Source organism: Notamacropus eugenii, chromosome 2 (assembly GCF_028372415.1).
Source record: "Notamacropus eugenii isolate mMacEug1 chromosome 2, mMacEug1.pri_v2, whole genome shotgun sequence".
NCBI classification, from domain to species: domain Eukaryota; kingdom Metazoa; phylum Chordata; class Mammalia; order Diprotodontia; family Macropodidae; genus Notamacropus; species Notamacropus eugenii.
In genome coordinates this window covers 485566848-485638936 of record NC_092873.1, presented here as the reverse complement: position 1 = coordinate 485638936, position 72089 = coordinate 485566848, and the positions used below count along the sequence as shown (strand labels likewise).

The following is a 72089-nucleotide window of genomic DNA, read 5'->3' as shown; positions in this document are numbered from 1 at the left end:
TCTACCATGATGACTAGAACACTGGGCCAAGTTTAATCAAAGGAAGATGAATAGGGCTAAAAGCAAAGTCCTTCCCTTGAGTTTAAACCATCAGTTTCATAGGTAGAAAATAAGGGAAGCATTATGAGGCGGTGGTTTATCTGAAAAATGCTCCAAATTTTGTTGGAGTGAAAATTTAAAATGAGTAAAAAATGTAATATGACATCCAAAAAACGATTATATGACTTTATGTTGCATTAAGAGAGGAACAGTATTCAGGAAAAGGAGGTAATAGCCCAGTGTACTCTGCCCTGCTCAGAACACATCCAGAGTACTGTATTTCAGGGAGGACATTGACAAGCTAGAGAGTGTTCAGAGGAGGCAACCAGAAGGGTTGTGTGAAGGGTCTCAACTTTCTGTCAAATGAGAAAAACTTGAAGGAAGTGAGAATATTTATCTCAGGGCAGAAAACGCTCATGAGAATCCTCTCCGAATACCAGAAAAGCTGTCATGGAGTCTCCTTGGTCTGGGGGGGAGAACCAAGAACAATTTCATCTTTGTAACATCTCTCCATTATTCCCCCTTCTCTTTTCTGATACTATCCTGGTACAGGCCCTCATCTCCTCACTTCTGAACCTTTGTAATATCCTGCTGGTAGGTCTGTCTGCCTCATTTTTGTCTCTACTCAATCCAACATCCTGCCATCAAAGTGATTTTCCTAAAGCACATGTCTGACCATGTCACCCCCTACTCAGTAAACTCCAGTGGCTCCTTATTGCCTTCAGTATCAAACATAAAAGGGGGCAGCTAGGTCTTGCAGTGGATAGAGCACTAGGCTTGGAATCTGGAAGACTCATCTTCATGAGTTCAAAACTGGCCTCAGACACTTACTAGCTGTGTGACCCTGGCTAAGTCATTTAGCTCTGTCTGCCTCAGTTTCCTTATCTGTAAAAATATGCTACAGAAGATAAATAACAAGCCACTCCAGTATCTTTGCTAAGTAAACCACAAAGTGGAGTCACAAAGAGTTGGACACAAATGAACAACAAAAACCCAATATTAAACCCTCTGTTTGGCATTCAAAGTCCTTCGTAACTTAGCCCTTCTACTTTTCCAATCTTCTTACACCTTGTTCCCTGACATGTACTCTTTTTTCAGTGACACAGATCTCCTTGCTTTTCTACAAACAAGACACTATCTCTCAGCTCTAGGCATTTTTTCTGCCTCTCTCATATGCCTGGAATGCTCTCCCTTGTCATCTCCACCTCCTGGTTTGCCTGGATTCCTTTAAGTCCAGCTAAGATCCATCTTCTAGAGAAAGACTTTTGAAAGCCCTCTCAATTCTACTGCCTTCCCTGTCTCAATTATTTCCTATTTGTCCTGTGTATAGCTTGCTCCTATATATTTGTTTGCTTGTTTTCTCCCCCATCGAATTGTAATATTCATAAGGGCAGAGTCTGTTTTTTGACTTTTTTGTATCCCAAGTGTTTAGCACAGCACATGGTACATAGTAGGCACTTAAATGTTTGTTGACTGACAGATGAGAGGTGGAAATTACAAAGAAGGAAGATTTAAGCTTGAAGTCAGGAAAAATTTCCTAAGAACCTAAATAATCAAAAAGTAAAATGAGATTTGAGTTCATCCTCACTGATGGGTGTCAACTGAACTGGAACCTCTCTCTAACCTGTGGGCATCTGGAGTCAAACAAAACAGGCTAAAGACAGGAGAGTCAGGAATCAAAAAGAAGTTTAATTTCAAAATGAGGAAAACAGGTTTGTAAACTGAAGTCTGCCTGAGAAGGAGGACTTGTGGCTTATGGCAGGAGTATGGTTTTTAAGAATCAAAACTCTCAAAAGACGGATCCAAACACAGCCATTCTTAGGTCTTGAGTAAACAGTTCCCATGGCAGGCCCATGCATGCAGGCATTTTGGGGACAGTACAGGCATTTTGGGGGTCCTGTGAGAATAGTCACTAAGTTGACTATCTCAAATCTTAAGGTTGTTGAGCGTTGTGATCATTTAGCATTGTACAGAACCAGAGTTAGCTTGGTGGGAACAGGAATGCAGCACTGGGTCAGATCACTTAGCAGGTACAGGCATGAGAGTTGTTCAGAGTGACAGGAGATGAGATTGCTTTTTACTGCAGCATGTTGGCTACAGCGCTAGCTCTTGGACTAGAATCTCCTGGTAAATAAGGGAGCTCCAAACAAATCTAAATATTATAATTAACATGAAAATCATTAATCCCTCAGGGAACATCTAGTGCTCTTCAAAGCAATACATTTTGCCAGAATGAGATCATCCAGAGAGTGAGTGCAAAGGATTGTTGTTATGCCAAGCTCAGGGCATGGCTTGCTTGCTGGGCCTTAGCTCTGGAAAACAGAGTATCTCCTAATATCTTGACACTGGCTTCAAGCCAAGGCTGAATAAGTACTTGTTAGATGGGTTGTGGTTTAGCTTTGAGTTTGACTAGCTCTCCACTGAGATTCCTTCTAACACCAATATTTTATGATTCTACAGGTGATGGGGGACTGGCAGTGAAAGCTCAGTCCTTATGATCATGAAGATCCTGTTCTGTCCGATTCAATGCTCCATAGGGAGGCTGGGAGTTGAGGCTGATTCTGGAAGTGCTTGATAATGTGGAATAGAGGAACCTGGTTCTCCATTGCAGAGGCTGTTAAAGTATTTGCTGCATGTTTTTGTTGGTTTACTTCCTAATGAGGCTAATGGGTTTGATTAATTCCTAAGTTGGAACTGTGGGTACATACAAAAAGCATTAACTGACCACAATGATCTCTCCTTGCTTGTGTCTGAAAGTAAACATACTTTATGTCTCTGAATGGGGCTTTGTGCCTTTCTCTCTCTACCCAGGCATTTACCATGTGAGACAAGAATACAGGGCCTTGTTTTTCGTTGATCTCTGTTGTATATATCATGGTCTTTGGGGAAGGAATATTAGAGAGTATTATGACTTGTGAGCTTTGTAAGTTTGGGAGAAGGAACTGTCAAGAGGCCTGGGAACTGGAGTCCATTTTGGAGTTTGAGGCAGCTGAACCTTGTGTACCTTTAATAAGGATTAATGCGAATAAACATAGATTGTATTTGAAATATAAACTATACAATTGTCATATAAACTGATCATATCAATGATACAACTACAAGATAGTAGAGATGTGTCTAGAAAGGAGCTGATGTGAAAAAGGCCTGGGGTTTAGGGTGGAGCCAAGATGGTGGAGTAGAAGGACAAACTTCCTCTAGTTCTCCCCCTATAACCCATATAATACCTGTAAAAAATGACTCTAAACAAACTCTAGAGCAGCAGAAGCCACAAAATGACAGAGTGAAATAGATTTCCAGCCCAAGACAGCCTGGAAGGCCAACAGGAAAGGTCTATCTCACAGGACCAGGAGTGGAGCACAGCTTGGCCTGTGCTGCATACACAGGAATGGCGCAGGCTTCAGAGTGTGAATCATAGGTAGCTGCTACAGTTCCCAGATTTCTCAACCCACAAAGCCCAAGACAATATCAAAGGTCACTGAGAAAGCTCTTTCACCTGAGTGAGCAGGGAGCGAGGTCTAGCCCCTGTCCCAGTCCCAGGGTGGCAGCAGCATTCACTTTTGGAGCCCTCAACCTAAAGACCCTAGGGCAATTGAGCAGCTGATCTGGGTCTCAGTCCTGAGTGGTGGTCCTGGAGTGAGGAAGAGCACTGGCTTTGGTGTGGCAGACTTGGTGGCAGCTATGGAGAGGGAATCCTACTCGCAGTTCCAGGGCAGAAAAGAGTGCTTGTGGTTGCTTACAGACCTGAACTGAGGCCAGGAAAGGAGTAAACTCCTTTCCCTTGATTGTGCCACCTTGGAGAAACTAAGAACTTACAGGTCCCTAGAGATATCTCAGAGAACAGTTGCACAAAACCTCTGAAGCTTAGGGTAGTATACCCTCCACTTGACAAAGGACTGAAAAGTCAAGTAATTGACTGGGAAAAGTCCCCAAAAGGGGGAAAAAAGACTACAGAAGGTGACTTTCTTGGTGAAAAGATATTTTCTTCCATCCTTTCAGATGAGGAAGAGCAAAGCATACTATCAGAGGAAGACAGTGTGGTAAAGGCTTCTGCATCCAAAACCTCCAAAAAAAATATGCAATGGTCTCAGGCCATGGAAGTGCTCAAAAAGGATTTTGAAAATCAAGTAAGAGAGGTAGAGGAAAAATTGAGAGGAGAAATGAGAGTAATCAAGAAAATCATGAAAAGTGAGTCAACAGCTTGCTAAAGGAGACACAAAAAAATGTTGAAGAAATTAACACATTTAAAAGTAGATTAACAGAAATGGCAAAAGAGGTCCAAAAAGCCAATGAGGAGAAGAATGTTCTAATAAGAACTGGCCAAATGGAAAAAGAGGTTCAAAAGCTCACTGAAGAAAATAGTTCTTTAAAAATTAGAATGGAGCAGATGAAAACTAACGACTTTATGATAAACTAAGAAATTATAAAACAAAACTAAAAGAATGAAAAAATAGAAGACAAAGTGAAATATATCATTGGAGAAACAACTGACCTGGAAAATAGATCCAGGAGATATAATTTAGAAATTGTTGGTCTACCTGCAAACCATGATAAAAAAGAGCCTAGACATCATCTTCCAAGAAATTATCAAGGAAAACTTTCCCTGATATTCTAGAACCAGAGGATAAAAAAGAAATGGAAAAATTCACTTATCACCTCCTGAAATAGATTCCAAAAGGAAAACTTCTAGGAATACTGTAGCCAAATTCCAGAGTTCCCAAGTCAAGGAGAAAATATTACAAGCAGCCAGAAAGAAGAAATTCAATTATTGTGGAAATACAATCAGGATAACACAGGTTTAGCAGCATCTACACTAAGGGTTTAAAGGGCTGGGAGTGTGATATTGCAGAGGTCAAAGGAGATAGGATTAAAACCAAGAATCACCTAATCAGCAAAGCTGAGCATAATACTTCAGGGAAAATGGAATTCAATGAAAGAGAGAACTTCCAAGCATTCTTATTGAAAAGACCAAAACTGAATAGAAAATTTGACCTTCAAATACAAGAATCAAGAGAAACATGAAAAGGTAAATAGGAAAGAGAAGCCTTAAGGAACTTATTAAACTTGAACTGTTTACATTCCTAAATGGAAAGATGTTATTTGTAACTCATGAAATCTTTTTCAGTATTAGGGTAGTTACAGGGAATGTGTGTGTGTGTGTGTGTGTGTGTGTGTGTGTGTGTGTGTGTGTGTGTGTATACATATATTTATATATATATGTAGGTATGTATGGGCATATTATATATATGTAGATATGTATATGTAATTGGGTATATGTGTGTATATGTATTATATATAATATATAGACTATATATATTATATAATATATATTTTATATATGCAGATATACATACATACATGTGTATGTATGTATATCTGCATATATAGACAGAGGGTACAGAGTGAGCTTAATATGAAGGAAGAATACCTAAAAATAAAATTTGCTATTGAGTGGAATGTACTAGGAGTAAGTGAAAGGGAGAGGTAGAATGTAGCAAGCCATCTCATGTAAAAGAGACAAGAAAGAGTTTTTACAATGGAGGGGAAGAGGGGGTAGATGAAAGAAAATAATTGAGCCTTCCTCTCATGGGATTTGGCTTAAGGAGGAAATAACACATGCTCAATTGGATATGGAAATCTATTTTACCCTGCAGGAAGGCAAGGGGGAAGGGGATAGGAGAGGGAAGATAATAGAGAGGACAGCAAATTGGGGAAAGGGATAATCAGAAGCAAACACTATTGTGAGAGGACAGGTCAAGGGAGGGAATGGAATAAATGAAGGACACGATAGGACAAAAGGTAATGTGGTTAGTCTTTTACAACATAACTATTATGGAAGTGCTTTGCATTGTTACACATGTATGACCTATATTGAATTGCTTGTTTTCTCAATGAGGGTGGGTGGGGAGGGAGGAAAGGAGTGAATATGGAACTCAAAGCTTTAATAATGAATGTTAAAAATTGTTTTAGCATGCAAATGGAAAATAAAACATACAGGCAATAGGGTATAGAAATCTATTTTGCCCTACTGGAAAATAGAGGGGAGGGGATGGAAGAAGAGGGGGTGATAGAAGAGAGGACAGACTGGAGGAAGGGGTGGATGGGGTGCATGAAATCATGGGGTGAGGGTGGGGAGAGATGGGGAGAAAATTTTGAATTCAAATTCTTGTGGAAGTGAATGTTGAGAACTGAAAAATAAATTTTACATTTTTTAAAAAAGGCCTGGGGTTTAGTGGACTTCAATTTCTATGTAAGTCCCCAGGTTCTGTGACAGGACAGGAGTGTGCTGGAGCCAGCTCATACTGTCTCAGGAGAGCTGATTGTTCAATTTCCAGTGTGAGCATCCACACCTGAGAAATTGCTACAAATAAAGGCTTGATTTAGTTTCTTGATTGTCTAGACTTCAGAAAGTGATGAAGAAAATGTTAGTAATGCAGATTAAACTGAGAAGTGTGAAATACATAATGTTTTTCCAGAATTCTGACGGGTAAACATTTGTAAGCACATTCTAGAATGGGGGGAAGGAGAAGAGAAAGCTAATTAGACTGAGGGTTAATGTCTAAAATGAGGAAGACATTCTAAACTGTACTCTTGTAGCTTCTAATGGTGGAGGGAAATCACCTGGAACCCATCTCCTCCCCTACATGACCTTGGTCAAGTAGATTTATTTTTCTTACTTTGCTTCTTCCTGTGAAAAATGAGAACACTGGATGTCTGCTGTGTTTTGTGGGGTCTCCCACAGTTCTAAATTTAGGATCTAATCATCTCAGTTTTATTTTCCCTATAGTGACTACCTAGTATGATGCTGAGCACAAAGCCAACAGACACTAGAGTATTATGGTTCTGCCAGGGGAAAACAGGTTTCAGGGCCTCATAGCTACCCTGAGTCAATGCATTCTGCCTCTGCAATCTCTCTCCCCAAGCCCTGAGAACTCTTAGGGCACTGGAGCGTGAGAAATTACAGCCACAACTATTTGTAGCCACTAGGTGGCAGACTCCCTTCATCTCTCTATGGGCTCTATAGAGATTCTCAGGACTTAACTCTCCAGCTCACATAAGCTCTAGGAAGGAGGGTTCCTAGGAAAAGGATGAGAGACATCCTCAGGGTTCTGGGGGTATTTCTGAGGGTCAGTGGGGTTTTGTCTGAAGCTATAAGCTCAAGTTCAACACACCCCACTGTAGTGTGTTCTCTCCATTACAGTTAGTATCTCCCCGAGATCACTGATTGATCCAGTGATGAGTGTATACCCAATTAACACCAATTGGCTTTTACAAAAAGGTATTTACTATGATGATATAGGAAGAAGAGAAATGCAGAGCACTTCCCTGCAGGGATAACCCCCTATGTCCTCCATTTCAGCCTCTCATAAGAGTGGATTCAAATTAAACGATCGTGCCAAAGTTTTTCCCCCACCAAGTTCATTTCTGAATGTGCCATGCTATTGGATGGTGACTCCTGACTTACAGGGCACAGTGTCAGCTCTCAGGCCAATTCATTGTTGGGTTAGAGCCCATAAGTTGTCCCTCACCTGACCTGGCTGCCAGCAAACTATGATATGAATCTTATAAAATATACAATATACCAGAGGAAGGAATCCAAAACAATCCATCCCAAACAGAGGCTGGCTGAGGAGGCCATGTGCACACTAGTTTCCTGGTGGCTATGAGTGAGAGAGGGCCTGAAGCCTCGAATCCAGTCAAAGGCTTCCCAGAATTCATCCTTCTCACTTGAATGCAGCCAAGGTGGAAAGAGGCTGAGTTGGTCCTGTGGAAACATATATTCACAATGGGTTCTGACTTGGCAACCAACTGAAAAGCCTTAATTTACCACATTGTAAACAGAAAGGAAACATTCTGGATGTTTTGAATCAGGAAGCAGGGCTTTTCCATTATGAATACCTGGAAGCAAGCTTACCTAACCTCTAAATGGGAAATTTCAGTAAGACACTGTTGAGGTTCAAAGGCTGAGACCCTGATCTTACGACTAAATTGAAGATAGCATGAGTCAAATGATAATACAGTCAAAAGGGTTTGCAACTGACTGTATGACTGGACACTAAAGGTAACTTTTAATAGTTCAATGTCATTGTAGAAGGAGATCCCTAGGGAGGGAAGTATCCCTGTGATGTTAAACTTTTTTTTTTATCAATATATAAATCTTAAAAAGTTGTCTCTACCTTCTGGGAAAGTGTAACAGGTATGGGAAGTTACTATTCTATGTTTTAAATATTTGTTAATTTGTGCTTATGAGTCTTTCACGTTTTAAGCATTTCTCTAGCGGTAAAAGAAAAATAATCATCCTATAAGTGTGTCAAATCTGAAAAATAAATAAGAACTGCCAAGTTTATACACCAGCTGATAACTCTGAAAAATAGAATAATAAATAAAATACAGTACCAAAGACTTTTGAGCTGCCTTTTGTGTGTTGTCTTCCCTCATTAGATTGTGAGTTTTTTCCTGGTAAGGACTTTCTTTTTAGTATACATATCCCTAAAACTTAGCATAGTGCCTGGCACATAGTAGGTGTTTAATAAATGTTTATTGACTTACTATTGTTACTGTTATTAAAAGTCAACCCTACCTAACAAATCAAGGCCTCGACTAATGCAATTGACTATTTTAGGCGGTAAGGAGTTTCCTGCCATTGGCTGGATGACCACTTTCTTATCAGGTATGCCTCAGGGTTGGACCAGGTATTCTCTAAGGTTCCTTTCAATGCTAAGATTGGAATTTAGGTAGGATTCAGAGCTGAAAGGGATCTTAGACATCACCAGGTCCAATGCTTTCATTTTATAGACGAGGAAACTGAGAAAAGTGAAGTAATTTGTCCAAGAATAGACAACAGGTGGTAGAAATGGGATTCTAGAACTGTCTTTGGTATACAGGCCAGTTCAGAAAACTCTACTTTGGAACTCTTCATCTTTGCACATTCTTGGCATCTCCCCCATCACCTCCATTTTAGTTCCTTTAGGAAAATTATTCTTTGAAACCTTTAAGCTCTTAGTAAATTTGCTAAGGAAAATTGTGAGCTTTTCCCATGCCTTAGTCATGGGAGCACAGAATCCAAGAGTTTGAATGGATTTCAACGGTCATTAAGTCCAACCTGAGAGAAATGATAATTTCTTTCATGTATTTGTAATTATTGAATTGATACCAAGGATATTCCCCTTTTCTATTTCCTCATGCAGAAACCAATCAGAAATCTTGCTCAAAGACTTACCCAGGCTAAGATCTAAGCAGACAGTAAGAGAAATTTTAAGTTTGGGCTAATGGGAGGATTCCTGCCCATTGTGTTTACTCAGGCAGGTCTGAGAAAATGTAGATCCTCTCTTTTGTCACAGTGATGTAGAAATGGCGAAGTCTCTTTGACTGAGATTTAGGTAATCCGAGTCACATACCCCAAGACCCTCACTGGAATATAGCCTAGCGCCTCATTATAATATTTAAACTAGTGGATTTTAACTAGTAGATTAAGGTAAACAAAGACTAAGCGACTTGCCCAAGGTCTCAAAGCTAGTTAAGTTTCTGAGGAATAATTTGAACTCTCTCTCCACTGAGCCATCTAGCTGCCCCGTTGAACTTTTAGACAGCCCCTAAGTGTTAGAAAGTTTTTAATGACATGGGGCACAAAGTTGCCTCTTTCCAGTTCCCAACCACTGCTCCGGGTTTGGCCCTCTATGTCCAAATGTACCAAGACTAATCTTTCCTCTACCTGACAGTCTTCCAAACATTGGAAGATAGCTATCATGTGTGCTGAGTCTTCTTTTCTCCAGACTAATCCACCCCCTCCCCCAGTTCCTTGAAATCACCCCTGTATGCCGTGAAGCAAGGGTCCTCACTCTCCTGGTTGTTTTCCACTGGACTCTGTTCAGTTTGTCAATGTCCTTCTCAAATTTGAATGCCTTCTTTGTAATTCACACCCTTTAGCAGTCAGTCAGTAAACATTTAAGTACCTACTAAGTGCCAGCATTGTGCTAAGCACTTGGGATACAAAAAAGAGGCAAAGCATAGACTCTGCCTTCTAGGATCTAACAATCTAATGGGGGAGACAGTAAACAAAAAAATATACACAAGCTATAGAAAGATAAATAGGAAGGCAGTAGAATTGAGAGGCATTGGCAAAGGCTTCCTGCAGGAGATGGGGTTTAGGTTGGGACTTAAAGGAATCCAGGAAAAGCAGGAGATGGAGATGAAGAGAGAAAGCATCCCAGGCATATGGGAGAGCCAGAAAAAGTTGCCTAGAGCTGAGAGACAGTGTCTTGTTTGTAGAACAGCAAGAGGCCAGTGTCATTGCAAAAAGAGTACATGTCATGGAACAAGGTGTAAGAAGACTGAAAAAAGTGGAAGGGCTAAGTTATGAAGGGCTTTGAATGCCAAAGAGAGGGTTTAATGTTGGGTTTTTGTTGTTCAGTTGTGTCCAACTCTTTGTGACCCCACTTTGGGCTTTATTTGGTAAAGAAACACAAGTGGTTGGCCTTTTCCTTCTGCAGCTCATTTTTACAGATGAGGAAACTGAGGCAGACAGCGTTAAGTGACCTGCCCAGGGTCACATAACTAGTAGATGTCAGAGGCCAGTTTTGAACTCATGAAGAAGAATCTTCCAGATTCTAAATCTAGTGTTCTATCCACTGCAAGACCTAGTTGCCCCCTTTTGTACTTGATCTTGAGGGCAATAGGGAGCCACTGGAGTTTACTGAGTAGGGGGTGACATAGTCAGACATAGGCTTTAGGAAAATCACTTTGGTGGCAGGATAGAAGATAAGCTGGACTGAGGAAAGACTTGAGGCAGGCAGATCCACTGGTAGGATATTGCAAAAGCCCAGGAGTGAAGAGATAAGGGTCCACACCTCTGTGGTGACAGTATCAGAGCAGAGAAGGGGGGATATCGGAGAGATAGTATGAAGATGAAATTGTTCTTGGTTCTCCCCTCCTGGACCTGAGACTCTATGATAGCTTTTGTGGTACTTGGAGAGGATTACCGCGTTCGCTTGAGCCTTTTCTGCTCTAAGAGAAACATTCTCACTTCCTTCAAGTGATTCTCATTTGACAGAAACTTTGAGACCCTTCACACAACCCTTCTGGTGGCCTGCTCTGAATACTCTCTAGCTTGTCAATGTCCTCCCTGAAATACAACACTCTGGATGTGTTCTGAGCAGGCAGAGGACACTGGGTTATCATCTCCTTTTCCTACACACTATCCTTTTCCTACTACAACACAAAATCATATACTCTGTTTTTTGGGTTTCATATTACATTTTTTACTCATTTTGAATTTCATTCATTTTTACATTTTACTTATTTTGAAACTCCACCAGGACATCCTGGTATTTTTCAGATAAAACACTGCCTAGTAATGCTTTAACTGACTTTTTTAAAAACCCAAGGAAAGGACTTTACTTTTACTCCTATTAATTTTCATCTGATTAAATTCAGCCCAGTGTTCTAGTCGTTATTGTATAAATTGCTTTCTTGGCTCCATTCACTTCACTCTGCATCAGTTCATACAAATCTCAGGTTTCTTGGGGAAATAGCCCCTTTATCATTTTTTATATCACAATAGTATTTCGTCGCATTTATAAACAACATGCTCAGCCATTCCCCAATCAGTGGGTACTTTCTAAGATTCCCATTCTTTGCTGTCTCAAAAAGAGCTGTAAATACTTTTGTATATCCTTAGAGTTTATTTTGCTTACGGCTAATCCCTCTCTTACTCCATATTTTTTTCTAATTTCTCTTTGTCGCATCTCTCCTTACTCTTCCTTGAGTAAAATGCCTTTCTTCACTCAACTGTGTGTATATATTTTTCTGCACTCAAATGTGTGTATACATTCTTTGACAGGTTCAGATGAGAGAGAGGTTTAAGTTTCAGCCATTCCCCCTATCCCTTCTTCCTAGTTTGTTTAGACTTCTACATGCACAGTATGATTATGTGTGATAATTTTCTCTAATCTTCCTCTCCCTGTCCTCCTCTAGTCTAATCCTCTTCCCTTCCATTTACATTCTTCTTTTAAAATCATTAAGACATAGCAGAATCACTCTCAGCCCTTCTATTTCTTTAGACTCTGACCCTTAATGATGATAGGATTCAGAGATCCCATGTATTATGTCCCTGAAACACAATATAAGCAATTTAGCCTTTTTTATATCCTTTATCATTGTTCATTCATATTTCCATTTAATGTTTCTTTTAACTCCTGTGTTTGAACTTCAAAGTCTCTATATAGCTCAGATCTCTTCATCAGGAATGCTTGGAAGTCTTCTGTTTTAATAAAGATTCATTTTTTATCCCCTATAGGATTATACTCAATTTTACTGAATAGGTTATTTTTGGCCATAGGCCCATATCCTTTGTCTTTTCGAGTATTGTATTCTAAGCTCTCTGCTCAAATATGAGCTTACTAAATTATGTGTGATTACAACTCTGATTCCTTGGCACTTTAATGCTTTCTTTCTGACAGCTTTCAGTATTTTTTCTTTGACCTGGATACCCTGGATTTTGGCTGTTATATTCCTGGGAGCTTTAATTTTGAGATTTCTTTCAGGAGGTAACCACTTGATTGTATTTCCCCTTTACCTTAAGGTTTCAAGATATCTTGGCAGTTCTATTTTTTTTTTTTTAATGTAATTATGATGACTCAGCTCTTTTTGGTCATGATGTTCAGGTAGTAAAATGCTTCTTAAATTTCTTTTTTCCTTAGTCTGTTTTCAAGGTTGGCTGTTTTTTTCTATTAAATCCTTTATATTTTCTGCTATTTTTAATCTTTTGACTTCGTTTAATATTTATTAATTTCTGGGAATTAGTTCTGATCTTCTGGGTGTGCACTGGTTTAACAAGCTTTTGTGCCTCTTGTATCAAGCTGTTAATTCTTTTTCCAATTCCTTCTTTTATAACTCTCATTAATTTTATATTTTTTCCTCCAGTGTTCTCATTACACTTATAAAAAAAATTGTAAACTCTTTTAAGAGACTCTTGCTTCATCTTTTCTAGGGATTCTAGCTGAATTTATGCCCAAGTTGTGTTTTTCTTTGAGGCTTTGCTTATAGTTGTTTTGGAGTCATTCTCTTCTGAGTTGTGTGTCTTCTCTACCTTTTATGGTGGGGTTTTTTTTTGTTAGCTTGTTCTTCCAGCCTACTTTCTGATTTTGGAAAGGTCATGCTCTTTACACTTCTACAGGAAAGATCTAGGTTGGTCTTGATGATGGTTTATTGGTTTATTAACTGTGGTGTTATTCCAGGCTTTCAGGGACAGTTCAGGCTAGGGACCTACAAGCTTTCCTGTTCCCAAAGAGGTATGATCCAGGGAAAAGTCTGATTTACTGTTCCCTTGGTCTGAGCCTTACAAGTCCTTCACCTTGGTTTGGATCTGAGCAACAGTAGACTGCTGCCTTACTCAAACTCTATTAGCCAGCTGGAAAACTCTGCTGGTTCAGTGAAAGAACTATAGGCTTTCTTTTGGTCTAATGTTCCTGCCTTTGTCCTTTCTCTGCAGGCTTCAGATGGGGATAGAAGATAGAAGTGAGAGCCCACTTCACTCTTGAGGTCAGAACCACACAGCTTGTACTTGCTTCCAAACTTGCTTCTTGCTAAGCACACAGCCCAGAGCTTGCAATTTCTTCCCACCCTGAATTGTTACACTCAGGTGCAAGCCCCCTCCTCTCTCTGCCTTAGATCTATGATCAACAAAGCTGCCAGTGGAGATTTGTTCCAGAATGGGTCTAAGTCCTCATCTAGCTTTTGGGTATAGTCCTTGGGCTCTGGACTGCTCAGTTCTTGGCCAGATTCCATTCCCAGTGTCAATAGACTACTCTGTCTGTCTCCCTATGCCAAACTAGGCTGAACTAATGACTCCCTGCTTTATATTGGATTTTCTGAGTAGGATTCAATTTGTCAGATTTTCTACATCTGGTTGGAGGATTTGGAATTGGGGGTGGAGAGGGAGTGCTTTCTGTATTTACTATTCCACCATCTTGGCTTCACACTCACTCTCTTTATGTAGTGAGTTCACTAAGAAGAGAACAGCAAAATGAAGAAACTCTTTCTACCAATACAGGCTAGTACCTTCTCTGCAATTTATAGTTTTAGAAAGCGGTCTAGAACATTGAGAGTTTAAGAAACTTGCTCAGGGTCACAACTCTTCTGTCAGAGAGAGAACTTGAATCCATTTTCCTGGCTCTGAGGCCACTTTTCTAGCCACTACACCAGAGGGGATAGACACAAGACCTGTGGGCCACCTGCAATCCACACTCCTGGGGGTAATCTATCCAAATCAGATTAAAATATAATTAGGAAAATTTATAAAAGAAAAAATACAATAAAATATAGATAATGTTGCATTACATGGCCAGCAGGGATCTTTATGTATAGTTTAGTGGCTCCTTTTTCTCTACATAAGTTTAACACTACTACAATACACCACACTATTTCTCTATGTCCCCTAGTATAGCTAAAAAAAAAACCCCAACAGACCCTGGAATATTCCCTTTTTGTTGTCCTTAACTTTTCATGCCAGCCTCAGCTGTTTCTAAGTACTGGTAATCTTCAAACCATTTCGTAGGACCACACATGGCATGCTTTTGTGTGCTCTGTCTCTGTATCGCCATCTCTTAATACAATGCCTGGCATATTGACCAATAGCTTGATGGACCCTAGTTTACTAGCCCTTGCCTCCAAATTCTGTATGCATCTTTTAAAAGTCTAACTTGGTTGGTGAGTTGCCTGTGTATCTGAGTTTTTTTTCCTTCAGACAATTCATGTGTTTCCCTGCTCCTCAGAATTATATCTCTGTGTCTTTAGAATTCCATTCCTTTTTTTCTGTCTTACTATTTTTTGAGATTTTTTTTGAGATTCTATCTCCTCCCTACTGGAAATAAAAGGCCCAGTTCCCATAACGAATAGACTGGGAGCTTAAGCTTTCTCCGTTTTTCTGACATCTGCTCATTCATCCTTCTTAGGTAGCCTGATGACCCTCCACTCCCAGAGAGACTGTACAGACAGACACTTGGCTTTAACCCTACTGCAACTCAGAACTCAAGATGAGTCTTCAGTCTCAGCACACATACAGCCCACTCCCCAGCATGGAGTACTGAAAGCAAGCACCAACCCACCCATCTATTTTAAAGAGTTTCCCATCCCATCCAACCTCCTGACTTTCCCTGGAGCATTTTGTCCTATTATTATGAATAACCTATAATTATGAGCAACCTCAGGTCACTATTTCTAGCACCAAGAACTCAGATAAAGTGGTGTAATAGATAGAGAGAATGAGGGTTCTGAAACATCGTAGAGCTATGACCATGAGCAAGTCACTCAGATTATCTGAGCTCCTGCTTCTTCACCTATGGAATAATGGGTGATACATGGAATATGTCATGCAAATGGAATAATATGGAATAATATATGCACCACATGTCACAGGATGGTTATAAAAAAATGTCATGTAAATGTGTTATGATTATGGCACGTGAGGGGTCTCTAGGGAAGAGCATTTTCCTGCTTCTCCATCTCTCTCTAAATTAGAACTGGGCTCTGGGGTAGGTCCATTGAATAACCAACAGCTGGCATTTATGTAGAGCTTTGAGGCTGACAGCTTTAAATTTTGTCTTTTTTCTATATACATATATATGATGCATACATACACACACATATACACACATACACACGCACGCACACACACACACACACACACACACACACATACACACACTTCTACTTCCAGTACAACTTGCATCTTGGGTTCCACTGAGGCTAAGGTGGAGTAGTTTGCTTGCTATCTAATAGATTTCTCTGAAATTACAGTTGAGTAATCAGTTGGTTCCAGCTGTGGGTCCTTGGCTAGTCCCTTCTATTGGCAAAGAGGGAAGGAGCAGAAGGAAGGGGGACTTCAGTGGGAGGAGGGTCAGTGAAAGAGGAGGAGGGGAGGAGACTGAGGTAGAAGGCTAATGCTCAGTCCCTCTTTTAGAAGAGTTTTATGTCCTCTTAAGAGGACTGTGCTGGGGTTGTTGGGACAGGTGTGTGCTGCTATTTTCTGAATCTTTGTGCTGTTTGGAATCCACTCCTGGCATCCCCTGCCTGCCATGGGGAGACTGTGGATGCCCCAGCCTGTCACCACCACCAGCTCTGTGCTGCTGTGGATAACACTTTTGTGTCTAGGTGAGTCTGAGCTTAATGCAGCAGAAAATGGGGGTGCAAAGACAAAGGCAGATTCTAGCTCAGGCATTGTTTGGGGGCCCAACAAGGAAGGAAAGCACAAGTGGGGAAGATGGAAAGATGGAGGAAGGTAGGAGTGGGAAGGGGCTAAACATGACCAGTTCCTTAGGATCAGGACAGAGGACAGATGTGAAAGTTGCCAACAATGCTGATTCCTACAGAAAACTCTTCTCTGGGTGTCCTCTCCCCACCAGGCACCTGAGAGTTTTTCTTTCTTCCTCCTATTGTGGCCTTCCTTTGAGAACCTGACCCTCTCTATGGTATAAATGGCTCATAACAACTCAGTGGTAGACAGACTTCTTCAGGATGTTTCTATTTTAATAACCACAGTGGAATCAAATGGCTTCAGTCAAGAGGTGCATGAGGATGCTTCTCCCTCTGTGGCTCAAATCATGAAAGTTTGGTGGTGTTTGCCCCTTCTCCAATGTCTAAAACTGGCATTCTTTATTGAGAGAAGGAAAGTGTTTATCCATGAAACCAGGGAATGGGGAAAACCCCCATTTCAATAATTCAGAAACAGCAGATTGTGAGACTTGAAGAGTTAAGAGATTCGTGTTTGCTTCCTTTATATACAGACATTGTCTGGAAAGGAGGGTGGTGGTGATGTTGGAGGGGTACGCAGACTGCCCCCATTATGTTAGTGTAACGCACTGAGTTGGGGCCCTGGATCAAAGACTGAGAGTTGGAAGAAATCTTACTGGCCACTTGGATTCTTTCCCTTTCTGCCCCCATTTTTTAGATGAAAAAAAAAAACCAACCCAAAACCAAAGAAGGTAAATGATTTGCCCAAGGTCTCAAAGGCAGCAGAGCTATCATTTGATTCCAAAGTCAGACCATTGCCCTGATTTTGGTGCAAATTCCTCTTCTTTCATCTTTTTTGGGGGAATCATCTCCAGATCCAATTTTAAGTTGAGATGAGATATACTGAGTGTGCATCTCCTACCCCACCAAGGCCAAATGCATTCTAGAGGCTCTAGGCCTGCCCACAGTGGGTCATGGCAGACACTCCACTCCCCTAAATGTGATGCTTGTGTCTGGACAGATTCCTGGATGTCCAGAGCTCTGTCAAGTCCAAGCATCTTTTCATTCACCTCAGTGCCCTAGGGTCTCCATGAACCTTGGACCTATTTCAGTAATAGCACTGAAGCAGAGAAATCTCCATATCTGATCATGGGCAGTGCTTGGTTGTGAAAATGAAGGAGAGAAAAGGCTAAAATAGAACTGTAGAGCCCAAGAGGACCCAAGATGCCATCTAGTCTAGCTGTCCTATTTTATAGATGAAGCTCAGGCCCTGGGAGGGCTCAATGTCCAGCCCAAAGTCCCATAGTTAGTGAATGACATAAAACTGTTCTACAAACACCTGGTAAAGCAAGAGACTTTCCTGAGATCAATGGCCATGTGTCCTGACTTTCAGAGCAGTTGCTCTGTCCAAGACACTGGAATGTCTGCAGTTCTTCCATTTTCAATGCATTACTGGAGAGATGCTTTCCCCATAACTCTGTCTTTCTGTCTACATGGGGAGAAAGTTCTGATTTTCCTGCACCTTCCCTCTGTACAGGCTCTGAACATCTCTGACCTTGTTCCCCTATTCAGGCAAGGATCCAATTCTGCCTTTGTACTAATAACAAGAGCTAACATTTAAATGGCTCTTTAAGGATTGTAAAGGGCTTTACATGGATGATCTTATTTGATCTTCACAACAGCCCTGTGATGTAGGTGCTGTTATTGTCCCCATCTTATAGATGAATAAACTGAGGCAGACAGTGTTAAGACACTTACCCAGGATCACACAGCTACTTACATGTCTGAGGTCTAATTCTGAGCTCAGGTCTTCCTGCTGAGGTCCAGTGCTCTATCCACTGCACCATCTGGTTAAATTGTGACTACTCACCAATCCTAAATTAAACTTGCAGCCCCCATAGCCTTTCCTAGTTCTTAAGAAGCATAACCAGTAATATGGAAATACTTTTTGCATGATTTCACATGTAGAGTTGATATCACATTTCTTGCCTTCTCAGTGGATAACTGATTGATGTAAAGGAGGGAGAGAATTTGGAACTCAAACTTTAAAAAAAAGAAAGAATGTTAGAAATAAGTAAATAATAAAATAAAATAATAAAAATAATAAGAAACAAACAGAAAAGAAGAAAAAGCACAACCAGATGTATCCACTACCCTAGAGACTCTCCTTTCTCTGTCTTTCTCCCTGCTCATGAACACTCAGATTAAATCCTACTCTTAAGAAAGGATTTAGTTCAATAAACTCACTGACACTGAGGTGGAAAGATGTTTTCATTTTAGAAGGGAACAAAACATTGAGCTACAGGAAGGTCTCCAATGGTGGCATTTCAGATGTCACTGAGCAGCCAGTAGGTTATTTTCTTATTTGTTTGAAGGGAGGGGACATTCAGTGCCCCTGGAACCCCTCTGATTCCAGGCAGCTCTGAGAAACCTTGGGGAAAGACTGCACAACAGACTCCTCTGGTTCCCAACCTTGCCCATGCTGGAGCTGCCCAGCCCCTGGATTCCTGGTACTGGTCTAATCCCTGCTTTCTGGTCTCTTGCAGCTCCAACCATCAGGAGTAATGGTAAGTTCTGTATTCAGTTTTGACCTTTTATTTTTTTTTAAACATTCCCTTCACTTCTCCACTTCCTGAACATCCATATCAATGCAGTATAACACATATCAGTACATCCAGTCCAGTAGCTCCTATCCTGACTGAGGCCTTGAACCCACCTGATTAAGAACAGAGTGGGACTTTAGGGCCAGTACTGCAGCAGCTGTCACTGAGATAACTCTCTTCTCTCAGTATCTTCCACCCACTCCTTCCTGCTGCTAGAGATTCAATCTTCTTCCTCAGGAGTCTGTTTTCAGGTGGTTCAGTCATGTTTGCCTCTCCTCATGTCCCCATTTTACAGATGGGGAACTGAGGCAAATAAGAATTAAGTGACATGCACAGCTAGTAAGTGTCTGAACCTGGGTTTGAACTTTGATCTTTCTGATTGGGAATTTGGTTTTCAGTTACAAAGTCACAGGAAGCATATCCCCTCCAAAAAGGACTAGTCTGCTCAGGTGTGTCCCCATGTTTCTCTGTGTTTGAGTGAATTGTTTTTGTTCAGTCCTGTTCAACTCTTTACGATGCTATTTGGGATTTTCTTGGCAAAGATACTGGAGTGGTTTGCATTTCCTTCTCTGGATCATTTTATAGATGTGAAAACTGAGACAAACTGGGATATTGGGCTTGCCCAGGATCCCACAGGTAGTAAGTATCTGAGGTTAGATTTGAACTCAGGTCTTCCTGACTTCAGTCCTGGAGCTTTACATCTACTGTCCCATCTAACTGCCCTTCTGGGTTTGAGTAGTTCTTATATGTATCCCCATTTCTTCTGTATCCCTGGACTTGTGTGTGTTTCCATGGAAAGAAAGGTCTGCTATTTATTACACATTGACCTCATTATTTCATTCCTCTAACTTTCAGTTTTCTCATCTGTAAAATGAGCCAGTCAGACTCACTAGGTAATCTTTATGGTCCCTTTCAGCTTTAAATGTTAAAATTTAGGATCAAATGAGAGAATGTGTGTTAGTACAGTACTTGGCACACAGTAGGCACTTAATAAGTGCTTCTTTTCCATCCTCACTCCCCATGGCATCTCTCTTTATATCTGTGGTTGCTCTGAGGTTGCCAACATAGTTAATGGGTCAGGTATCAGAGAGAGGGGTCATCTACTCCAACTCCTTCATCTCCTTCATTTTGCAAGTGAGAAAACTGAATGCAAGAAAGGTTAACTGAGTAGCTCAACTGGTAAGTTGGGTTAAACACATTTTACATAACTGGAAAGAGGATAAACCAGAATTTGAATCCAAGATCCCTGAATCCAAAGCTAGCATCTTTCTTCTGCCCCAATTGATCTCTAGGTGTCTGTGTATGTGCTGTGTGGGTCATGTCAAATCAAGCCAACAAGTATTTATTGTCTGTGATGTGTCAGAAAGTAATGATTGTTGGGGATACAAAGAAAGGTCAACCCAATCCCCTTTCCCAAGGAGCTCACGGTCTGTGGGTGCTGCTGTCTACACCATGTTGAGTATATATACTATGCATTGTACATGTGTCTGTATCTGTTATGCTTAGATCTTGGATCAATGTATGATGTCATTTGGGTGTATTGGAGGAGGAGAGATTGGGGGCAGAGACTTAGACCCTTTGATGAGGTTAGCAGATAGTAGGGGCTGGGGTGCCTGGCCTTGGAATGGAGGCAAATGTGACTCTCCCTCTTTCTGCAAGAAAAGTATTTCCTCAGTAAATGGATCCCTCTCATTCTCATGGAACAAAACTGTCCCCAGAACTTTTGGAGGTTGAACTTCAGATAATTCACTCTGCCTTTCCATGAGATGGGTTCCCTTTCAGAAGAAGATGAGAGTTCTTGGGGTTTTCTGGTTGTTGGTTGTTGCTCTGCTATTTATTTGTTAGTTTTTTACCAATCAGATGGGACCTAGGGAATCCCTAGGGAGCAGTCCACCCTTCAGGAAAAGGCTCTGTGGTCTAATGTCTCAGTGTCGTGTCAATGTGTGAGAAAATTGCCACCAGCACTTGACCCAGCTTTGACCTTTTTGCCTCCTCCACAGCCCTTATCTAAACATGCTCCATTCTGTTCTCTGTGCCTGTCACTGGTGTCCTCCCCTCACATCTGGAATCTGACACCTCCTTGGGGTCTCCTTTTCTTCATTCCCTTCTCCTCTAACCATCAGGTACCTCAAGGGCAATAGTGACCCTGGAGCCCCCATGGTTCAATGTGCTCCAAGACGATAATGTGACTTTGACTTGTGGAGGGTTCCAGACCCCTGGACAGGAATTCATTGAATGGCTCCACAATGGGTCAGCTCTCCCGAACTACCAGAACTCCTACTTCATCCCACGTGTCAGCATAGAGAACAGTGGGGAATACCAGTGTCGGACACAACACACAGCCCTCAGCAGCCCTGTGAAGCTACAGGTGTCTAGTGGTACGTGAAAGATAAGGAACCTTGGGTAAGGTGGGGGTGGGAAGAATTGAAATCTGCTTATAATACAGCTTGGAAACAGACATAACCTGACTGAACTAATATGCCAGGAGCTATGGGTGGGACAGTTTTTAAGAAATCTGCAGGTTAGCTCAATTGTCCTTTTCAATCTTACCCTTACTGAGGTGTGAGTTCTGCTTGTCTTATTCTAACTTTCTCTCACTGACTCTTTCTATCCTCACCGGTCATTTCTGCTAGGAAATTTCCCGACCTCCCCTCCCTGAATGACCAGGGGACTAGAGATGTACATTTAATCAACCAATAAGCATTTACTAAAGACATACTAATAAGCACTGAAAATAAAAGTATAGGGAATGAAACAATCCCTCATCACAAAAAGTTTACATTCTAAAGGGGGAGATAACAAGTATTGTACACACATATGTATATGCACATGTATGTCTACATAGACATATGTATATACATATAGGTACACATCTGTAGACATATAACATATATACAGCATACATATAAAATTAATAACTACATCTCTAAGGAAGGCATTTTGGAGGGAAGGTTGCTTGGAGTTACAAGGAGCAGGAAAGGCTTCATGCCTGAGCTGCATCTTATAGGAAGAGAGGTGGCACTGTGGAATGCTTAGTGCTTGGTCAGAGACTGAAGTTCCCAGCATCCTCCATGTCATCCTGGCCAATTGCCAGTCAGACTAACTTTTGTCTTGCCACTGGACTTTGATGACTTTGGAAGAGACTGAGGCTGACAACTTTGTGCAACTCTGCCTCTCTTAAATCCAATTCACCTAGGAGTCAAGACATCACCCTGTGATGTCACTGGTCCTCTTTGAAAACAAAGGACAAAGCAGCAGCAGCAATATGTGGGCACATTCTAGAAAGTGACATTCTGCATGTCCCTCAGACCAGGTCCTCAGGTTCAGAGTCAAGGTCTGCTTTTCTTTGTCTTTAGAGATGGCAGGAAATCTTAGATGGCCCAAGGCTCTAGGACAAGCGGAAATGTCCTGAACCATTGGCCTCTGTGTTTGTCTTTCAGATTGGCTGCTACTCCAAGCTGAGAGATTAGAATTCATGGAAGGTGACACGATGATCCTGAGGTGCCACAGTTGGAGGAGCAAACCGCTAAACAAAGTCACATACTACCACAATGACAAAGCCTTAAATTTTGACCATCAGACTTTCAACTATATTGTCTCTCCAGTGAACCCTACTCACAGTGGATCCTACTACTGTCAAGGGAAAATAGGGAATGTTAGCTATGTGTCTACAACTATGGTTATCACTGTCCAGGGTAAGGAGATTTGGGCAAGGCACTTGAGGGGAAGAGATAGACACCTAGCACTGAGCTTATGTGGATCTTCTGGGTGGACAAGGAAATGCTAGAAAGAGAAAATAGGAATAATTGACATTTAGATGGTATTTCTAGGTTTATGAAGTATTCATTTATCTCCACCAAAAAAACCCCACCCACAGGCATTATTATTGCTGTTGGTATTATTTCAGAGGTAATAAATTGAGACCCAGAGAGATGTGATATCTCTATCATAACACAGCAGCAGGACCCAAATGTGGGATTTCCTTATTTCAAGCTCACCCTTTAGACAATGCCATATCACCACTCTCTGTAATTCCAGTCAGGGCAAAGAGCCTTGGAGAGTCATGGCAGTCTCACTATGGGAAGATCAGGTCAGATGGGTGAGGGTCCTAGCAGTCCTAGCCAGATATCCAGTTTCTGTATGCTCACCTCCTTTGGAGACCACAGCTCCCAAGTGATAAGCTTTAAGTAGACAGTTTTTCAACAATTCTTCAGCTGACCCCAAAATATCAATGGAACCCCATAAGTAGGGGAAATTTATACATACAAAATTTATAAAGTACTCTTAGAACCCCACAACCTCTCTACTTTTCATCTCCCAGGTCATCTCCTTCAGGATAGTTCTGTATCCAGGCAGAGACTGTGTAAGCCTGCACACATGGCCCCTCCCTGGAAGAGAGGCCTGAGGAGTGTCCCTTTCTTCTGGCTCTTGGGCCCCATCTGCCAGGTTATGTGTGAAGGCCTCCATCAGTAGAGTGAAGGAGCCTGGATGAAGTCAACAAAAAATATACAAGCATTTATTGTCAGGCCCCATACTATATTTAGTTCTCTAGATACAGAGAAAAATAAGTCTGTGACTTTAAGGAGTTTGCAATCTGATGGGGGAGATAACATCCAAGCAACTATGTGTATTCAGGAACAATTGGAGCTCATCTCAGAGGGAAGGTAATAGAATTAAGAGGTATGGGGAAAGGCTTCTTGTAGAAGGTGGGCTTGGAGCTGAGACTAAAAGAAGCCAGGAAATAGCCTAGGACTGGGCTTGGCTAATGAAGATAAGGGAGGAGCAAAGGGGAAGCCTGAGGTACTACTGATTTAGCAAGAGTGGAGGGTAAGGAGAGGGTAAAGGTAGGCAAGAAGAAATTCTGTGTATTTGAGATCTGTCTCTCTCCCAAGATCAGGAGGGAAGCTGAGCACTGGGAAAGTGCTTATAATAACATTTTTCCTGGTGGTTGTGATTGCTGTGCTTGTTGCTGTTGCCCTGTATTACTAGAAGTGACAGAAGAAAGCAGGTATGTGATTCCCCTTAGTTCTTATATAATGGGCTCTCTTCTTGGCCAAGATCCTGACCCTGTCCTTTCCCAGACCTTGAATTTTTCCCCTGGTCTAGAGAATCCCCAGACACACACATACCTATAACTGTGAGATTCTTTAACACAACAGAGGAATTCTTTTACCCCACAGATACTGGAGTGGAGAGCTTAGAGACAGTGTTTTACAAATCTAATAAATACAAAATGTGAAAATTTATCACTCAAAAAATCTAGCTTTATGAGGAAACAAAGATACCATAAAAGAAACAGTAAGGAACAGGGGTAAAGATAGTCACTAAGAGACTCTCAAATCTACACTGAGTGACTTCTGAGACGCACCCCTGACTATTCCACTTAGTTGTCAGCATTCTTGTCTCTTTGGACAATCCTCTAGATTTATTAACGTGTCTTCTTTTCGCTTAGGCTGGGGTTATCCCAACTAGATAATTCTGTGGTGCCCTTAGTCAGAGACAGGCTGTGTGCGGGATGGGGGAAATGGGAAAGCAATGCTTGAAATTTCATAATATCACAGATTTGGAGCAGGACAGGATCTTCTAGGTCATCCAACAAAGTCTTCTGACTGTCAAGTTGAGGCAATGGGGACCTAGAAAGGTGAAACAGCTTGTCTGGAGTCACACAGAGGGAAAGGGGGCAGACTCAGAACTACAGTGGTGCTCCAGTTTCTAATCTGGCCTCTTTTTAGCAGTCTTGGCTGCTTTTCTCTTTCTTCCCATGCTCCCACCAGTTAAATAACTTGCTTAAAGGCACACAGGTGGCAGAGCTCTGCTTTGACTGAAGCTAGCCTCCATTCCACTGTACTGTAAGCAGATTGTGTGGTAGCAGCAGAATTCAAATCCAGATCTTTTGGGTTCAAATCCAATGTCTTTAGTAGAAGACAAAGATGGTTAGCTAAGAAAGGTGAGGAGTCAGGGCTCTGGAGTGCTGCAGACCTAGGGGTACTGCGCAGCTGGGAGGTAGGTAGGGTTCGCCCATGGAGAGTCTGGCCACCTTTTTCTTCGATTACAGAATGAACTGAGGATGGGGCAAGCTTGGATCTTTTTTTTTTTTAAATTGTAGCAGTTTGAGTGATACTTTTTAGTTTCTGTCTTGTTCTGTCTTATTAAAGAGGTGGAACAGCAACAGTATCCCTAGCACTCTGCAAATGCTTTAATGTAACCATGCTTCGGCTTGACAACTTTTCTTTTCATTCATAGCCAAGGCTTGTCAGGAGACAGGAAGGGCTAAGGTAAGAGGTGCCTTAGCCCCCTCCCCCACATCCTACCTCCTCCTGTTTTCCCCTTCCTTATGTTTCTCTCTTGTTCCATCTGTTTTGCTCTATACATCCCACTTCCTCAATTCGTCCTCATCTCTCTGTTTTCTCTAGGTGGGGATTTTGGCATCTTATTCGCTTCTAAAGCACACAGACGTCAGGAGATTAAGAGGAACCCAGTTTTTGTGCTCTGAGTTTGTCATACATAGCAACAATCCCTTGTGCTCACCTTCTGGTGATCTCACTGTCTGGCAAAATAATAGCAATACTGTATTGCTTTGGCCAGCAGCAGGTGTTCTCTGAGTTTGGATGAGTTGTGGTCATGAAGCCCCTGTATGAATCAAACTTCTCACATTGCTGTTATTACAGGGTGATTGTAATCACATGGTCAGGGCTATAGTTCCCTGCACAGCCATTGAGATTTGGCCACACCAAAGTGCATCCTTCCTATAAGCAGCGGGAACCCAGCCCATGGGAAATTGCTTTCCAGTTGTTCTATCACTTTGAAATTAACGTTCTGTTTAAAGCCTGACTCTCCTCTTTCTAGCATTCTCTGCTCATCTCCGAGATTTCTTGAATTAGAAGCTGATTCCATCCAGTTATCACAGACAATCCTGAGGAAGAATTATGAGAATCACCCATAGTCATGACCACCTCTGTCCCTCCCTCAGTGGCCCTGACCTGCTTATTCCCACAAACACCAGATTGAGGGATCGAGAGGACCTAAGACTGGAGACCAGCTGCTTCCTGAGCCAACTTTGCCATTCCAGGAAAATGGATTTGAAAATCTCTTTTGGGGTTGTCTGCATGAATCCTAAACTGCTTTTAAGACTTGAAGGCAATTGACTGTCAGTGTTTATACTGCCCATCTGTACTGCCACCATCTACTCAATCCAAATGACTTCCTACCTTGAATCACTCTCCATCAGTACTTTGGACAGTCCAAAATGTCTGGGTCTCTTTAGATGAATTGCTCTGCTGTCTCCTGAAACTGCTCTCTCCCTGGGATACCTTCAAGGAAGCTTGTTCCTCAGGAATCTGGGATGAAGATGGAATGGCAGCCCTGAGAGTCTAGTTCCCCACTGGGGAGATAGACAACCTTTGAGCAATGCATCTAGAGAAAACCTTGAGAGTAGGTACTGGCAAAGGAAAGGAGCAGCTGGGTGGCAAATCCAGCCTCAGACACTAACTAGCTGTTTGACCCTGAGTAAGTTACTTAACACTGTTTCCTTCAGTTCTTCATCTGTAAAATCAGCTGGGGAAGGAAATGGCAAACTCCTCCAGTGTCTTCACCAAGAAAATTCCCAGTGGGGTCATGAAGAGCCAGACATGACTGAAAATGACTGACCAACAGCAGCACTAGCCCCTGTGGCATCAGCCTAGTGTTGCCTGCCCAGTCTTCTCTTATAGCTACTGCCTTTTCTGTTATCTGGATTGGAGGATAGAAATAAACAACCTTTTCCTTCCTCTCCCTTACTCATTCCCAGGGGCCTTCCTAATTTCACAATCAGACTGGCTCTGTAGTTTCAGATGTATTTCTGATTTATTTCTCATACTTTATTAAATGCTTTTCTGTATCTATTGATGTTATATGATTTTTGTTATTTTTATTATTCATACAATCAATTATATTAAGAGTTTTCCTTATGTTAAACCATCCCTGCATTCTTGGTATGAATCCTACTTGAATAAAATGCATGATCTGTATAATGTATTGTAATCTTTTAGATAGTATTTTATTTAGGATTTTTTGCATCCATATTCATTAATGAAATTGATCTATAATTATCTTTCTCTGTTTTTACTTTTACTAGTTTAGTTATCAGTATCATATTTGTTTTGTAAAAGGAGTTTGGTAGGACCCCTTCTTTGCCTATTATTCCAAATAATTTATTTAATATTGGAATTAGTTGCTCTTTAAATGTTTGATAAAGTTCACTTGTAAATCCTCCTGGTCCTCTTGTTTTTTTTCTTAGGAAGCTCATTTATGTTCAGTCTTTTTCTAAAATAGGCATATTTAGATATTCTATTTCCTCATCTGCTGATCTGGAAAGTTTGTATTTTTGCAAATATTCTTCCACTTTGGTTTAGTTGTTAAATTTATTGGCATATAATTGGGCAAAATAACTCCTTATAATTGCTTTAATTTCATCTCTAGTGGCATATTCATCCTTTTCATTTCTGATACTAGTAATTTGATTTTTTTTCTCTTTTTAAAAATCACAATAACCAATGGTTTATCTATTTTTTCTTTTTTTCATAATATCAACTCCTCATTTTATTTATTACTTCAATGATTTTCTTATATTCAGTTTTATTAATTTTACCTTTAATTTTTAGGACTTCCTTTATTTGTGGCACAGAGCGGGTTGCTTTCATTGCTGTGTTGAGGTCACTCTTTAGGCTATGGAGGAAGGAAGGATTGCTAGCGTCCTGGACTGAAAAGAGCTGCCTGGAGAATATAGAGACCAAGTCTATACCAGGTATCATGAGAAGGGTTGAGAAGGAAGAGGGAATTCAAAACCTGACTAACATGGGAGCAGCCACTAGGTGGCGCAGTTGCTCTGGAATAAGGAGGATCTGAGTTCAAATTTAATATCTGATATTTACTAGCTGTGTGATCCTGGGCAAGTTACTTAACCCTCTTCAAAAGAAAAAAAGTAGCTTGTGTGAAGGCCTCCACTTAGTAAGATGAAATTTGAGAGAGTTAAAAAATAAAGTGTTTCACTTAGGTTTAAAAACCCAACTTTACATGTAGAGGATGAGAGAATTGTGTCTAGAAATATGGTTTTTAGTGAACTGCAAGTCTGGTCCGATTATATCCTGTGATACACGTCCTAGGTCTAGACTTGAAAGAGAACTTAAAGGGCCCCTCATTTTGCAGGGGAGGGAATGTTAGGCTGTGATCCTAGGAAAAGTGTCCTACAATCTTCCCTCCTCCCACCCCCTACTTAATGTTAAGTTATTTTTTCCAATTACATGTAAAGATAGTTTTCAACTTTCACTTTTAAACCTTTTATTTAGTATTCTATTTTTCCCCCCCTTACATTCAAAAATTATTTTTAGCATTCATTTTTAAAGTTGAGAGTTCCAAATTCTCTCCTTTCCTCCCTCCTCATCCCCCTCCCCCGCGTTGATAAGGCAAGCAGTTAGATATAGGTTATACATGAGTATAACATATATATACATATATATAACATGCAAAACATATCCATGGTAGTCATATTGACTGGTAGACATATATTGATATATAGACAAAAAACTCAAGAAAAATAAAGAAAAAAGTATGCTTTAATCTGTATTCAGACACTTCAGTTCTTTCTCTGGGGATTGCTAGCATTTTTCATCATGAGTCCTACAGAGTTGTCTTGGATCATGACGTTGTGGAGAATAGCTAAGTCATTCACAGCTGATCCTGTTGGTGTCATACAATCTTAGGTTGCATTTAAAAAGGAAAAATATCCATAAATGAGAAAGGTAGTCATTCCACTGCCCTGGTTAAGCTATATTTGAGGTATTAAGTTGTGGTCTGCATACAATATTGAAAGTGGTGGAGAATATTTCCTGTGACCCCCATGTCCTCTCAAACACCTCCAAAATATGAATTAAACACCAAAGATAAAGCAATGTCAGCTGTCTGTATGGTCTAGGACATCTAAAATGCAAAAGAAGGTAGAAAAACATTTACTGATACCTACCTTGAGGTCACTCAGGACCCTTGCCCCACTACCAATAGCAAGGATGCTCTAGTTAACCCAAAGACCAACATATGGGCTTGCAACAAAACCTACCCTCATACTCCAGCCCCACCCCTCCTTTTTTCCAGTGCCATAGAAACTCTGTCTCCAGGCTGCTGAGGTTTGCCATTTAATATGGCAGCAGCCCCTCAAGACCCTGCTTGGGTCCTTGACAGACTCGGGGGAAAGTAAGGGGGATGGGGGAGAAGACTGAAATTAGCAAAGATCTCTGGAAGAAGAAAACTCAAGAACCTGGAATATTGGAAGATAAATCAACAAGGAAAACACTAACAACAGAAGGAACTATGGCCTCCGGGTCTAGTATATGAGTTCAGTTATCTATGAAGAAATATGGCAAAGGAAAGGAAAATGACCCAACACTTGACAAGATAGAGGAACCTGTGGACTGTAATGGGAAGATGGAACCACATGTAGTCCCTGAGTGGTTCAGAAGAGAAATGAGCATTATGAGGGCAGACTTGCAAAGCAAAAAATAATGGGCAAGATAGAAAAATCTGAATTTACAATGTGGAATTTCACCAAAGAAACAAAAGAGAGGACAATAGATTAGAAATACAATATATAGAAGTGAAGGACAATCCAGAAGAAGAGAAGCAAAAACCAATAAAATTCAAAGAAAATCTGTTCATCATGCAAGGAAAACATAGCCAGCTGAAAGACAGGATGCCTAGAGACAACCTAAGTGGCATAGGCCCTCCCAGAAGAATATGACAGGTCAAAAAACCTTAACAACTATAATGCAAGAAATAGTAGATGAGGATAATAGATTTCCCAGAACCTCTGAACACAGACAATTCTATACAAATTGAAAAAGTGTAGAGATTTCCTTCAGAGAACAATCAAGACTGCACACTCTAAAACACATGGTGGTTCAATGGAATAAGTCAACTGAGAAACAAGTTGTGCAAGTGACTCAGAGAAAGAACTTCAAATACAAAGGAAAGGAAATTCAAGACAATCCTGGACCTGATCAAAAAATATAGGAAGGAATGGAAGAAGGTATTCTTAGGAGCAGTGGAGCTCAGGGTGCAGCTAGGAATCACCTACTCTACAGATCAGAACTTACCTGTAAATGAAAATGAAGAAAGCTGTTTGATTTTTTTTTAAAAGAGGCATTTGATACATTCTTTGAAAGAAAAGAAAACTGAAAATATTATTTGCTTCTTGAACATCCTAAACAACAGAAATGCAGGAGGATTGAATAAATCCAATAGCCAAGGAAGGCAAGGAAACAGAAAGAGAGCAGATACATCACTAAGAGACTTCCTTCTAAATGTAAGTAATGACAGGGATGATCAACGTAACAGAAAAGAAGCAGACCTGGGGTGGAATGGACAGAACCTGATGATACCCTGCCTTATAATGAATCAATGTTTTTTGTGGGACTACATAACAATATGGGAGGGTTCATGAAAGTGGGTGACGGGAGCAGGAGAATAGAGTGAAATGTTTGATTTTCCAGGTCGAATCAAGGGTTAGCAATGAGGGGAAGGTGACCCCTGTGGTCTCATTAAGAGAAGAGTCAGCAGATGAGTGGGTGAGGAGGAGAGGGGAAAGATTAAATAGAGGGAAAGAAAGAAGACCTCACTTTGATGACAGGAGGGGATTCCACTGATGAATGTTCCTATGGATAAAGAGAGACTGTCTTTGAAGAGGGATGGATACTGAGCACTGTGTGTGATATGGAGGATTTGGTACTTGAAAAGTCCATTCCTCCTACCTGGAATAAGGGGTGGGGGGACTGGAAATCCTATAGGCAATTGGTAGATGAGAGAGTAGGGAGCAGTGGAGGAAAATTTGTATGTGGGGGGAAAATGATAATCAGGAAAGGGCATACATCAATGGTGGGCTGTAATCATGGACATGATGGGCAAGGGGTCTCGTCATGGGGCATTGTCCTCTCTGACACCTGCAACTGACATTGTTCTGAGAAGGAGGCACCATGGCAAAAAGAAATCAGTAAGGAAAGCTCTACAAGGCAGTGGGAGAAACTGCTTGGAGGAGAGAGTCTAGAATGAAGTCTTGGGAAGTTTTGATTGCTTTAGGAACACAGAGAATAGAGAGAAACTAGATTGTTAGAGGCATCATGAATGGGAGAATGATTGTCTAGATTAGACAGAGAGAATGGCTAATGAAGAGGGTGAGGGAAATCTTTTGAAAAGGGGCACAAAAATGAAATTAAGAAATTAATGAATAGGACTAGTTGAAAGGGAGGAGAGGAACAGGGAATTTACTTGACTAACAGGGGAAAAAAGAGTGAAGAATTCCATAACCAGATAAAGTTAGGTTAGAAAAAGGAACTAATCAGAAAAACCATAAAAGGAAAGGGGTAGGAAATGAGAGGAAGGGATCAAAAGTAAAGGGAAGACAGTGGGAATAGGGGCACTTTATTAAATACAAAGGTAAAGTAACTGAAGGGAACCTAGGCGGGACAGTGGATAGAGTGCCAGAGCTGGTGTCAAGAAGACTCATCTCACTGAATTCAAATCTGGCCTCAGACAATACCTGGGTGACTCAGGACAAGTCACTTAACCCTGTTTGCCAAAGTTCCTCATTTGTAAAACGAGTTGGAGAAGGAAATGGCCAAGCACTCCAGTATTTTTGTCAAAAAAAACCCCACAAAATGGAAGAGTGTGTCACAAGGAGTCAGACTTGACTGAAACAATTGAACAACAACTAAGGTCACTAAAGTGCAAAATCATAACTTAAAAAAATAAAATTAGGTGGTGGAGAATATAAACTTAATTCACATACTTTAAATGTGAATAGATGAAGCAGTTCAATACAATGAAAAATAGTGAGAAATTTGACAAGAAAACAAAGCCCTACAATCTATTGCTTATAAGAAATACATTTAAAAAACAAAAACATACACCTATGCACACATAAATACACACACACACACACACATACACACACAAACTGAGGTGACAGGAAAAAAATTTAGTACATATCAAGTAAATTCAAAACAAGTAAGAGCTACAATCATGCTATTGGACAAAACAAAAATAAACATTAAAAAAAGAAGAGAAAGAATATATTGCTGAAAGGAACCATAAATAACAACTGACTCTTTTAGCACATTAACATAATTCAGAGAATGGGAAAGGGGAGCAATTGGCATTTCTGGAAAGATTAGAGTCCTTGGGTCATGACAGCTTTCCTGGTTCAACCAACTTGAGGGAGATCTTCAGTGGTCATGTTATCTGACCTGCTCCTGAATAAAAATGCCTTCTGACAATCACGAATTCACCTTGTTAGATGATTGTTAGAACTATTTTCCTTGATCAAGCCTGATTCTCCTTTTCTGCAATTCCCACCCATCCATTGCTCCTCATTTTGACCTCTTTTGCCTGACAAAATATATGTAGCCGTTTTTTTACGATAGCCCTTCAAATGTTTGCAGATATCTCTCACAGCACCTCCCCTTTTCTAACCATTTCTCTATTCCCAGTATTTATTAGAAAAGCTTCTAGTATATCCTCATTGCACATGATGCTTAATTTTGTTTTAGGTAGATTCCCTCTATGTCTATATTTTGTAGGGTTTTTAGCATAAAAGTGTGTTGTACTTCATCAAAGGCTTTCTTTTGCATCTATTAAAATAACTATGCAGCTTCTGAATGTTTTGGTTTTTAATGTTATCAGGTATGTTGATTGTTTTCTTGATGTTGAACCATCCTTCCACCTTTGGTATTAATCTTATTTGTTCAAAGTGAATAATTTCTTGGACAAATCACTGTAGTCTGTTTTATGAAATTATGTTTAAAATTTTTGAGTCAATGTTCATTAATTATATTGGCATACAGTTTTATTTCTGTGTTTTATCTCTCCCTCACTTAGGTAGTAGGACAACATTTGTCTTATAAAAAGAATTCTGGCAGGGAATTTTCTTTCTCAGTTTTTTAGAATAATTTGTAGAGTTTGGGCACTCATTTTTCTTTAAAATTAATTTCCTTTTCAAAGATTGAGTTACATAAGATCTCTATTTGGGCTTCTGATAGTTTGGATATTTTATAGTTTTGGAGGTATTCCTTTTCTTCTATGTTTTCGATTTTGTCTGCATAAAACTAGATAACTTGTTCTGATTATGCTTTTTTGTTTCTTCTGATTTTGTTGTGTTTTTGCCTTGTTCACCTATTTTGTTGATTTGATTGTCTGCTCTCTTCTCTTGAATCAGATTAATTAATTATCAATCTTCTTGAGCTTTTCAAAGAACCATCTTCAAGTTGTACAATACTCCCCAAGCTAAAGGCAGAATAGCCCTTTTAACCCATGAAGCCTCACTACATATAAAATCTTCTATTTTTTTTTCAAAACCCTTATTATCCTCCAACCTCCCCTCATTCTGTCTTCCTCTATTTTTCCTTGCACAGAATATTCCATTTTTTGGTTTCAGGAATTTTCATTGTTTGTCCCCTTTGCCTGGAATTCTCTCCCTCCTTTTTTTCTACCTCCTGATCTCAATGGCTTCCCTCAGTTGCTGCCTACAAGAAGGCTTTCTCACTTCACCTTAACACTGATGCTTTCCCTCTGTTAATTATCTCCAATTTATCCTGTATCTATCTCGTCCGCATTTAGTTGTTTCCATGGTATATCTCCTATTAGACATTGTGAAATTCTTGAGAATAGACTCTGTTTTGTTTGTTTGCCTGTCTATTTATGTTTAGAGCTTATCATGTGGGCAGCTATGTGGTGCAATGGATAGATTGCCAAGGGTTATCTTCCTGAGTTCAAATTCAGCCTCAGATACTAGCTGTGTGACTCTGGGCAAATCACCTCACCCTGTTTGCTTCAGTTTCCACATCTGTAAAAATGATCTGGAGAAAGAAAGGGTAAAACACTCTGGTACTTTTACCAAGAAAATCCCAAGGAGGAAGAGTTGGATATGATTGAACAATAAATTGAATATAATACCTCAGTCCATATTTATTCATTTGCTGAAGACTCCACTGGAGAAAAGTCACAATAAGGAAAGGTGGTGTTCACTCTAGCTCTGAACTGGAAGAAAGGTTGAATGGAAATGGCTGTATCTGTCTCACCTGCCTGCAGAGTTACAATCCTCAGACCTGATGCCTGAGAGAGTGAAAGAGGAGAGGTTTCTGCCAATCTTAGACTAAAGATCTCTGCCCTTTCTGAAAAAGAGCAATAATAGTCCATAGGAAAAGAGCCTATCACATCACAGCAGAAAGAGGATTGTAACACCTAGCCTAGCTGGTGGCTGGAAGTAGTGGAGGATGCAGCTTCCTATTGGACCACCGAGTCCAAAGGATTGACCTTCCTAGGAGGAACCACCTGGTGAGGAGCCAGTCTAATAATCAAACCACCTGTTAAAAGGAAAATTCTTTGTTTGGGCTTTAGCCCTGTGGTTAATAAGGCAAAACTCAAGAACAGAAAATAAAAAACATTTTTTAAAGTCAAGATTGAAAACATCTTGGTAGGCTAGCCTAAGGAGAGAAGCAGCCTGGAATTCAAGATGGATGATGCTTTCCTTAAGACATCTTTTGTAATAAGAGCAGACAAATCCGATAGGTACATGGCACCAAAAGATGACTGGCCATTGTGTCTAGGGTTTTCCCCATTGCTGAAGCCTAGGGAAATAAGATTAGAAAAGAAAGGGAATGGGATCAGAGGCACATATGTGGCAAGTTCTAGCTAACAGATAGGGGATGGGATCAAAAGTACATGCAGCAGAATATGGCCTCCCTCAAGAGACTATCACCACCTAGAAACAAGCCAGACTGGAAACAGGGAGGGTCACTGCAGAAATTTTGATATGCCACCTAGCCAAACTTGTAGGAGGCTATGGTCAGTGAGGAAGGAGACTGATGTCTGATCCATGGGAGGATCCATGCTTGGTGAGAAGCTAATCCAGAAGACAACTCATCATAACCAGACAATGATGCCTCACTAAATTTCTACATGGTCTCTTAAGCTGCAAGCAAGTAGGGAATATCTGTGCATGTTCAAAGGACAGCCCTCTCCCACTAGCCAGTTCACCCTTATCACATTCCATATGCATGGTTAGCTCATATAAGCTCTGGGGAACCTTATCCCATCTCATCCCCACTGGCATATTGAGTCTCAAAAGACAAGATGCTGCTGAGTTGTCATATCAATGACAAGTTCCCATTCAAATATATTCTCCACAATATCAATCACAAATTACAGTTATGATCTGCCTTTTATCATTGATATCACTCCAGTTTCATTTAAACAGTTAATATCAATTAGCTTTACAAAGGCATAGCTACTGGGATGATCAAGCATGAATAAAAGTATATAAGCATTTGCCCCTAACACCTAGGGGTACATTCTCCCCTAAACCACCTTGGTCCATGGGGAGAGTGGACTCAAACCTAAAGCAGTTTCTATAGAACATTCAACCTCCAAGTTTGCTTCCAAATTCAGCATAACAGATGGACAAATCAAATCATTCTCTATTGGCTACCTTGGATCCACTTTTCAACTGGTTCCAGTAGACCATCCAACATCTTACTCATCACAGGGCTCAACTGTCTGCAAAATCTGGTATGGAACTGAGCTCCTGGAAGTCTAGTGGCTCACCCAACAGAGACAGGAAAGAGCCATCCACCATTCGCTCTGTCAAAATTCATCAGGATGTAAGGGCCTGAGGTCTCTGTCTCCACCCAGAGACTTATAGAACTCCTCTTCAAAGTATTTGTGGGAACTAGAGGGACTGAGTCATCTGGTTCTCCATCAGCAGTCCATGAAAAGGCTTCTCTTCTTCCTGTGCCAAGCAGACAAAAGTAATAGTTATAAAAGTTCTGAAAATTCTACATGAGACCTTCATCATGCTCTTCTCATGCTCATAAGGACTGGGTGTCATTGGGCAATCCCATATCCCCTCCTGAGTGTTTCCCAAAGTATCTCCTCTGGCTAGGGGCCAGACTGCTGACTCTGAGGTGTGTGATAGCAACTCTCCTATTAAAGTCTTACTTCCCAGAAATCAGATTTAGAGGCCTCAGCCTACTGGGCTTTCTTTCATAAAAACCAAGATTGCTTACAGGAAAAGCAACCTGAAGTGGGGGAGGGGGAACCGTTGGTTTCCTTCCTCTTTTCTACTTTATTCTAAAAACCTCCGTTGGGTCACATCCAGTCCCAGGGCAGCAGTGGACAATTGGTCTGGTCTATTTCATCCCAGCGGAATGCAGCTGTTGCTACCGCCATTTTTGCTGCTTCTGGGTGAGTTATGATTCCCCTGAATAGGAGACGTGCAGGGTATCCTTGGTCCCTGGGACTAGCAGAGACCTTTTCCAAGTCCATATCAGAACACTGGTCTCTTCTGGGGTTGGGAGGATGGGAAGAAGAACATCATCTTTGACTGAACATAGCTGGGGAAGGGAGGGTAGACTCATTGTCCTTGGGTCATAACGGCTCCCATTTAAATGAGACTTTAAGGCTTACCAAGTACCATACATATATTATCTCATATGACATTCACAATAACCCTATGAGTTTGGTGCTTTCATTATCCCCTTTTTTACAAATGAAGAAAATGAACCTCGGAGTGGTTAAATGATATGCCTAAAGTCATACAGCTTGTCCTGGCAGGATTTGAATCTGATTTCCTAAATCCGAGTCCAGGGCTCTAACTACTATGTCTTAATCTCAGTTTTCTTATCTGTAAAATAAGGCAGAAGGAGTAGAAAATAACTAATATTTTGTAGATTTCTAAATCTCCCTATGAATTTCTAACCTTCTGGACTGAAATTCAGCATTCTTTCTGTTGTTGTTTTTTCTGATGCTTCCAGAATCACAGCTGGTAAGCATCATCAAGGCAGATAGGTGGTGCAGGGTTTACCAGTAGGATAGTTCATCCATCTCCAAGAAGGCTACATATAATTTCATCAAAAGCAAAGTACAAGCAAAGTTTAGAATGATGCAGGACTCTTGGCTCAGTAAGAAGAGAGACAAAATTCAGTTTTATGCTGATAGTAACAGTCCAAAACAATCCAAAAACCTAAAAAGGCTTTTATGATGCCCTAGGGGCTATTTATGGGCCAAACACCTCTGTTGCATCTCAACTACTCAGTGCTGATGGCGTCACATTGGTTAGTGATAAAGACATGATCCTAGGATGGGCTCAGTATTTTCATAGTGTTCTCAACAGACCATCATCAGACAAGGCTAAAGCCATCAGGTTGAAGTCAATCCTCTCTTAGTTGAACTTCCAACTGAAGAAGAGTTTTGAATTCCATTAGCCTCCTTTCCTGTGGCTAAGCACCTGGTACAATTTCTATTCCAGCTGAGATTTAAAAGGTGGGGGTCCATTGCTCATACAAAAGCTGACAGAAATTTCCTGGTTTACATGGCAAGAGGAGGTTATCCCTGAGGACTTCTAGGATGCCATATCTTTAAAGGAAAGGGAAATAGGCTGTTCTGTGAAACGGACCAAAAGGACAAAAACACGAACAAATAAAGAAAACAAAAACAGTATGCTTTGATCTACATTCAAACTTCATTAGCTCTTTCTCTGGATGTGGGCTGCATTTATCATCATGTGTCCTGTGGAATTATCTTGGATCATTGTATTGCTGAGAATCTGAGATAGGTCCTAGTGGGTAGGTGGTGACCTGTAGCTTTAATCATAATGGGGAAAAAATGAGTGTATGGACCCAAGATATCCCTGTCATTCAGAATCAGGTTATTAAAAATATCTGTTCTCATTTAATCCATCAAGAAGCATTCAGTAAATGTCTGGTATGGGCCAGATGCACAGGTAAAGATACTTGGCAAGCATCTGTTTTCCTAATATTTATGATCAGAAGGTCATTGAACAAGATTATTTATTTCCAAAGATCTTAAATGATTTCACCTGGAAAAATCATATACATCCAGTGGCTGGGGAATGGCTAAATAAATTGAGCCTAATTCATCTTCTACATATGTCTATCTTTCTCCATTCTTCTGGAAGTCACAGTGTTGGCCTGTCAGCAGAAAGTAAATTATGCCCCTTGGGCCAGTCCAATAGGATTTTTTTTCTTAAAGTATGAATTCTGAGGCAAGAAAGGAATCCACACTTGCCATACAATTAACCAAAATTGTTTCTTGGCAAAATTACTTGATGGGAATGAATACACTTTACCCAAGCTTTGGCCTCTAGATGCTTGAATATACTGGGGTCCTTAGGAGCATTGCAGCTGCTTTAGGTAGGTGACTGGGATGATGGGGGACAATAGTATAATAGGGGTAATTATTTTTAATCTGTAATGCAGTTCAGTGGTCACTTTGAGGGATTTTTCTCTCTCTTTTTCTCTCCCTTTGAAAGGTATCCCAGAAACCCATGTTTGGTAAGCTATCTTTCAGTCCACCAGTTTTTTATAGTTCTAAAAACATGAGTTAAACAAGTGATAGTTCTCAGCTAATCAGCTCTTCCCCATTGCAGTCCTCATCCTAGGCAAGCATTCAGGAGAGTTTTAATAAAGGGCCAAGCCTTACAGAGTTCTCCAATGGGATCTCTCAGATAAGGGCAATCATATCATGCACGAGCTCATCAGGGCATAAAGTACACTCAGGTTAGGGGACAAGTTCTAATCAAGCACCATGTGCCTTGGGGTGGAGGTCATCTCTGGAGCAGATATGAGGCAAAGAACAAGAAAGGAGTAAGTCTAGAAATGGTAAGGCAAGGGGTCAGACGCATGAGTTAGGGAATGTGCTGGATCTGGAAACCGGGACAGTCTGTTGAAAATACAGAGAAAGGACAGCAATGGCCTGTCCCCTGGACTTGTACATTTATAAGGACAGGACTTTTCTCTTGACTCTGCATCAGTTCTGAGTGGCACCGAGGGCCCAGTGGTAGGCAAGTTCACTGCCATCACTTGAACCCTATGAGTTGTTCCTCACCAGCTCAGCAATTTGGGGCTGTTGTTCCCTCCAGGAGCTCCAAGAAATCTGGCCTCATTTCTGCAGTTCTGCAGCACTCTAGGATCACCCCAGTCTGGTCCCCTTCCCTAGACCTTGAGTTGTTACTGGCCAGGGAATGAACAGCCCACCCTGCCAAGGGCAAAATATACTCTGTAGCTGCCTAAGATTGACTAAAAAGCCTTCCAAAAAGCCTCCTTCAAGTCCCAGAGAATGTCTGTCCTTGCATAAGAAGCCTTTCCTGACACCCTTTAATCCTAGTGCCTTCCCTCTGTTGGTTAGTTTCAATTAATCTTGAATATAGCATGTTTGTACCTACTTGTGGGCATGGCTCCATCGTTAGACTGAATTCACTGAATGCAGGGATTGTCTTTTGCCTTTCTCTGTATCTTCATTACTTAGCACAGTTCCTGACACATAGTAGGCACTTAATAAGTGCTTATTGACTTATAGGGAAAAAAAGTATTTATTAAGCAATTACTATATAATTTTCAGTTCTGCAAAGTCAAAACTCTCTGATGTCTCCATCCAGAAGTGTGAAGATGTTGGACCACAGAGTTCCCAATGACCACTTGTGGAAGCAAGAGATAATTCTTCCCAGGTTTCTAGATGGAGAAACTGAGGATCTGAGGTGGGCTAGGGACCTTCCTATAAAAAGCATGTCAGAGGACAGTGGCTGACCTCTAACATATGCTTCTTTCTTCATTGTGGTCATTAGGAAAGAAACCAATCAAGCCAAATATTTTGTGGGGCCTGAGTTTTCCTTCTTTTTCAAGGTCTCCCACTATTCTAGAGATAGCCCACTCCTCCGCCACTTCCCCCTCCACCTCATCTTCCTCTCTTTTTCTCTGTCTGTCTTTCTTTTCTGGAATTCTCCATGGCTGTTATCTCTTATGCTAAGAATGCCCATGTTTCATGCAGTCTCCTTGCAGCTCCCTGCTTGTGAGAACAGAAATGAGTCAGGATCTACCTCAACCTCTACCCATCTAAAGTCCATGTTTCAGGTCTGTTTCATCATTGACCATGTGACGGAGCTGCTGTTCTAGTATACATACATACATACATATATGTGTGTGTACATATATGTATATGTATGTATATGTGTATATGTATACACCATGTGTATACACACACACACACACACACACACAATGGCTACTGTAGTCTTAGAGGTGTTGTTTCCTGCTGCCCAGAGTACATAGGTAGGGGGGAGAGATGGGAGAGCCTAATAGAAGGAGATGGGCCCCAAGCAGTTTCCCACAAACTTTAGAAGGAATGACCAGAGAGGAGAAGCTGGACTTGCCAAGACAAAAAGGTTATCCTCTTTGGAGGACCATTATTGAATCCCTTTCCTTCTCCTGCCATAGCCTAGAGATTGCTCAGCCTTCCCCTGCTGTCCCTGAATTTTTCTTTCTTCTTCCATCTCTCTATATTCCCTTATGCCTCAAGCTTCCCCTTGTGCAAATTCAAACGTGCCAAGGAAGGACTTCTTACTTTTAGCATCACTCTTTGGCCTTGGTCTCTGTGCCGGCCTCCTAAGTCCCCAGAGCAGCTCCAGTGGACTGGGACACTTTTCATTCAGAGTCAGAGGAGAAAACCATCTTTCTCTCATTGGGAAATTCACTGCTGGGGTTATTCTCTTCTGAGTGAATAATAAATAACACAAGGTCTATGCCTGCTCAGGGCCTTAGGATGATGTTATGCCCTTAGAGGCCAGACTCAGGGCTAGCCCAAGACAACTGAGAAATTGTCAGTGTCTTCATGGGCTTTTCTTGCTGTGCCTCCAACCATCACATCGTAGTACATCCTAATAGGCGCTTGAAGTTCTCCAGTTATCCCAGGTTACCTAGCATAGCCATCTCCTTCCCCCCTTCCCCTGGGTCTACATTCTCTGACCAGATATTTCTACACAGAGGGAGCCTCCCTTATGTCCCTGACATTTCATCACATAGATAATTCAGCCATACTTCTATCTTTTCCTGATGTCTCTTCTCCTAAGGGACATTATTGAGTCAGAGGAAGTGGTCTGACCAGAAAACACTGCCTAGTGGGGACTGTTGTAGTAATCACAGGGTTTGACTCAGTCAGCAGGGGGACAAGAAGAAGAACAACCAAACATGACTCAGGTTAGGACAGTGATTCTCCAAGAGCGATCCAGGGACCACATCATTAATTTTTTTCAATGAAGATAATAGGATTAAGGTCAAAAAAGCCAACTGGAAAAATACTACTGGAAAGTTGGGATAGGAATGATGAATATGGTTAGATTTTGCAAAAAGATCAAGGAGCATGAGACTTAAGATAAGGTGATTGATTGGTCCTTGGTGACCTTGGCACATGCCATTCCAATCGAGAGGGAAGGGTGAAAAGTATCTTCCAAGAGAGTGAATGGATGATGAGAAATTAAGTTTAGATAGTTCTTTCAAGAAGTCTGGTGGTTAAGGGGAGGAACAAGATACTGAGGTACCTTGAGGGGGATCAAAAAATTAAGGGCAGGTTTTTTAGGGTATAGGAGACCTAGATGGGAAGGACAAGATCAGTGGTGCAAGAAAGCCAGTGGACATGATGAGAGATGATGAGAGATGAACGATGCAAGAGAGGATATTAATGAACAAGGACTGAGGGAGGTGTAACAGTCATATCAACAGCATAATCAGGCAGTAACAAGGAGAATGATTCCTTCATGAGGATGAAAGCAAGAGAGGATGGGTGAAGATAGCCTTTTTAAGGTAAAGGGAAGGCAAGGTGAGGGACCTCATGGCAAATCATCTCAATGTTACTGATAATGTAAAATCTACAGTCATTTGCTGAGTGAAGGAGGTGAAGGATGCGATTGGTGATTTCAGGAGAATGGAAAAGATTTTGAATAGCCAATATGGAATTTGATAAAGAAGTTGCTTATGTGGATTCACATAATTGGCATATTGATCAGGATGATAGGAATAAGAATGGTCAGGGAGATAAGGTTCATAGAATCATAGAATTTCAGAGCTAAAAGGGACCTGAGAGGGTATCCTGGGTAACCCATATCTGAGCAGGAATCCATTTTATAGTAGTAAGAAAGAGGGTATTCCAGTTTTTGTTTAAAGATTTCCACTGATGAGGAAGTCTTCCTAAGGCAGCCCATATTACTTTGGGATAATACTAATTGATAGTAATCTTCCCCCCTTTTACAGGTCCCAAATTTGCTACTTTGTAAAGTTTTCTCACTCTTCCAAGTTCTGTCTTACAGGGTAAAAAAAAATCAAGTTTATTCCCTTTCCACGTGATGACATTTCAAATACTTGAAGTCAGTTATTAAGTTCCCCCAAACCTTCACCTTTAAAGGCTTAAAAAAATACAATTTCTTCAATTGATTCTTTTGGGCATGCTTTTTTAGTTTCCTCACACTACAGATTTTTCTCCTCTGCACATGTTCCAGCTTGTCAATATCTTCCCTAAAATATGGTACACTGAATCAAACACAAGGTGTTATCTGACTAGAGCAAACTTCAGAACTCTTCCCTCTTTTTAGATATTATCCCTCAGGTCTAATTAGCTTTCTCTTCTTGTTTCCTGAATTCTAGGGTGTGTTGCAAGTGTTTTGCAATGAAGTCTCTGTAAAAACTTTACACATTTCACAATTTTCAGTTTATTCTGCATTATTACCATTTTTTCATTGTTTTCTTAAGTCTTGACAATCGAGAAAACAATACATCAAGATTTTATTTGTAGCATTTGTCAATTTCTCAGGTGTTGATGCTCACACTGAAAATTTAACAGTCACGTCTCCTGAGATAGGATTAGCAAGCACCAGTAATTCCTTGCCTTGTCACAGAACACAGGGGGGCTTACATGGAAATTGAAGTCCACTAAACCCAGGCCTTTCTCATATGAACTGTTGCCTAGACACACCTCTCCTGTCTTGTAGTTATATCATTGATGTGATCAGTTGATGTGATGTTTGTAGAGCTGACATTTTAAATACAATCTATGTTTATTCACATTAATCCTTATTAAAAGTACACAAGGTACAGATGCTTCAAACTCCATAATGGTTTCGTTTCCAGACCTTTTGGCAGCTCCTTCTCCCAAACTGTCAAAGCTCACAAGTCATATTTCTCTCTCATATTCCTTTCCCAAAGACCAAGATTCATACAACAGAGATAGGTGCAACAGCAGGGTCATGTGTTCTTGGCCCACATGATGGATGCCTGGGTAGGGAGAGAAAAGCCCAAAGTCCCCTTCAGAGGCATGTAGTATTTCACTTTCCCTAGTCACACACAAGCAACGTATGTACCCACAGTTCCAACTGAGGAATTAATCAAACTCATTAACCTCATTAGGAAGTAAACCAACAAAAAAATGCAGCAAATACTTTAACAGCCTCTGCGGTAGAGAGCCAGGCTCCTCTATTCCACATTATCAAGCACTTCCAGACCCAGCCTCAGCTCCTAGCCTCCCCATGGAGGATTGAAACAGGCAGACCAGGCTCTTCATGATCATAAGGACTGGACTTCCACTGCCAGTCCCCCCCATTACCTGTAAAATCATAGAATGTTGGTGTTTGAGGAAATCTCAGTGGAGAGCTAGTCAAACTCAGATTTAAAAAACAATCTCTACCACAACTCATCTGACATGTACTCGTTCAACCTTGGCTTCAAGCCCACCAAAGAAGATGAATTCATCCCATTCAAGACATCTCTTTGGACCGTGAGATAGTTCTAGCTGTTAGAAAATGTTTCCTGACTTCAAGCCTTAATCTTCCTTCTTTGTGATTTCTACCCATCATCAGTCAATAGACATTTAAGTTCCTAGTGTGTGACAGGTGGTCTGCTAAGCATTTGGGATACAAAGAGGCAAAACACAAACTCTGCCTTCTAGAATCTTCCGCTCTAATGGGGAGACAACAAGCAAAATGTATGTGTATGTCACACTCACACCGATACACACACACACAGACACACACAGACACACACACACACACACACACACACAAACAAGGGATACACAGGATAAATAGGAAATAATTGAGAGGGAAGGCAGTAGAATTAAGAGGGGTTGGGAAAGACTTCCTATAGGAGGTAGGATTTTTGTTGGCATGTATAAGAATCTAGGGAAACCAGGAGGTGGAGTTGAAGAGGGAGAGCATCCCTGGCATATAAGACAGCCAGAAAAAATGCCTAGAGCTGAGTATATAAATTTTTTAAAATTTTATTTCTTTTCAGTTTTCTACAATCACTACCATATAACAGACTTTTTTCGCCTCCCTCACCTTCCTTACCCCCTACCTCCCCACTCCCTCCCCAAGAAGGCATGCAATTTTATATAGATTCTACACATATATTCCTATTAAATACATTTTCCCCATAGTTGTGTTTCATAGAAGAATTAAAATGAATGGGACAAATCATATAACAACCAAAATGTAACAGAAAAGAAAATGATCTGCTACATTCTGCGATTGAATTCCATAGTTCTTTCTCTGGATGTGAAAGGCATTTTGGCCTAAAAGACCACTGAGAATTTTTTAAGCCCTTGCACTGTAATGAAGTTCTAAGTCTACCATAAAAAATCCTCACACACTGCTTGTTTCTGTATACGAAGTTCTCCTGGTTCTGCTCCTTTCACTCAGCATCAGATCATATAAGCCTTTCCAGACCTCTCTGAAGTCTTCCTGTTCATCATTTCTTATAGCACAATAGTATTCCATTACATTCATATACCACAATTTATTCAGCCATTCCCCGATTGATGGACATCCCCTTGATTTCCAGTTTTTGACCACTACAAGGAGTACTGCTATAAAATTTTTGTACATGTTGGACCCTTTCCCATTTTTATGATCTCTTGGGGATACACTCCTAGTAGCAGTAATGCTGGTTCAAAGGATATGCACATTTTTGTAGCCCTTTGGACATAGTTTCAAATTGCTCTCCAGAATGATTGGATTAGCTCACAGTTCCACCAACAATGAATTAGTGTTCCACCTCTCCCACATCTTCTCCAACATTTATCATCTTCCTGTTTTGTCATGTTAGCCAATCTGATAGGTGTGATTTGGTATCTCAGAGTTGTTTTGATTTGCTCTCTCTAATTAAGAGTGATTTAGAGCATTTTTTCATATGACTATCGATATCTTTAATTTCTTGAGCTGAGATACATTATCTTGTCTGTAGAACAGCAAGAAAGCCAATGTCATTGGCAAAAAGGGCACATATCAAGTAACAAAGTGTGACAATACTGGAAATCAGAATGGGCTAAGTTATGAAGGTGTGTGAATGCCAAACAGAGGATGTTTTCATCTAATTTTTGTGGTTGTGTCCAACTCTTTGTTGACCCCACTTTGGGGTTTTCTTGGCAAAGTTACTGGAGTAGTATTCTACTTCCTTCTGCAGCTCATTTTTACAGTTGAGGAAACTGAGGCTTAAGGGTAACTAAGGGTTAAGTGACTTGCCCAGGGTCACAGAGGTAAGGCCAAATTTGAATTCTTGGAGAGAGGTCTTCCAGATTCCAAGCCCAGTGCCCCACCTACCAGCCCCCTTTTGCATTTGATGCTGAAGGCAACAGGGAGCTCTGGAGTTTATTGACTAGGGGGTGACATGGTCAGACATGTGCTTTAGGGAAACCTCTCTGGTGTCCTAATGGCAAATAGGTTGGATTGAGGAGAGACCTGAGACAGGCAGAAGCACCAATAGGAAATTGCAAAGGAGCAGTAATGGTGAGATGAGGGCCCACAGCAGGGGTCTGAAAGTATCAGAGGAGAGAAGCAAGGATAGTGGAGAGAGGTTACAAAGATGAAATTGTTCTTGGTTCTCTCTTCCTGGACAAAGGAGATTCCATGACAGTTTTTCTGCTACTTGGAGAGGATTATCAGATTCCCTTGAGTCTGTTCTGCTCTAAAAGAAACCTTCTCACTTCCTTCAAGTGATTCTCATTTGACAGAAACTTGAGACCCTTCACACAATGCTTCTGGTCGCCTCCTCGGAACACTGTCTAGTTGTCAGTGTCCTCCCCAATATACAATACTCTGGATGTGTTCAAGCAGGGTAGAGTACACTGGGCTACTACCTCCTTTTCCTAGACACTATTCCTGTCAGTATCACATAAAATCACATTGCCTTTTTATTTTTGAATGTGATATTACATTTTTTTTTTACTCCTTTTGAATTCGGATTCCACCAAAATGTCTCGGCATTTTTCAGACAAGCCATAGTGTAGTAATGATTCCCTTGTTATCTACGTACAAAAAATGATTTTTGAAAGATTTTATTTTGAGTCTTATTCATTTTTATTGGATTAGATTTATCCCATTGTTCTAGTCATCAATGTATAATTCGCTTCATTCTGCGTCAGTTCATACAAGTCTCCCCAGGTTTCTTTAAAAATAACCTCTTTATCATGTTTTATAGCACCATGTATTCCATCACATTTATAAACACATTTAGTCATTCCCCAAACAATGGGTACTTTCTATGATTCCCATTCTTTGCCACCACAAATGCAGCTGTAAATATACTTGTATATGTTTTGCTTAGGGTTAATCCTTCCCTTAATCCATATTTTTTTCTAATTTCTCCTCTCTTTCCTCCTTACCCTAATTCCCTGTTGAGAAATGCATTTTTGTACTCAAGAGTGTGTATATATTCTTCCATCCTTTGACCAGGAAAGCAGGGAGAGAATTTGGAACTCAAACTTTACAAAAAGAAGTAATGTAAAAATAAGTAAACAAGAAAGAAAAAATAAAAAAAGAAAAAGCATAGCCAGATGTAGGCAGTCCCCCAGAGATTCTCCTTTCTTTATCCTTCTCCCTGCTCATGAGCACTCTTAGATTAAATCCTACTGTTAAGAAAGGATTTAATTCCATAAACTCACTGACACTGAGGTGCAAAGATGTTTGTATTTTGAAAGGGAACAAAACATTAAGCCACAGAAAGGTCTCCAATGGTGGCATTTCAGATGTCTCTGAGCAGGCAACATGTTATTTTCTTATTTGTTTGAGGGGAGGGGACTTCCAGTGCCCCTGGAATCCCTCTGACTTCAGGCAGCTCTGAGGAACGTTGAGAAAAGCCTGCACAGCAGGCTCTTCTGGATCCCTAGTCTGTCCCATGCTGGAGATGCCCAGCCCCTGGATCCCCTGAACTGGTCTAATCCCTGCTTTCTGGTCTCTTGCAGCTGCAGCCATCAGGAGCAATGGTAAGTTCTGTATTCAGTTTTGGCCTCTCTTTTTTTTTTCCCTTCCCCTCCCCTTCTTGAACATCCATATCAATGCAGTATAGGACATAGCAATACATCCAGGACAGTAGCTCCTATCCAGACTGGAGCCTTAAACCCACCTGATTAAGGATAGAGTGAGACTTTAGGGCCAGGAAGGAAGCAACTGTCAATGAGATAGCTCTCTTCTCTGAGTACCTTCCAGCCAAAGCTGTTTGCTCCCCTTTCTATTGCTAGAGACTCAACCTTCTTCCTTGGGAGCCTATTGTTTTTAGATGGTTCAATCATGTCCAACTCTCCTTCTCTAATGTGTCCCCATTTTATAGATGGGGACCTGAGGTAAATGAGGGTTAAGTGACTCACTCATGGAAACACAGAAAGTAAGTGTCTGAGGCTGGGTTTGAACTCAGATTGTCCTGATTCCAGGCCCACTGCTCTATCCAATGTGCCACCCAGCTACCCAGTAGATTTGTTTTTCAGTCAAAGGATGCATACACCCTCTAAAAAGAGCTAGTCTGCTCAGGTGTGTCCCCATGTTTCTCTGTGTTTGAGTAAATTGCTGGTCAGTCTTGCCCCCCTCTTCACAACACCATTTGGGATTGTCTTGGGAAAGATACTGGGGTGATTTGCTGTTTCCTTCTTCAGCTCACTTTTCAAATGAGGAAACTGAGGCAAACAGGATTATGGGGCTTGCCCAGAGTCATACAGTTAGTAAAAGTCTGAGGCCAGATTTCAACCCAAATCTTTCTGACTTTAGGCCTGGTGCTCTATCCACTGCCCCACCTAGCTGCCCTTCTGGGTTTGAGCAGCCCTTGTACATAAAACTCCATTTCTCCTGTATCCCTGAGCTTGGGTATATTCCACTGCCTATTCCATGGAAAGCAAAGTCTGCTATTTCCTACTCATTTGACCTCATTGTTTAACTGCTTCAAGCCTCAGTTTTCTCATCTGTAAAATGAGCCAGTTGGACTCACTAGATAGTTTCTAGGGTCAGCTCCAAATCTTACAATTTAGGAACAAATGAGAGCATATGTGTAAAATGCTTAGGACATTACTTGGCACACAGTAGGCACTTAGTAAATGCTTGTTTCCCATACCCACTCCTGGATTCATGGCTGGATTCCTCATGTCTGTGGTTGCTCTGAGGTTATCAACATAGTTGAAGGGTCATGGATCAGAGTGGGAGTGGTCATCTGGTCCAGCTGCCTCATTTTGCAGGTGAGGAAACTGAGTCCAAGAAAGGTTAGCTGAGTAGCCCAAGGTCACACAGCTAGTAAGTGACTAAACTAGAATTTGAACCCAAGATCCTTGAATCCAAAGCTAGCATCTTTCTCCTGCCCCAAGTGATGTCTGAATGTCTGTGTATCTGCTGTGTGGGTCATGTCAAAACAAGTCAACAAGTATTTATTAAGTGTTTGTGATGTGTCAGAAAGTAATGATTGTTGGGGATACAAAGAAAGGCAAACACAATCCCCTCTCCCAAGCAGCTCACAGTCTGTGGGTGCTGCTATCTACACCATGTTGAGTATATGTACTGTGCATTGTACATGTGTCTATATCTGTCATGTTTAGATCTTGGTTCTCTGTACTGGAGAGACTGGAGGAGGAGAGATTGGGGGCAGAACCTCAGATTCATTGATGAGGCTAGCAGGTAGTAGGGGCTGGGGTTCCTGGACTTGGAATGGAGGGAAATATGACTCTCCCCCTTCCTGCAGGAAGAGCATTTCTTCAGTAAATGCATCCCTCTCCTTCCCACAGAACAAAACTGACCCCAAAACTTTTCGAGGTTTCCCCTAGATGTTGGAGACTGAACTTCCAGATCGTTCACTCTGCCTTTTCCTGAGGTGGATTCCATTTGAGAAGATAAGAGCTCTTGGGGTTTTGTGATTGTTTGTTGTTGTTCTTGTGTTTGTTTGTTTGTTTGTTTTTTATCAATCTGATGGGACCTAGGGGATCCTTAGGGAGCTGTCCACCCTTCTGGAAAAGGCCCTATAACCTCATGCCTCAGTGTGCCATCAATGTGTGAGAAAACTGTCACCAGCAGTTGACCCAGCTCTGACCTTTTTGTCCTCCACAGCTCTCTAAACATGCTCAATTCTGTTCTCTGTGCTTCTCACTGGTGTCCTCCCCTCATGTCTGGGATCTGATGCCTCCTTGGGGACCCCTTTTCTTTATTCACCTCTTCCCTCTTCCCATCAGGTTCCCCAAGGGCCGTCGTGACCCTGGAACCCCCATGGTACAATGTGCTCCAAGGGGACTATGTGACTTTGACTTGTGAAGGATTCCAGTCCCGTGGAAAAGATTCCTTTGAATGGTTGCACAATGGGTCAGCTCTCCCCATCCACCAGGGCTCCTATAACATCACAGCTGTCAAAGTGGAGGACAGTGGGGAATACCAGTGCCGGGCAGAAGGCACAGCCCTCAGTAGCCCTGTGAAACTACAGGTCTCCAGGGGTAAGTGAAGGGTAAGAAGACTGGGGTAAGTTGGAGGGAGAGGGGACAGTTGATATCTGCTTACAGCAGCCTGGAAAGGGACATAACCTCTTTATTGGCAGAACTAATACATCAAGGCGGGTGGATGGGAGAGTTCGTGAGAAATCCACAAGGTATTTTAATTCTCCTTTTCACTACTGCCTTTACTGAGGTATAAGTTTAGCTTGTCATGTTCTAAGTTTTTCTCACTGACTCCTTCTTCACTACTCATGTCTTCCAGGAAATTTCCAAAACTCCCCACCAAGTCACCAGGGGAGTAGAGGCCTACATTTAATCATTCAATAAGTACTTATTAAAGGCTTTTCATGTACTAAGCACTAGAAATATAAGTACAGACAGCAAAATACTCACTGGTCATAATGATCTTACATCTTAATGGGGGAGATAATAAGTACATGTAATGTATATGTACATGTATACACATACATTTTAACCATATATACATGAAGCATATATTACATACATTATATATACACGAAATATGTACACACACATACATGTATACACACACACACACACACACACATATATATATATACTCACAAAACATACGTATAAAACATGTGCAAGGTATTTTAGAAGGAAGACTATTAACAGTTGAGAGGACCAGGAAAGACCATGAACTAAGGTATTGCCTGAGCTGCATATTTTAGGAAGAGAGGAACTTTATAAGGGCAAGGTATAGAGGGGCTCCATTCAAGGCATAGGAAGTGTGGTTCGGAATAGAGATGGACATTGAAAAGTCTGAAGTTGGGAGGTGAAGGTGTCATGAGAGGAACAGAGAGAAGGACACTTTGGCTGGGTGGCCAAATCCAAGGGAAGGAAATCATGTCTAATGATGTTGGCTAGGTTGTAAAGACCTTTCACAAGTAACAAAGGAATTTGCAAATTTTTCTAGAGGCAATACAAAACCACTGAAGTTGATTGAGCAATGGAGTCCCATGGTTAGTCCACCATGCTGTACTAGCGTCCCCTGCAGGTTGAGTATTATGGCTCCAGATTATAAACGACCTCACATTCTCTAAAATGTTTTGGTCTCCTGACTAGTTCTTTAATTCCTCCTAAATTGCCCCAAGGTTTGTTTACCTGCACATTCTCCCCATTTCTTGGGCTCTGGTATGTGGTGTGTCCTCTGGATTTTATGTGGGCAGATGGGGTGTGTGGCAATTCAAGGACTAGTACCACTGGTGTGAGGGTTTGCCAAGCCCATTTCCAGGATGCTCATCCACTTTTGGTATCTACCTGGCACTCAATTCGCCCCTGTGGTTCCAAGGTGCTTTGGTCAACTCTTTTGGCAGATGGGCTAATGAGGTAGAGGGTAAACAATCATCCATAAACCCATTGGCAAGTTCGTGCGGTGTCTACCCAAAGCATGTGAAGACTTCTGTCAGTGGAATGGATGGATAAAAGCACCTTGTTCCAATGGACACGAAGGTGGCTGAAGCAGGCATTGTGGAGTGTTTAGAGCTTGGTCAGATGTTGAAGACGCTAGCTAGAGTCATCCACTTCAATCTGGGCCATTGCCAGCAATCCTAACTTTTGTCTTGCCACTGGACTTTAATACTCTGGAAGAGTGAATTTGACAACTTGGTGCAACTCTACTTCTCTAAAATGCAATTTACCCGAGTCAAGACATCACCCACCTTTAGATACCATTGGTCCTCTTGGAAAGTGAATGCAAAGAACAGCAGCACTATGTGGGCAGATTCTAGGAAAGGGAATTCTGCATGTCCTCAGGCCAGCTTCAGTGACAGGAATAATTGTTCAGAGTCAGGATCTGCTTTTCTTTCTCTTTGGAGATGGCAGGAAGTCTTGGATGGATCAAAGCCGAGGACAAGCTGAAATGTCCTGAGCTCGTGGCCTCTGTTTTTGTCTTTCAGATTGGCTACTACTCCAAGTAGAGAGATTAAAATTCATGGAAGGTGACACGATGATCCTGAGGTGCCACACTTGGAGAAACAAACCACTGCACAAAGTCATATACTACCAGAATGACATTGCCTTAAAGTATGAACTTCAGAGTTTCAACTATATTGTCTCTCCAGTGAACTCTGCTCACAGTGGATCCTACTACTGTCGAGGGAAAATAGGAAATATTGACTTTGTGTCTACAACTGTGGTTATCACTGTCCAGGGTAAGGAGATTTGGTCAAGGCACTTGAGGGGAAGAGATAGACACCTAGCACTGAGCTTATGTGGATCTTCTGGGTGGACAAGGAAATGCTAGAAAGAGAAAATAGGAATAATTGACATTTAGATGGCATTTCTAGGTTTATGAAGTATTCATTTATCTCCACCAAAAAAACCCCACCCACAGGCATTATTATTGCTGTTGGTATTATTTCAGAGGTAATAAATTGAGACCCAGAGAGATGTGATATCTCTATCATAACACAGCAGCAGGACCCAAATGTGGGATTTCCTTATTTCAAGCTCACCCTTTAGACAATGCCATATCACCACTCTCTGTAATTCCAGTCAGGGCAAAGAGCCTTGGAGAGTCATGGCAGTCTCACTATGGGAAGATCAGGTCAGATGGGTGAGGGTCCTAGCAGTCCTAGCCAGATATCCAGTTTCTGTATGCTCACCTCCTTTGGAGACCACAGCTCCCAAGTGATAAGCTTTAAGTAGACAGTCTTTCAATAACTCTTCAGCTGACCCCAGAATATCAATGGAACCCCATAAGTGGGGAAATTTATACATACAAACTTTATAAAGTACTCTTAGAACCCACAACCTATCCACTATGATCTCCCAAGCCATTTCCTTCAGGATAGTTCTGTATCCAGGCAGAGACTGTGCAAGTCTGCACACATGGCCCCTCCCTGGAAGAGAGGCCTGAGGAGTGTCCCTTTCTTCTGGCTCTTGGGCCCCATCTGCCAGGTTATGTGTGAAGACCTCCATCAGTAGAGTGAAGGAGCCTAGATCAAGTCAACAAAAAATATACAAGCATTTATTAAGTGTCAGACCCCATACCATATTTAGCTCTCTTAATACAAAGAGAAAAAATAAGTCTGTGACTTTAAGGAGTTTACAATCTGATGGGGGAGATAACATCCAAGCAACTATGGATATTTAGGATCAATTGGAGCTCATCTCAGAGGGAAGGTAATAGATTTAAGAGGTATGGGGAAAGGCTTCTTGCAGAAGGTGGGCTTGGAGCTGAGACTAAAAGAAGCCAGGAAATAGCCTAGGACTGGGCTTGGCTAATGAAGATAAGGGAGGAGCAAAGGGGAAGCCTGAGGCACGACTGATTTAGCAAGAGTGGAGGGTAAGGAGAAGGTAGAGGAAGGCAAGAAGAAATTCTGTGTATTTGAGATCTGTCTCTCTCCCAAGATCAGAAGGGAAGTGGAGCACTGTGAACGTGATTATAATAACATTTTTCCTGGTGGTTGTGATTGCTGTGCTTGTTGCTGTTGCCCTGTGTTACTGTAAGTGACACAAGAAATCAGGTATGAGAATTCCCCTTGGTTTCTTATATAATGGGCTCTCTTCTTGGCCAAGATCCTGACCCTGTCCTTTCCCAGACCTTGAATTTTTCCCCTGGTCTAGAGAATCTCCAGACAACACATACCTATGACTGTGAGATTCTTTAACACAACAGGGGAATTCCTTTACCCCACAGATGCTGGAGTGGAGAGCTTAGAGACAGTGTTTTACAAATCTAATAAATACAAAATGTGAAAATTTATCACTCAAAAAATCTAGCTTTATGAGGAAACAAAGATACCATAAAAGAAACAGTAAGGAACAGGGGTAAAGATAGTCACTAAGAGACTCTCAAATCTACACTGAGTGACTTCTGAGATGCACCCCTGACTATTCCACTTAGTTGTCAGCATTCTTGTCTCTTTGGACAATCCTCTAGATTTATTAACGTGTCTTCTTTTCCCTTAGGCTGGGGTTATCCCAACTAGATAATTCTGTGGTGCCCTTAGTCAGAGACAGGCTGTGTGCGGGATGGGGGAAATGAGAAAGCAATGCTTGAAATTTCATAATATCACAGATTTGGAGCAGCACGGGATCTTCTAGGTCATCCAACAAAGTCTTCTGACTGTCAAGTTGAGGCAATGGGGACCTAGAAAGGTGAAACAGCTTGTCTGGAGTCACACAGAGGGAAAGGGGGCAGACTCAGAACTACAGTGGTGCTCCAGTTTCTAATCTGGCCTCTTTTTAGCAGTCTTGGCTGCTTTTCTCTTTCTTCCCATGCTCCCACCAGTTAAATAACCTGCTTATAGGCACTTAAGTGGCAGAGCTCTGCTTTGACTGAAGCTAGCCTCCATTCCACTGTACTGTAAGCAGATTGTGTGGTAGCAGCAGAATTCAAATTCAGATCTTTCAGGTTCAAATCCAATGTCTTTAGTAGAAGACAAAGATTGTTAGCTAAGAAAGGTGAGGAGTCAGGGCTCTGGAGTGGAGGTGTGCTGCAGACCCAGGGGTACTGCGCGGCTTGGAGGTAGGTAGGGTTCGCCCACGGAGAGTCGGGCCACCTTTTTCTTCGATTACAAAAATTACAAGCTTGGATATTTTTTTGTTTAAATTGTAGCAGATTGAGTGATACTTTTTAGTTTCCATCTTGTTCTGTCTTATTAAAGAGGTGGAACAGCAACAGTATCCCTAGCACTCTGCAAATGCTTTAATGTAACCATGCTTCGGCTTGACAACTTTTCTTTTCATTCATAGCCAAGGCTTGTCAGGAGACAGGAAGGGCTAAGGTAAGAGGTGCCTTAGCCCCCTCCCCCACATCCCACCTCCTCCTGTTTTCCCCTTCCTTATGTTTCTCTCTTGTTCCATCTGTTTTGCTCTATACATCCCACTTCCTCAATTCGTCCTCATCTCTCTGTTTTCTCTAGGTGGGGATTTTGGCATCTTATTCGCTTCTAAAGCACACAGACGTCAGGAGATTAAGAGGAACCCAGTTTTTGTGCTCTGAGTTTGTCATACATAGCAACAATCCCTTGTGCTCTCCTTCTGGTGATCTCACTGTCTGGCAAAATAATAGAAATTCTGCATTGCTTTGATCAGCAGCAGGTGTTCTCTGAGTTTGGATGAGTTGTGGTCATGAAGCTCCTCTCTGAATCAAACTTGTCACATTGCTGTTATAACAGTGTGATTGTAATCACGTGGTCAGGACTGTGGTTCACTGCACAGCCATTGAGATTTAGCCACACCAAAGTGCACCCCTCCTATAAGCAGCGGGAACCCAGCCCATGGGTAATTGTTTCCAGTTGTCCTATCACTTTGAAATTAAACTTCTGTTTAAAGCCTGACTCTCCCCTTTCTAGCCTTCTCTGCTCATCTCCACGTGCTCTTGAATTAGAAGCTGATTCCATCCAGTTATCACAGACGATCCTGAGGAAGAATTATGAGAATCACCCATAGTCATGACCACCTCTGCCCCTCCCTCAGTGGCCCTGACCTGCTTATTCCCACAAGCACCAGACTGAGGGATCTAGAGGTCCTACGAGTGGAGACCAGATGCTTCCTGAGCCAACTTTGCCATTCCAGGAAAATGGATTTGAAAATCTCTTTTGGGGTTGTCTGCATGAATCCTAAACTGCTTTGAAGACATGAAGGCAACTGACTGTCAGTGTTTACACTGCCTATCTGTACTGCCACCATCTACTCAATCCAAATGACTTCCTACCTTGAATCACTCTCCATCAGTACTTTGGACAGTCCAGAAAGTCTGGGTCTCTTTAGAGGAACTGCTCTGCTCTCTCCTGAAACTGCTCACTCCCTGGGATACCTTCAAGGAAGCTTGTTCCTCAGGAATCTGGGATGAAGATGGAATGGAAACCCTAAGAGTCTAGTTCCCCACTGGGGAGATAGACAACCTTTGAGCAATACATCTAGAGAAAACCTTGAGAGTAGGTACTGGCAAAGGAAAGGAGCAGCTGGGTGGCAAATCCAGCCTCAGACACTAACTAGCTGTTTGACCCTGAGTAAGTTACTTAACCCTGTTTCCTTCAGTTCTTCATCTGTAAAATCAGCTGGGGAAGGAAATGGCAAACCCCTCCAGTGTCTTTGCCAAGAAAATCCCCAATGGGGTCATAAAGAGCCAGTCATGACTGAAAATGACTGACCAACAGCAGCACTAGCCCCTGTGGCGTCAGCCTAGTGTTGCCTGCCCAGAATTCTCTTATAGCTACTGCCTTTTCTGTTATCTGGATTGGAGGATAGAAATAAACAACCTTCTCCTTCCTCTCCCTTACTTATTCCCAGGGGCCTTCCTAATTTCACAATCAGACTGGCTCTGTAGTTTCAGATGCATTTCTGATTTATTTCTGATACCTTATTAAATGCTTTTCTGTATCTGTTGATATTATATGATTTTTGTTGCTTTTATTATTCATACAATCAATTATTTTAATCATTTTCCTTATGTTAAACCATCCCTGCATTCTTGGTATGAATCCTACTTGAATAAAATGTATGATCTGTATAATGTATTATAATCTTTTAGATAGTATTTTATTTAGGATTTTTTGCATCCATATTCGTTAATGAAATTGATCTATAATTATCTTTCTCTGTTTTTACTTTTACTGGTTTAGTTATCAGTATCATATTTGTTTTGTAAAAGGAGTTTGGTAAGACAAGTTCTTTGCCTACTATTCCAAATAATTTATTTAATATTGGAATTAGCTGGTCTTTAAATGTTTGATAAAATTCACTTGTAAATCCATCTGGTCTTCTTGTTTTTTTCCTTAGGAAGCTCATTTATGTTCAATCTTTTTCTAAAATAGGCATATTTAGATATTCTATTTCCTCATCTGCTGATCTAGAATGTTTGTATTTTTGTAAATATTCTTCCACTTTGGTTTAGTTGTTAAATTTATTGGCATATAATTGGGCAAAATAACTCCTTATAATTGCTTTAATTTCATCTCTAGGGGCATATTCATCTTTTTCATTTTTGATACTAGTAATTTGATTTTCTCCTCTTTTTAAAAATCACATTAACCAATGGTTTATCTATTTTATTGTTTTTTTCATAATACCAACTCCTCATTTTATTTATTACTTCAATGATTTTCTTATATTCAGTTTTATTAATTTTACCTTTAATTTTTAGGACTTCCTTTATTTGTGGCACAGAGCGGGTTGCTTTCATTGCTGTACTGAGGTCACTCTGAAGAGTGACTGTAGACTATAGGCTATAGACGAAGGAAGGTTTGCTAGTGTCCTGGACTGAAAAGAGCAGCCTGGAGAATATAGAGACCACGCAGACTATACCAGGTATCATGAGAAGGGCAGAGAAGGAAGATGGAATTAAAAACTTAACTAACATGGGAGCAGCCGCTAGGTGGTGAAGTTGCTCTGGAATAAGGAGGATCTGAGTTCAAATTGATATCTGATATTTACTAGCTGTGTGATCCTGGGCAGGTTACTTAACCCTGACTGCCTTCAAAAAAAAAAAAAAAAGTAGCTTGTGTGAAGGCCTCCACTTAGTAAGATGAAGTTTGATAGAGTTAAAAAAATAAAGTCTTTCACTTAGGTTTAAAAACTCAACTTTACATGTACAGGATGAGAGAATTGTGTCTAGAAATATGGTTTTTAGTGAACTGCAAGTCTGGTCCGATTAAATCCTGTGATACACGTCCTAGGTCTAGACTTGAAAGAGAACGTAGAGGGTCCCTCATTTTGCAGGTGAGGGAATGTTAGGCTGTGATCCTAGGAAGAGTGTCCTATAATCTTCCCTCCTCCCACCCCCCACTTAATGTTAATTTATTTTTTCCAATTACATGTAAAGATATTTTTCAACTTTCAATTTTAAAATTTTCATTTAGTATTCTATTTTCTCCCCACTTACATTCAAAAACTATTTTTAGCATTCATTTTTAAAGTTGAGAGTTCCAAATTCTCTCCTTTCCTCCCTCCCCATTCCCCCTTGCCTTCAATTGCTTGAAGGCAAGCAATTAGATATAGGTTATACATGAGTAGTCATGCAAAACATATCCATGATAGTCATGTTGTAAAAAATACATATTCACAAAAAACTCAAGAGAAATAAGGAAAAAAGTATGTTTTAATCTGTATTCAGACACTTCAGCTCTTTCTCTATGGATTGCTAGCATTTTTCATCATGAGTCCTTCAGAGCTGTCTTGGATAATGACATTGTGGAGAACAGCTAAGTCATTCGCAGCTGATCATGTTGGCATCATACAATCATAGGTTGCATTTAAAAAAGGAAAAATGTCCATGAATGAGAAAGGTAGTCATTCCAGTGCCCTGGTTAGGCTATATTTGAAGTATTAAGTTGTGGTCTGCATACAATATTGAAAGTGGTGGAGGATTAGATATTTTCTCTGACCCCCATGTCCTCTCCAACACATCCAAAATGTGAATTAAGCACCAAAGATAAAGCAATGTCAGCTGTCTGTATGGTCTAAGACATCTAAAATGCAAAAGAAGGCAGAAAAAAATTAACTGATACCTACCCTGAGCTCACTCAGGACCCTTGCCCCACTACCAACAGCAAGGATGCTCTAGTTAACCCAAAGACCAACATACGGGCTTGCAACAAAACCCACTCTCACACTCAAGCCCCACCCCTCCCTCTTTCCAGTGCCATGGAAACCCTGTCTCCAGGTTACTGAGGTTTGCCACTTAATATGACAGCAGCCACTCAAGACCCTGCTTGGGTCCTTGACACAATCGGGGGAGAAAGTAAGGGGGATGGGGGAGAAGACTGAAATTAGCAAAGATCTCTGGAAGAAGGAAACTCAAGAACCTGGAATATTGGCAGATAAATCAACAAGGAAAACATTAACAACAGAAGGAACTATGACCTCCAGGTCTAGTAAATGAGTTCAGTCATGTAGGAAGAAATATGGCAAAGGAAAGGAAAATGACCCAATACTTGAGAAGAGAGAGGAATCTGTGGACTGTAATGGGAAGATGGAACCACAACATGCAGTTCCTGAGTGGTTCAGAAGAGAAATGAGCATTATGAGAACAGACTTGCAAAACAAAAATAATGGCCAGAACAGAAAAATCTGAATCTACAATGTGGAATTTCACCAAAGAAACAAAAGAGAGGACAAGAGATTAGAAATACAAATATATGAAGTGAAGGACAATCCAGAAGACAAGAAGCAAAAACCAATAACATTCAAAGAAAATCTGTTTATTATGCAAGGAAAACATAGCCAGCTGAAAGACAGGATATATAGAGACAACCTAAGGGTCATAGGTCTCCCAGAAGAACATGACAGGTCAAAAAACCTTAACAACTATAATGCAAGAAATAATAGGTAAGGATAACAGATGACTGCCCAGAACCTGTGAACATAGACAATTCAGTGCAAATTCAAAAAATGTAGAGATATCTTTCAGAGAACAATCAAACCTGCACACTCCAAAACACGTAGTGGTTCAATGGAATAACTCAACTGGGAAACAAGTTGTGCAAGTGACGCAGAGAAAGAACTTCAAATACAAAGGAAAGGAAATTCAAGACAATCCTGAACCTGATCAGAAAATATAGGAAGGAATGGAAGAAGGTATTCTTAGGAGCAGTGGAGCTCAGGGTGCAACTGGGAGTCATCCTCTCTACAGATCAGAACATACCTGTAAAGGAAAATGAAGAAAGCTGTTTGATGTTTTCCAAAAGAGGCATTTGAAACATTCTTAGAAAGAAAAGAAAACTGAAAAGATTATTTGCTTCTTGAACATCCTGAACAACAGAAGTGCAGGAGGACTGAATAAATCCAGCAGCCAAGGAAGGCAATGAAAACAGAAAGAGAGCAGATACATCACTAAGAGACTTCCTTCTAAATGTAAGCAATGACAGGGATGGTGGAGGTAACAGGAAAGAGGCAGTCTGGGGTGCTATGGACAGAACCTGATGATACCCCACCTTCTGATGAATCAGTGTTTTTTCTGGGACTACATAAATGGGAGGGTTCATGAAAGTGGGGGAGGGAAGCGGGAGAATAGTGAAATGTTTGATTTTCCAGGTCAAATCAAGGGTTAGGAATGAGGGGAAGGTGATCCCTGTGGTCTCATTAAGAGAAGAGTCAGCAGAAGAGTGGGTGAGGAGGAGAGGGGAAGGATTAAATAGAGGGAAAGAAAGAAGACCTCACTTTGATGACAGGAGGGGATTCCACTGATGCATGTTCCTATGGGTAAGGAGAGACTGTCTTTGAAGAGAGATGGATACTGAGCACTGTGTGTGATATGGAGGATTTGGTACTTGAAAAGTCCATTCCTCCTACCTGGAATAAGGGGTGGGGGGATTGGAAATCCTATAGGCAATTGGTAGATGGGAGAGCAGGGAGCAGTGGAGGAAAATTTTAGTCAAGTGTATGTGTGAGGAAAATGATCATCAGGAAAGGCATATGGTGGGCTATAATCATGGACATGGTGGGCAAGGGGTCTCGTCATGGGGCATTGTCCTCTCTGACTCGTGCAACTGACATTGTTTTGAGAAGGAGGCATCATGGCAAAAAGAAATCAGTAAGAAAAGCTCTACAAGGCAGTGAGAGAAACTGCCTGGAAGAGAGAGTCTAGAATGAAGTCTTGGGAAGTTTTGATTGCTTTAGGAACACAGAGAATAGAGAGAAACTAGATTGTTAGAGGCATCATGAATGGGAGAATGATTGTCTAGATTAGACAGAGAGAATGGCTAATGAAGAGGGTGAGGGAAATCTTTTGAAAAGGGGCACAAAAATGAAATTAAGAAACTAATGAATAGGACTAGTTGAAAGGGAGGAGAGGAACAGAGCACTTACTTGACAAACAGAGGGAAAAAAAGAGTGAAGAATTCCATAACCAGATAAAGTTAGGTTAGACAAAGGAGCTAATGAGTAAAACCCTAAAAGGAAAGGGGTAGGAAATGAGAGGAAGGGATCAAAAATGAAGGGAAGACAGTGGGAAAAGGGGCACTTTATTAAATACAAAGGTAAAGTAACTGAAGGGAAGCTAGGTGGTACAGTGGATAGAGTGCCAGAGCTGGTGTCAAGAAGACTCATCTCACTGAATTCAAATCTGACTTCAGACAATACCTGCGTGACTCAGGAAAAGTCACTTAACCCTGTTTGCCTAAGTTCCTTAGAGAAGGAAATGGCCAACCACTCCAATATTTTTGTCAGAAAAAAACCAAAACACCACAAAATGGAAGGGTTTGTCACAGTCAGACTTGACTGAAACAATTGAATAACAACAAAAGTCACTAAAGTACAAAATCATAACTTAAAAAAATAAAATTAGATCGTGGAAAATATAAACTTAATTCATATACTTTAATTGTGAATAGATGAAGCAGTTCAATACCATGAAAAACGGTGAGAAATTTGACAAGAAAACAAAACCCACAAACTATTGCTTATAAGAAGTACAATTAAAAAACAAAAACGTACACCTACGCACACATAAACACACACACACACACACACACACACACACACACACACACACACACACACACACTGAAGTGATGGGGAAAAAACTTAGTACATATCAAGTAAAATCCAAAACAAGCAAGACCTACAATCATGCTATTTGACAGAACAAAAATAAATATTAAAAAAAGAATAGAGAGAGACTATATTGCTGAAAGGAACCATAGACAACAACTGACTCTTTTAGTATCTTAACATAATTCAGAGAATGGGAAAGGGGAACAATTTGCATATCTGGAAATATTAGAGTCCTTGTGTCATGAATGTTTTCCTGGTTCAACCAACTTGGGGGAGAACTTCAGTGGTCATGTTATCTGACCTGCTCCTGAATAAAGATGCCTTCTGATAATCATTAATTTACCTTGTTAGGTGATTGTTAGAATTATTTTCCTTTATCAAGCCTGATTGTCCTTTTATGCAATTCCCACCCATCCGCTGCTCCTCATTTTGACCTCTTTTGACTGACAAAATGCATTTAGTCATTCTTTTACATGATAGCCCTTCAAATGTTTGAAGATATCTCTCATAGCACCTCCCCTTTTCTAACCATTTTGCTACTTCCAGTATTTATTAGAAAAGCTTCTAATATATCCTCACTGCACATGATGCTTGATTTGTTTTAGGTAGTTCCTTTTTATGATATTACAAAAGGTCTCTCTATGTCTATATTTTGTAGGGTTTTTAGCATAAAAGTGTGTGGTACTTCATCAAAGGCTTTTTTTTTTGCATCTATTAAAATAACTATGCAGCTTTTGAATGTTTTGGTTTTTAATGTTATCAATTATGTTGATTGTTTTCTTGATGTTAAACCATCCTTCCACTTTTGGTAATAATTTTATTTGTTCCAAGTGAATAATTTCTTGGACAAATCACTGTAGTCTGTTTTACAGGATTTTGTTTAAAATTTTTGAGTCAATGTTCATTAATTATGTTGGCATATAGTTTTCTTTCTGTGTTTTATCTTTCCCTCACTTAGGTAGCAGGACAACATTTGTCTTATAAAAAAGTATTCTGGCAGGGAATTTTCTTTCTCAGTTTTTGACAATAATTTGTAGAGTTTGAGTATCGATTTTTCTTTAAAATTAATTTCCTTTTCAGAGATTGGGTTACATAAGATCTCTATTTGGGCTTCTGATAGTTTGGATATTCTACAGTATTGGAGGTATTCCTTTTTTTTTTGTTTTCGATTTTGTCTGCACAGAACTGGATAACCTGCTCTGATTATTCTTTTTTATTTCTTCTGATTTTGTTGTGTTTTCACCTTGTTCACCTGTTTTGTTGATTTGATTGTCTGCTCTCTTCTCTTGAATCAGATTAATTAATTATCAATCTTACTGAGCTTTTCGAAGAACCATTTTCAAGTTGTACAATACTCCCCAAGCTATAGACAGAATAGCCCTTTTAAGACATGAAGCCTCACTGCATATAAAATCTTCTATTTTTTTTTCAAAACCCTTATTATCCTCCCAGTCTCCCCTCATTCTGTCTTCCTCTATTTTTCCTTGCACAGGACGTTCCATTTTTTGGTTTCAGCAATTTTCATTGTTTGTCCCATTTGCCTAGAATTCTCTCCCTCCTCTTTTCTACCTCCTGATCTCAATGGCTTCCCTCAATTTCTGCCTACAAGAAGACTTTCTCAATTCACCTTAATGCTAATGCTTTCCCTCTGGTGATTATCTCCAATTTATCCTGTATCTATCTCATCCATATTTAGTTGTTTCCATAGTGTATCTCCTATTAGACATTGTGAGATCCTTAAGAATAGGGTCTGTTTTGTTGGTTTGCCTGTCTATTTATGTATAGAGCTTATCATGTGGACAGCTATGTGGTGCAATGGATAGAGTGCCAAGGGTTATCTTCCTGAGTTCAAATTCAGCCTCGGATACTAGCTGTGTGACTCTGGGCAAATCACCTCACACTGTTTGCTTCAGTTTCCACATCTGTAAAAATGATCTGGAGCAGGAAAGGGTAAAACACTCTGGTACTTTTGCCAGGAAAAAACACTTCCCAAGTGGGAAGAGTTGGATATGATTGAACAATAAATTGAATGTAATACTTCAGTCCATATTTATTCATTTGCTGAAGACTCCACTGAAGAAAAGTCACAATAAGGAAAGGTGGTGTTCACTCCAGCTCTGAACTGGAAGAAAGGCTATATCTTTCTGACCTGCCTGCAGAGTTACAAACCTCAGACCTGAGGCCTGAGAGAGTGAAAGAGGAGAGGACTCTGCCAATCTTAGACTGAAGTTCTCTGCCCTTTCCGAAAAAGAACAATAATAGTCCATAGGAAAAGAGCCTATCACATCACAGCAGAAAGAGGATTGTAACACCTAGCCTAGCTGGTGGCTGGAAGTAGTGGAGGATGCAGCTTCCTATTGGACCACTGAGTCCAAAGGATTGACCTTCCTAGGAGGAACCACCTGGTGAGGAGCCAGTCTAATAACCAACCCACCTGTTAAAAGGAAAATTCTTTGTTTGGACTTTTGCCCTGTGGTTAATAAGGCAAAACTCAAGAGTAGAAAATTAAAAACATTTTTTAAAGTCAAGATTGAAAATATCTTGGTAGGCTAGCCTAAGGAGAGAACCAACCTGGAATTCAAGATAGATGATGCTTTCCTTAAGACATCTTTTGTAATAAGAGCAGACAAATCCGATAGGTACATGGCACCAAAAGATGACTGGTCATTGTGTCTAAGGTTTTCCCCATTGCTGAAGCCTAGGGAAATAAGATTAGAAAAGAAAGGGAATGGGATCAGAGGCACATATGTGGCAAGTTCTAGCTAACAGGTAGGGGATGAGATCAAAAGTACATGCAGCAGAATATGGCCTCCCTCAAGAGACTATCACCACCTGAAAACAAGCCAGACTGGATACAAGGAGGATCACTGCAGAAATTTCGATATTCCACCTAGCCAAACTTGTAGGAGGCTATGGTCAGTGAGGAGATAGACTGATGGCTAATCCATGCTTGGTGAGGAGCTAATCCAGAAGACAACTCATCATAACCAGACAATGATGCCTCACTAAATTTCTACATGGTCTCGAGCTGAAAGCAAATAGAGAAAGTCTGTGCATGTTCAAAGGACAGCCCTCTCCCACTAGCGAGTTCACCCCTATTACATTCCATATGCATGGTTAGCTCATATAAGCTCTGGGGAACCTTATCCCATCTCATCCCCACTGGCATATTGAGTCTCAAAGGACAAGATGCTGCTGAGTTGTCATATCAATGACAAGTCCCCATTCAAATATATTCTCCACAATATCAATCACAAATTACAGTTATGATCTGCCTTTTATCATTGATATCACTCCAGTTTCATTTAAACAGTTAATATCAATTAGCTTTACAAAGGCATAGCTACTGGGATGATCAAGCATGAATAAAAGTATATAAGCATTTGCCCCTAACACCTAGGGGTACATTCTCCCCTAAACCACCTTGGTCCATGGGGAGAGTGGACTCAAACCTAAAGCAGTTTCTATAGAACATTCACTCCTCCAAGTTTGCTTCCAAATTCAGCATAACAGATGGACAAATCAAATCATTCTCTATTGGCTACCTTGGATCCACTTTTCAACTGGTTCCAGTAGACCATACAACATCTTACTCATCACAGGGCTCAACTGTCTGCAAAATCTGGTATGGAACTGAGCTCCTGGAAGTCTAGTGGCTCACCCAACAGAGACAGGAAAGAGCCATCCACCACTCGCTCTGTCAAAATTCATCAGGACGTAAGGGCCTGAGGTCTCTGTCTCCACCCAGAGACTTATAGAACTCCTCTTCAAAGTATTTGTGGGAAGTAGAGGAACTGAGTCATCTGGTTCTACATCAGCAGTCCATGAAAAGGCTTCTCTTCTTCCTGTGCCAAGCAGACAAAAGTAATAGTTATAAAAGTTCTGAAAATTCTACATGAGACCTTCATCATGCTCTTCTCATGCTCATAAGGACTGGGTGTCATTGGGCGATCCCATATCCCCTCCTGAGTGTTTCCCAAAGTACCTCCTCTGGCTAGGGGCCAGACTGCTGACTCTGAGGTGTGTGATAGCAACTTTCCTATTAAAGTCTTACTTCCCAGAAATCAGATTTAGAGGCCTCAGCCTACTGGGCTTCCCTTCATAAAAACCAAGATTGGTTTCAGGAAAAGAAACTTGGTGTGGGGGAGGGGGAACCATTGGTTTCCTTCTTCTTTTCTACTTTATTCTAAAAACCTGAGTTAGATCACATCTAGTCGCAGGGCAGCAGTGGACAATTGATCTGGTCTATTTCATCCCAGCAGAATGCAGCTGTTGCTACTGCCATTTTTGCTGCTTCTGGGTGAGTTCTGATTCCCCTGAATAGGAGAGGTGCAGGGTATCCTTGGTCCCTGGGACTAGCAGAGACCTTTTCCAAGTCCATATGAGAACACTGGTCTCTTCTGGGGTTGGGAGGATGGGAAGAAGAACATCATCTTTGACTGAACATAGCTGGGGAAGGGAGGGTAGACTCAATGTCCTTGGGTCATAATGGCTCCCATTTAAATGAGACTTTAAGGCTTACATATATTATATGTAATATATTTATATATATATACATATATTATCTCATATGACATTCACAATAACCCTGTGAGTTTGGTGCTTTCATTATCCCCTTTTTTACAAATGAAGAAAATGAACCTCAGAGTGGTTAAATGATATGCCTAGAGTCACATAGCTTGTCCTGGCAGAATTTGAATCTGATTTCCTAAATCTGAGTCCAGGGCTCTAACTACTACATCTCAATCTCAGTTTTCTCATCTGTAAAATAAGGCAGAAGGAGTAGAAAATAATTAATATTTTGTAGAGTCCTAAAATTATATGATCTCTCCTTATGAATTTCTAACCTTCTGGACTGAAATTCAGCGTTCTTTCTGTTGTTGTTTTTTCTGATGCTTCCAGGATCACAGCAGCTGTAAGCATCATCAAGGCAGATAGGTGGTACAGGGTTTACCAGTAGGATAGTTCATCCATTTCCAAGAAGGCTACATATAATTTCATCAAAAGCAAAGTACAAGCAAAGTTTAGAATGATGCAGGACTCTTGGCTCAGTAAGAAGAGAGTTGAAATTCAATTTTATGCTGATAGTAACAGTCCAAAACAATCCAAAAACCTAAAAAGGCTTTTATGATGCCCTAGAGGCTGCTTATGGGCCAAACACCTCTGTTGCAACTCAGCTACTCAGTGCTGATGGCGTCACATTGGTTAGTTATAAGGACATGATCCTAGCATGGGCTCAGTATTTTCAGTGTTCTGAACAGACCATCATCAGACAAGGCTAAAGCCATCAGGTTGAAGTCAATCCTCTCTTAGTTGAACTTCCAACTGAAGAAGAGTTTTGAATTCCATTAGCCTCCTTTCCTGTGGCTAAGCACCTGGTGCAATTTCTATTCCAGCTGAGATTTAAAAGGTAGGGGTCCATTAGCTCATACAAAAGCTGACAGAAATTTCCTGGTTTATATGGCAAGAGGAGGTTATCTCTGAGGACTTCAAGAATGCGGGATCTTTGAAGCAAAGGGAAATAGGTAGTTCTGTGAAACAGACCAAAAGGACAAAAACATGAACACATAAAGAAATTAAAAATAGTATGCTTTGATCTGCATTCAGACTTCATTAGCTCTTTCTCTGGATGTGGGCAGCATTTTTCATCATGTGTCCTGTGGAATTATCTTGGATCATTGTATTGCTGAGAATCTGAGATAGGTCCTAGTGGGTAGGTGGTGACCTGTAGCTTTAATCATAATGGGGAAAAAATGAGTGTATGGACCCAAGATATCCCTGTCATTCAGAATCAGGTTATTAAAAATATCTGTTCTCATTTAATCCATCAAGAAGCATTCAGTAAATGTCTGGTATGGACCAGATGCACAGGTAAAGATACTTGGCAAGCATCTGTTTTCCTAATATTTATGATCAGAAGGTCATTGAACAAGATTATTTATTTCCAAGGATCTTAAATGATTTCACCTGGAAAAATCATATGCATCCAGTGGCTGGGGAATGGCTAAATACATTGAGCCTAATTCATCTTCTACATATGTCTATCTTTCTCCATTCTTCTGGAAGTCACAGTGTTGGCCTGTCAGCAGAAAGTAAATTATGCCCCTTGGGCCAGTCCAATAGGATTTTTTTTCTTAAAGTATGAATTCTGAGGCAAGAAAGGAATCCACACTTGCTATACAATTCACCAAAATTGTTTATTGGCAAAATTACTTGATGGGAATGAATACACTTTACCCAAGCTTTGGCCTCTAGATGCTTGAATATACTGGGGTCCTTAGGAGCATAGCAGCTGCTTTAGGCAGGTGACTGGAATGATGCGGGACAATAGTATAATAGGGGTAATTATTTTTAATCAGTAATGCAGTTCAGTGGTCACTTTGAGGGATTTTTCTCTCTCTTTTTCTCTCCCTTTGAAAGGTATCTCAGAAACCCATGTTTGGTAAGCTATCTTTCAGTCCACCAGTTTTTTATAGTTCTAAAAACATGAGTTAAACAAGTGATAGTTCTCAGCTAATCAGCTCTTCCCCATTGCAGTCCTCATCCTAGGCAAGCATTCAGAAGAGTTTTAATAAAGGGCCAAGCCTTACAGAGTTCTCCAATGGGGTCTCTCAGATAAGGGCAATCATATCATGCACAAGCTCATCAGGACATAACGTACACTCAGGTTAGGGGACAAGTTCTAATCAAGCACCATGTGCCTTGGGGTGGAGGTCTTCTCTGGAGCAGATATGAGGCAAAGAACAAGAAAGGAGTAAGTCTAGAAATGGTAAGGCAAGGGGTCAGGCCCATGAGTTAGGGAATGTGCTGGGTCTGGAAACTGGGACAGTCTGTTGAAAATACAGAGAAAGGACAGCAATGGCCTGTCCCCTGGACTTGTACATTTATAAGGACAGGACTTTTCTCTTGACTCTGCATCAGTTCTGAGTGGCACCCAGGGCCCAGTGGTAGGCAAGTTCACTGCCATCACTTGAACCGTATGAGTTGTTCCTCACCAGCTCAGCAATTTGGGGCTGTTGTTCCCTCCAGGAGCTCCAGGAAATCTGGCCTCATTTCTGCAGTTCTGCAGCACTCCAGGGTTACCCCAATCTGTCCCCTTCCCTAGACCTTCAGTTGTTACTGGCCAGGGAATGAACAGCCCACCCTGCCAAGGGCAAAATATACCCTGTACCTGCCTAAGACTGACTAAAAAGCCTCTTTCAAGTCCCAGAGAATGTCTTTCCTTGTACAAGAAGAATTTCCTGACACCCTTTAATCCTAGTGCCTTCCCTCTGTTGGTTAGTTCCAATTAATCTTGAATATAGCGTGTTTGTACCTACTTGTGGGCATGTCTCCATCATTAGACTGAATTCACTGAATGCAGGGATTGTCTTTTACCTTGCTCTGTATCTTCAGCACTTAGCAGTGTTCCTGACACATAGTAGGCACTTAATAAGTGCTTATTGACTTATGGAAAGAAAAAGTATTTATTAAGCAATTGCTCTACAATCTTCAGTTCTGCAAAGTCAAAATTCTCTGATGTCTCCATCCAGAAGTGTGAAGAAGATGTTGGACCATGGATTTCCCAATGACCACTTCAGGAAGAAAGGGATAATTCTTCCCAGGTTTCTAGACGGAGAAACTGAGGACTTGAGGTGGGCTAGGGACCTTCCTATAAAAAGCATATCAGACAACAGGGCCTGACATCTAACATTTGCCTCTTTCTTCATTGCAGTTATCAGGAAAGAAACCAAATCAAACCAAACCTGAGTTTTCCTTCCTTTTCAAAGTCTCTTACTGTTCTAGAGATAGTCCATTCCTCCACCACCTCTACCTTCCCCTCATCTTCTTCTCTCTGTCTCTGTCTGTCTTTCTTTTCTGGAATTCTCCAAGGCTGTTATCTCTTATGCTAGGAGTGCCCATGCTTCATGCCGTCTCCTTGCAGCTCCCTGCTTGTGACAACAGAAATGAGTAAGGATCTACCTCAACCTCTCCCCATGTAAAGTCCATGGTTCTGGCCTGTTTCCTCATTGACCAACTGACGGGGCTGTTCTAATATATATACATATATTAGTATGTGTGTGTGTGTGTATGTATGTATGTATATCTGTATGTGTATATGTATATATGTGTGTATATATACATATACACACAATGTGTATACACATACACACACACAATGGCTACTGTAGGTCTTAGAGGTGTTGTTTCCTGATGCTCTGAGTAGATGGGTAGGGAGGAGAGATGGGAGAGTCTTACAGAAGGAGATGGGCCCCAAGCAGTTTCCCACAATCTTTAGAAGGAATGACCAGAGAGGAGAAGCTGGACATGCCAAGACAAAAAGGTTAACCTCTTTGGAGGACCATTATTGAATCCCTTTCCTTCTCCTGCCATAGCCTAGAGATTGCTCAGCCTTCCCCTGCTGTCCCTGCCTTTTTCTTTCTGCTTCTATCCCTCTGCATTCCCTTATGCCTCAAGCTTTCCCTTATGTAAATTCAAATGTGCCAAGGAAGGACTTCTTACTTTTAGCATCACTCTTTGGCCTTGGTCTCTGTGCCAGCCTCCTAAGTCCCCAGAGCAGCTCCAGTGGACTGGGACACTTTTCATTCAGGGTAGGAGGAGAAAACCATCTTTCTCTCATTGGGAAAATTCACTGCTGGGGTTACTCTCTTCTGAGTGAATAATAAATAACACAAGGTCTATGCCTGCTCAGGGCCTTAGGATGATGTTATGCCCTTAGAGGCCAGACTCAGGGTTAGCCCAAGACAACTGTGAAATTGTCAGTGTCTTCATGGGCTTCTCTTGCTGTGCCTCCAACCATCACATCGTAGTACATCCTAATAGGCGCTTGAAGTTCTCCAGTTATCCCAGGTTACCTAGCATAGCCATCTCCTTCCCCCCTTCCCCTGGGTCTACATTCTCTGACCAGATATTTCTACACAGAGGGAGCCTCCCTTATGTCCCTGACATTTCATCACATAGATAATTCAGCCATGCTTCTATCTTTTCCTGATGTCTCTTCTCCTAAGGGACATTATTGAGTCAGAGGAAGTGGTCTGACCAGAAAACACTGCCTAGTGGGGACTGTTGTAGTAATCACAGGGTTTGACTCAGATAGTCAGCAGGGGAACAAGAGGAATAACAACTAAACATGATTCAGGTTAGGGCAGTGATTCTCCAAGAGCAATCCAGGGACCACATCATTAATTTTTTTCAATGAAGATAATACGATTAAGGTCAAAAAAGCCAATTGGAAAAATACTACTGGAAAGTTGGGATGGGAATGATGAATATGGTTAGATGTTGCAAAAAGATCAAGGAGCATGAGACTTAAGATAAGGTGATTGATTGGTCCTTGGTGACCTTGGCGCAAGCCATTCCACTCGAGAGGGAAGGGTGAAAAATATCTTCCAAGAGAGAGAACGGATGATGAGGAATTAAGTTTAGCTAGTTCTTTCAAGAAGTCTGATGGTTAAGGGGAGGAACAAGACATTGAGGTATCTTGAGGGGGATCAAAAAATTAAGGGCAAGTGTGTTAGGGTATAGGAGACCTAAGCATGTTATAACTAGATGGGAAGGACAAGATCAGTGGTGCAAGAAAGCGAGGGAAGATGATGAGAGATGATGAGAGGCAAACAATGCAAGAGAGAGGATATTAATGAACAAGGACTGAGGGAGGTGTAAGAGTCATGTCAATAACATAATCAGGCAGTAAAGAGAAGAAAGATTTCTTCATGAGGATGAAAGTAAAGCAAGAGAGGATGGGTGAAGACAGACATTTTAAGGTAAAGAGAAGAGAAGGTGAGGGACCTCATGGCAAATCATTTCAATTTTACTGATAATGTAAAATCTATAGTCATTTGCTGAGTGAAGGAGGTGAAGGGTGGGATTGGTAATTTGAGGAGAATGGAAAAGATTTCGAATCGCCAGTACAGAATTTGATAAAGAAGTTGCTTATGTGGATTCATATAATTGGCATGTTGATCAGGATGATAGGAATAAGAATGGTCAGGGAGATAAGGTTCATAGAATCATAGAATTTCAGAGCTAAAAGGGATATGAGAAGGCATCCAGATGAACCATATCTGAGCAGGAATCCATTTTATAATAGTAAGAAAGGGGGTATTCCAGTTTTTTTTTAAGATTTCAAGTGATGGGGAAGTCCCTTCCTCCTAAGGCAGCCCATATTACTTTGGGATAATACTAATTGATAGTAATTGCCCCCCTTTTACAGGTCCCAAATTTGCTACTTTGTAAAGTTTACTCACTCTTCCAAGTTCTGTCTTATAGGGTAAAAAAAATCAAGTTTATTCCCTTTCCACATGATGACATTTCAAATACTTGAAGTCAGTTATTAAGTTCCCCCAAACCATCTCCTTTAAAGGCTTAAAAAAATGCAGTTTCTCTAATTCATTCTTTTGGGCATGCTTTTTTAGTTTTCTCAAACTACAGATTTTTCTCCTCTGCACATGTTGCAGCTCATCAATATCTTCCCTAAAATATGATACACAGCATCAAACATAAGTTGTTATCTGACTAGAGCAAACTTCAGAACTCTTTCCTCTTTTTAGATATTATCCCTCAGGTCTAATTAGCTTTCTCTCCTTCTTACCTCAGTTCTAGGGTGTGTAGTAAATGTTTTTCAATGAAGTCTCTGAAAAAACTTTACACATTTCACAATTTTCAGTTTATTCTGCATTATTAACAATTTTTCATGGTTTTCTTAAGTCTTGACAATCGAGAAAACAATCAATCAAGGTTTTATTGGTAGCATTTGTCAATTTCTCAGGTGTTGATGCTCACACTGAAAATTTAACAGTCACGTCTCCTGAGATAGGATTAGCAAGCACCAGTAATTCCTTGCCTTGTCACAGAACACAGGGGGGCTTACATGGAAATTGAAGTCCATTAAACTCAGGCCTTTCTCATATGAACTGTTCCCTAGACACACCTCTCCTGTCTTGTAGTTATATCATTGATGTGATCAGTTGATGTGACATTTGTAGAGTTGATATTTTAAATACAATTTATGTTAATTCACATTAATCCTTATTAAAGGTACACAAGGATCAGATGCTTCAAACTCCATAATGGTTCCGTTTCCAGACCTTTTGGCAGCTCCTTCTCCCAAACTGTCAAAGCTCACAAGTCATATTTCTCTCTCATATTCCTTTCCCAAAGAGCAAGATT

The 72089-nt window shown here is 40.9% G+C and overlaps 2 protein-coding genes across 2 annotated transcripts; both read left to right on the top strand.

Moving 5' to 3' along the window:
* Positions 1–16109: 16109 nt before the first annotated feature.
* LOC140523207 (low affinity immunoglobulin gamma Fc region receptor II-like) lies at positions 16110–23939 on the top strand. Its single transcript, XM_072638193.1, has 5 exons — positions 16110–16185; positions 18810–18830; positions 20990–21244; positions 22307–22561; positions 23764–23939. The coding sequence occupies exons 1-5, from the start codon at positions 16110–16112 to the stop codon at positions 23853–23855; spliced, it is 699 nt and encodes a 232-aa protein (XP_072494294.1). The 3' UTR covers positions 23856–23939.
* Positions 23940–36056: 12117 nt separating this feature from the next.
* LOC140529857 (low affinity immunoglobulin gamma Fc region receptor II-like) lies at positions 36057–56112 on the top strand. The gene is made up of 6 exons (XM_072648829.1): positions 36057–36128; positions 46962–46982; positions 49200–49454; positions 51374–51628; positions 52835–52945; positions 54347–56112. Exons 1-5 carry the CDS (start codon positions 36092–36094, stop codon positions 52930–52932), a joined length of 666 nt encoding a protein of 221 aa, XP_072504930.1. The 5' UTR covers positions 36057–36091; the 3' UTR covers positions 52933–52945; positions 54347–56112.
* Positions 56113–72089: the final 15977 nt, after the last annotated feature.

Excerpts from the sequence above, each read along its gene's own strand:
- LOC140523207 (XM_072638193.1), top strand. The coding sequence starts at position 16,110 with ATGGGGAGACTGTGGATGCCCCAGCCTGTCACCACCACCAGCTCTGTG. Across the intron at positions 16,186-18,809 it reads GATAACACTTTTGTGTCTAG|CTCCAACCATCAGGAGTAAT; the intron begins GTGAGTCTGAGC and ends GGTCTCTTGCAG. Across the intron at positions 21,245-22,306 it reads GAAGCTACAGGTGTCTAGTG|ATTGGCTGCTACTCCAAGCT; the intron begins GTACGTGAAAGA and ends TTTGTCTTTCAG.
- LOC140529857 (XM_072648829.1), top strand. The coding sequence starts at position 36,092 with ATGCAGCTGTTGCTACCGCCATTTTTGCTGCTTCTGG. Across the intron at positions 36,129-46,961 it reads GCCATTTTTGCTGCTTCTGG|CTGCAGCCATCAGGAGCAAT; the intron begins GTGAGTTATGAT and ends GGTCTCTTGCAG. Across the intron at positions 51,629-52,834 it reads TGTGGTTATCACTGTCCAGG|AAGGGAAGTGGAGCACTGTG; the intron begins GTAAGGAGATTT and ends TCCCAAGATCAG.